The sequence below is a fragment of the Alosa pseudoharengus genome, unplaced genomic scaffold (genome assembly GCF_046254945.1).
Source record: "Alosa pseudoharengus isolate Yale_2024_CS ecotype anadromous, Long Island Sound unplaced genomic scaffold, YU_APseudo_1.1 YU_APseudo_1.1_scf_12, whole genome shotgun sequence".
Taxonomy (NCBI): domain Eukaryota; kingdom Metazoa; phylum Chordata; class Actinopteri; order Clupeiformes; family Clupeidae; genus Alosa; species Alosa pseudoharengus.
Window position 1 is genome coordinate 9,403,703 of NW_027468587.1, and position 58,061 is coordinate 9,461,763.

General features: G+C 43.5%; 2 protein-coding genes across 2 annotated transcripts; both read right to left on the reverse strand.

Annotated features, from left to right (window-relative positions):
* Positions 1–8,881: 8,881 nt before the first annotated feature.
* Positions 8,882–44,596, reverse strand: LOC143118896 (eukaryotic translation initiation factor 3 subunit H). The gene is made up of 8 exons (XM_076280032.1): positions 44,467–44,596; positions 38,121–38,277; positions 22,197–22,364; positions 20,164–20,263; positions 18,168–18,317; positions 14,163–14,283; positions 9,897–10,029; positions 8,882–9,186 (listed from the first exon to the last, which is right to left on the reverse strand). The coding sequence occupies exons 1-8, from the start codon at positions 44,557–44,559 to the stop codon at positions 9,089–9,091; spliced, it is 1,020 nt and encodes a 339-aa protein (XP_076136147.1). The 5' UTR covers positions 44,560–44,596; the 3' UTR covers positions 8,882–9,088.
* A 226-nt stretch (positions 44,597–44,822) lies between these two features.
* On the reverse strand, positions 44,823–53,698 carry LOC143118897 (double-strand-break repair protein rad21 homolog A-like). Its single transcript, XM_076280033.1, has 14 exons — positions 53,607–53,698; positions 52,150–52,342; positions 51,759–51,888; positions 51,475–51,574; positions 51,115–51,221; positions 50,782–50,970; positions 50,051–50,173; positions 49,563–49,694; positions 48,948–49,171; positions 47,859–48,015; positions 47,311–47,456; positions 46,615–46,785; positions 46,230–46,313; positions 44,823–45,856 (listed from the first exon to the last, which is right to left on the reverse strand). The coding sequence occupies exons 2-14, from the start codon at positions 52,291–52,293 to the stop codon at positions 45,665–45,667; spliced, it is 1,899 nt and encodes a 632-aa protein (XP_076136148.1). The 5' UTR covers positions 52,294–52,342; positions 53,607–53,698; the 3' UTR covers positions 44,823–45,664.
* Positions 53,699–58,061: the final 4,363 nt, after the last annotated feature.

Sequence of the window (58,061 nt, forward strand, 5' to 3'; positions counted from 1 at the left end):
AGCAGCCACAGCCAAGAAGGGGGGCATCCAACAAAACACGTCCCTGCACTGTAGGCTCATCCCCTGGGGAGCAACGTAACCTATCAGGCTTAAGCCGAAAGATGCATTTATATAATTTTAAAAAAGTTCCATGCCACTCAAGATAGACCTATTTTCTGACTGACACACATTTTCCACATCACAGACTTGGTGAGGGTGAAGAATCTGGAAGATGGGGGAATGTACATGAATCAGGTAACACTTTACTTAAGGTTTCTACATAAGAGTGACATGACACTGCCATAACTGTAACACTAACCCTAACCCTACCTTGTCATGACAAAAACCAAATGACTCTTGACAGAAACGAGCGTTATGTATGTCATAAACGTTTATGACTTGTTTACTGTTTATGACACGTTCATGACAGTGTCATGTCACTCTTATGTAGATACCTTCAAGTAAAGTGTTACCATGAATCATTTGGTGAGGGTGAATAATCTGGAGGATGGAGGAATGTAAACAAATCATTTGGTGGGGGTGAATAATCTGGAGGATGGGGAAATGTAAACGAATGATTTGGTGGGGGTGAATAATCTGGAGGATGGGGGAATGTAAACGAATGATTTGGTGAGGGTGAATAATCTGGAGGAATGTAACAGGGGGAATGTAAACAGATAATTAGGCTCCACTGTGTGGGCAGGTATGATTATTTTCCTCTCAAATCATTTCTGATCTCCCTGCTGCACACATGTAATACTGGTGGTTAGCGACTAATGAGAACAAAGCAAATGAATAAATAAATGCGGTGACTGAGTTCCACCAAGGACATGTGAGTAGCCCTAATCTAAACAACAGGAAGCGTACCACTGCTGTAGGTAGCTGATAGATCCCCTACAGGGGGGTCTTTGGCCTTTTAAGCTTGCCGTGGCGTGAGCCAAGATCCAGCTCTTAGCCATGATGGTGTTATTTAGTCGAGCATCTTAATTATTTGAGCTCCTTTGCCTCCTTTTTCAGTTACAGAACAATGTTCAATTCATTTTTTTCAAGGCAACTGAAAGGTCAGCCATCTTCATACATTCTTCATACAAAGCAAAATAGCACAAGGTGTGATGTTAAAATGAAACAGAATTTTCCCTTTGAAGGCAAAAGGGATATATTCATCTGCAATCTCTTATGCCAATAATTCAGGAGATATGAAGCGGTTACCTTCATCACTTCTTGAGGGTCTTAGTCATATTTCTAATTTCTTTTACCCCCCAGAGGCTTCTAAATGTAGATCTAGAGTAGGACTATGCATGTTCTAGTACCGGCATACACCCTTGCTCTCTGTAATGGATTCTAGTCTTGGTGTTCATGTGAATCCAGTCGTTATAGTCATCTCTGTCCAAACCAAAGAGAACATTATTTTTCCACAGTGCAGGCAGTGATCATAACAGCATGATTCATACTTATATTGCTTAGGCAAATTGGCATAAAAATCCAATTTAGTTAAATACCTTTCCAGCCCCCTTTCATGCCATACACCATAATACTTTTTTCATGTAGCGGAGAACAGGGCGAACTCACAGAGGCGTGTGTGGTCACCTCACTGAAGGTGGATTATAATGTCCTCAGGATACACTCAAGCCTACAGAAAAACATCATGATGACGCATGACAATGTGCCCGCCTGGTCCACTCTACAAGGAGTATTGATTTTTAACATGAGGTCGAGCAGCAGCACAGCACAGCAAAATCTGTTGATCTGATGACTCCAATGCACGGCAAAACAAATGAGCAAATAGACTGGATGCCAGACGCACTGCAGGAAGTCCATTAACCCGCCCACAGCTCAGATCATACTTTTGCAATCAAATGTTTGAGCAGTGATGGCTCATAAGGCTTAATTCCAAGCCCTTTTGGCACTGTATAATCATCAAATGACTTCATTAGTATAAAAACTAAAGAAAGTCTGCCTTAAAAAAAGAAACATCACATCACAGAGTGTGAGGCATATGGGCTTCTCTTCGGGAGCTTAGCATTCACACTGTGCTGTAAAAGAAATCCTGATAAGTCATTCATCTTTGTTGTATTCTTCAGGGCCAGTACTTTGGAAGGAGGTTAATGTGACTCTTACTGTGATCGCGCTTTTTTCTATGAAGACCTTGAAGAGTTCTTAAATGTAATTACTTTATGCCAAAGAAAACATTGATTTTGATGGCGACTGCAATATTATTTAACTTGCTGCCAAAGAGAGATGTAGTGATAGCTCGCAAACACATCCATTCAGACACACATGGGAATAATGTGGAGACTCATCTACCTCAGAGGAAGCGAATCAACCGCTGGGTGAAGGAGGTTAGGGAGCTAAGGGCGGTACTTGAATTTTCTCGGGAAGAAGGTCGGCCCTGGAGGCACTGTGGAGCCGCTGACACTCGGGACAAATTTACAGCCCTCTTGGCCTTGAAGAGGTCCAAGTGGCCTGTCTAAATATTCCCCCTCAGAAGCTCAGTTTTGGTCAAGCGCTGACACCCCGGATGATAGTCTTGCTTTCACCAAACCAAGCTCAATCTTTTAAGATTGAACATTGGTCTGGGGAGTCAGCTATGTATTTTCTACTGCACAAGAGGCGTAATCAACAGGCTTACCTAGCGTTCATGGGCTTCGGAAAAACCTTTCTCCGAGTGAAAACATCATCATTCCGCGTCATTCACGTCACTTAATGTGCGAGTCAGAGGTCGGAAACTGGGGCTAGATTTTGCTAACAGAGTTGCCCAGTTAGGGGCTCGTCATCACTTTTGTCGTCACGTTGTAGTTCGTTTGTAGTCCATGTGGCCTTTCATGTCCAACAGTTTTCATGTGAACTTGGGAATTTGCCCTTTTTATCACTTGAAAAGCTGCATATCTTTCTTTCACAAGCATCTTACACTATATTTTAAGCAAATACAGTTGTTTGTTTAGGATTAGTGAGTGTATGCTTTAACCTTTGTTGTGGCATCCGTGTTTGTCACACATTCGATGGCAAAGCACTTGAACACATGCTGTCGGAAAAACAAAGTAGCCATGGGGGCGGTCCTTGTCATTCCGAGGTGCTCTGAATGTACCCATAGTTCAAATGACTCTGTACACAATTGGATAGTCATTTACCAATCTGACCAAAGGACCAGGTGACGTTTGCAGAGCGACGCGGAAACTTGCTGAAACTTGTCAACAAACGTATCATAAAAGCACCAATTTCCGCCCCTTTCGTTTAAAAATTCTAAAACAAAGATGATTTTTAAAGGATAATTCCGGTATTTAGAACTTTGAGTCCCTTTTCTGCTTTGTTTTGGAATAAAACCAAGCAGAAAAGGCCATGGGTCCTGTCTCAACTTCTGCCTCGTTTTGAATCAGCTTTGACTACTTCAGAGTGGCTGCCTACATACATGCACAAACTTGTCCTTAAAACAACCCTTAACGTTGGTTTTCAAAACTGTCGAGTGGTTAGTGTGTTCGATGATTATTAAGATACAATTATGGGGTAGGGGATTGCGTTTCTTTAGAGATCCGCCGTCTTGGTTTGTATGGAAATGAATATTAAGTGACACATACACGAAAAAGTTGACGTTCCATTATCAGCCGTCTGCAAAAAACAGCAATGGCATTGAGCGATTTTTGCAGGTTATGCAAAAAAACATGAAAGTGATCGATTTGTTAGCAGCAGAAAAAGATGTACAGGTTTCCAGCCTGTGCTGCAGGGCAAAAAAGAAATCGCCGGCAGATCAGGCTGGGTTCACCCAGTCTACTCGGACGACTCAGTGAAAACAACAAAAAGGAAACAGGCCAACCCAACAGTCCTTTGTAGGCCATGGCGGTGAAAATGGGCCCTTCTGTGACACACCAAATGGCCACTTCACTTGCAAGCTGTCGCTTGCCTACCCAAGGCAGTTTAATGGTAGTGGTCAGACTGAATAAAACATTTCTACTTATCAGAGGTGGTAATTTCAGGCCATACTCCCCCTACTTTAGGTGCTTGAGACAGGGGTGCATATCACCTGCAGCACAGCTGATTTATAAGGAGTTGTTCAAGAGCTGCTCGATCAGGGTTGGGGGGGGGTATCATGGTCATACAGTCCTCCCAAGACATCTGTCTGGGGAACACTAACTCACCCTGGCAATATGACACCAGCTATAATTATTCTTGACAGCGTAGGTTACTTGGTGTCGTAGGACCACCTACACACCACACACATCCGTTGATGAAGGGGTGGGGGGTGGAGGATGTAGTGGCAGACCCATCCAAACACTGCTGTTTGTTAGTATAAATTGCTCCATGCTTTCTGACAGTGCTGAGACCACCTGTCAAACTGGCTCAGGGAATAGTCTTAAATGAGGAAGTTGAGGGAAGGGGAGCAGAGCTCAGTGACGCATCTCAAATGAAGCTTGCTGTAAAAACGTAGCCCATTCCATAAAAAAATAAATGGGAGCGTCATTGGCTCGATGTGCGTCATTAATACAATAATTAGCGCATTATAGCCATGTAGCATTGGGAACCCTCAAGGCTGTCGATCTGCCACTAAGCACAAGCGTCTCTGCATTCATGGTTAACAGTGTTATTCAGCTCATGGATGTTTTCCCTTTATCGTTTATCTAAAATCAACCCACCTTTTTCTCTCCATAACCACCCACCCCCCCTCCACCTCATAAATCCCCTGTTCATCTCCGCCCACACCTCTGTGGAATCATTTATTTTCTTTAGGTTTTGAGGATTTACAAGATTACTTCACGGAGGGGGGAGAGCTACGGAAGGTGGGGGGCAGGGGGGCATGTATCTTCCACAGTCTTAGCATAGTGAATCTACAGTTGCCATGGCAATAATCGAAGGGGAGGGAGAGTGAAGAAGTGTCATGACTTAACAGCAAGAGAACTTGCTTTGTTTCATTAAACCTCCGGATCTTCTAGGCGGCGTATTAAACACATTGTTTAGGTCTGTGCTCTCTATAGTGCCATGTTTCAATAGCTCTCTCTGTCTCGCATACACACACACTCTCACACTTCAGATTGCCAAGCACGTTTTTCTCCGCTTAAGGTGTGTGTGGTGCATGAGCTGTATTTTTTGACACTCACCTGAGCCGTGAACACAGACTCAATTACTTAGAGGGGTGGGGAGAACTTAAACTCAAACGAGAGCACAGATTTAAAAAAAAGGGTGGCCCCTCTCACAGCAGTAGCCAGTGCTAATAAGACTTACAACCATCGATCTGAAGGCATTGAGCATCTAAAGCCTGACTGCCTCTGTTTTTAATGTCCCCTGAACATGGCGTGGATTATAATTGCAGTTAATCAACTGCATGCTGTTGGCTGGACTTAAAGCCCTTACTGAGCCAGCCAAGAACACTCAGCCATGGTGCCTGACTTCCAACAGGAGGGAAGAAAGTATGTAGGCCTACTGGACTGGTACAACAGACACAAGTGGCTGCTGCGCCAGGATGTCAAGAGAGAGGAGGCATTACTGTTCAGTGATGAAACTTGATCCGACAGGTTTGTCACGGAGAGATTACATGGAGGATTGGACCCATCCTGAAAGAGCCGATTTGTAGTTGTAGACACAACACACCATAAATTCTCTCAGTGGACATAACTTTTTGTGTGTGTGCGCGCGTGTGTTTCGAGACTTTCATGGCCTCAAGTGATTCCTAAGTCCTGGTATCGATCAGCCATTGATTTGGCCCCAGGCTCCGGCGTAGGCTACCTGGTGACTTTTACAGAGTCCCAACAGGCACAGCCAAGAGGAACCGAAACAAGGACAGAGGTCCTTACAAGTCAGCCGTCATGACAGGCCCACTCGCTCTAATCAACACTCCCAGCCATCAGGATGAGTGTGTGGGGTGGTGAGCAAAACCAGCCCGCCAGCAGTTCTTCACAGCCATCCAGATGAAAACGCTGGCCGACGGCTGTTTGAGATTCCGTGTCGGCCAGGCTTTGGCGGTAACGCTTTCTTTGACACATACCGACAAGGGAATGCCCACGGGGATGTGTGTGTGTGTGTGTGTGGTGGGGGGGGGTCGGTGAAAAAGAAAATAAGAGGCTGTCTGTTGACGGCCCTTAAATGACGGATCGAAAAGCCCCTTCAGGGCCAGTCCGTGACGTGTAGTCTCGGAGACGAATCGTCTGTGTGAGGAAGGCTTGTGAAGGCAGCATTCATTCGGACTCCTGATAGCCTATGTGTGCACAACCTAATATATTGTCACCATTATAAAATAATGGCATAAGTCATTTATTGACGAAAATTATATTTTTTTTTTTTGCCTAAATCATCCTCATTCAATTTTTGGTTAACTTTTTTGTGTTTTCTGAAAAACCTGAAAAAAATGGCATTTTAGTAACGATGTTGACACGCGTGTGGCCACAGTTGTTAATGGAAACACACGTGAGGATGGAAACCGCTACATGTGGAGACGAGAGTATGATGACCGTCACTCATGGAGACATGTGTATGTGCATGCCCACACCAATGGCTATGTACTATATATAGTCCAGGGTTCCCACTTCAAGTCAAATGTAAAATACCATGAATTTCCCTGACAAAAAACTTAACTTACTATATAATTAATTGCACAATATACCCACCAGTGATTTCAGAGCAGCAGCATAGCGTTCAAGAAACTTTTTTAGACTGGGAGATGAATAATGGCCATTGAATGAATACATTTGGGCTACTCAAGCGAGCAGTAATGCTAATAACCAGATACACTCAAATTCTGCGTGGAAATATTTGAATTCATGTATTATTTTTTGCAAGTTGCCTACATTTTAAACTGCTACAAAATTCCCTTATATTCCATGACTTTGCCCCAAAAATTATAGAATTCCCTGACTTTCCATGCCTGGAATAGACTTCCATGATATTCCAGAAATTCCATGACCCGTGGGAACCCTGAGTCATTGGCCCTCCCATTTCCACGTGGGAGGCACCCTGAAACTGGCACCAGGGGTGGAATGTCATGATTTCAGGAGCAAGACCCCTTTGTCTTTGGTGGGGCATATTTTTTTTAGGTCACTGAGGCCACATGCAAGTAAGGGCATCAAGGCAAACAAGTTAAAAATCAGGATTCTTATTCCAATAATTTGACTGAAATTCATCTGAATGGCTGAACTCAAAAATGTAAACACAAAATCCCACTCCCAAATCACCTTCACAAAACCCCTGACACTTCTTGCAAAATCAAACAATGGCCTCAGGTTAGGGTCTTTGGTCTTTTACCTGTGCTCAAAACAAAACAATGTCTTCAGATCGTTCACACACCAGTCAAAATGATAACACTTCTGAGCAGTCATTACACACTGCATCAAAAAATAGAAAACAGTGTTCAGGGCATTGCACACAATAAGTGCATTTCGCACCTCCAAAAGAAACGTAGTCTACAACCTACCATGTACTCTAAACGCCTTACTGATTGACTGTTGATATGAACCTGCACTGTTCAGCAACCTGTTTTTTTTTATTTATTTTGGGGCTTTTTTTATGCCTTTATGGCGGATAGGATAGTGGAGAATGACAGGAAGTGAGTGGGAGAGAGAGTCGGGGTGGGATCCGGAAAGGACCACGGGGCGGGAATCGAACCCGGGTCGCCGGCGTACAGTGCGGGTGCCCCAGCCAGTTGCGCCACAGCTGGGGCCTTCAGCAACCTGTTTGCACTCTGAACTGTCTCATATTGGTTGTCTCACAATTTGAAAAAAGTGTGATACATTTTTGAGTTATTGGGTTTAACTTATGACATCTGTGCTTTCTTTGTGTTTATTTTTGAAGTACATCACAGTACAAAATGTGTTTTATTGCATGAGAATGTTTAGAGTTTTGCTAAACGAGTCAATGAGATTTGCAAATTGTTTTACTAGGGGAAAACCGTTTAAGTTTTTGTCAAGTGATCGATTCAGTAAACGTGTTCTCAGGCAGCTGAGCATTCGGTTCAGAGTGGGGTTTAGTGTTTTAGCAATTGTGAAAAACTGTAATGACCCCTTCAGTGAGACTTTTGTTAGTGCGTCATCAGAAAAGAAAAATGTTGTAGCAAAAAGCCCCAGTGACTGGTATTCAAACAATAGTAATCTCTTCTGTGAGTCTCTCGCTCACACACACACAAGTGCATGCGTCAGTATGGCATGTTATTTTAGAGTTTACTGCCAATGTAAATTGCTTTGCTCTATTAAAAGTGAACCCCATAAGCTAGCAATGAGGTGGATGTGTCCTTCATTTTTCTCCAGTGATCACAATGTTTATGTTTCAGTGGTAACTTCTGGATATAACAGACAGAACAATCTAGGCAGACATGCCTTTATCTCTGTAACGTCAATCACATTCTAGGTGTACACAGATGTACTTTTAAATCGGCAGTCATGAACGTTCATCATCATACCTCATAACATTGATCATAGGATTATTTATCGGATTGCTAATGTCAGCTATTGTTGATAATACGATCCCATCTGTATTGCCCATGCCATCAAAAGTTGGCAGTAGCTTAATTTTTGCATATGGGGTAATTCCCAATAAGCTTGTTTACAAAAGGCAACAGACACATTTATAAAGGTAATGCCTCTAATGTTAAGATAGCTGTCTCAGAGAAATAAATAATGGGATACCATCGGGGCAACACGGCTGATGCACTTCCACTATTTGATACAAGGTGATATAAGGGAAACAAGTGCAGACAGACAGGCAATGCCCATTTATGATTGTTTGATCTGTATTTATGTACTCTTATATGTATGCGTTTGTGTTATGTACTGTCTTTTTTGCACTTTGTACAGCACTTTGGTCAGTGTATACTGTATTTTTTGTGCCTTATAAATAAATTTTACTTACTTACTTACAATGGCAGCAGCCCTGCTGGACACACATGTACCCTTTCCTAAACACACAAAAACTCACACAATACCAGTAATTAAACTGTAAAGACACTTATTTACTGTATTTTATTCAAAATGACCTATACAGGGTTGTTTATCCCAGACCATTTCTTCCCCCCCGTGTCGTCAATTATCACGTGGAACATAAAAAGGTAGGCCTGTGTGTGGGTTGGTCGCTTGGGTGCGGTGTTGTCTCGATAGCAAATCCTGTTGCGTGGCGCCAGCTTCCTTTCAGCAGCGCTCTAGCTGTTGTGGCCTTGGAGTGCCTCAGCCATGAAAAGCTTGCCGAGATTCTGAGAAGTAAACTCCTTCACATTCTGGCAATAGTTGTTGATTTGTCCTATTAAAAAGAATGGACATGCACGCACACGCACACACACACACACACACACACACATAACATCAACCACACACACACCATCATCAACATCAACCAAGACTTGAAAGGCATTAAAACAGGCTTTGGTTTTTCTGCTTTACTGGAGGCAAATTAATTACATGGTGGCGTTAAACACTTTGACTCTGGGAGTTTTTCCATGCTCAAGAGATCAATTCAAAGTGCAATCTGGAGATCAATTCCAACCCACCAGCCCCTTCCATTAAATATCAAGGTGAGCTGGAAGGGGAACAATCCCTAAGCCCTCTGGGTTGGAAAATGTGTGGATTCAGGATGAAGGAAAGTGAGAATAGGAGTTTGGTAAGTGAGGGAAGGCAGGCATAATGAGAGGCAGGAGTAAACTGCAGGATAGTTTGGGAGATGGGAGAAAGGATGTGAGCGAAATTAAAGTTAGTGCAGTTAAAGTTGACTGGAACTTAGCAGACGCTTTTATCCAAAGCGACAAGGACTGGCAAGGCCAGGATCGGGGATGGAACCCTGGGCCGACCGATTATCAGGCGACGACGTCACCACTGCTCCACCACTCCCATGTTTGTGCATCTGTGTGTTTGTGCGTGCGCGTGCGTGCGTGTGTGTGTGCGCACGTTTGTGGTTGATGAGGGGAATGTTGTGGTGTGATGTCTGATGCTGGGACCCTGGCGACTGGTCAATACCTGCAATCAGGAGGGTGTCCATGCGTGGAGGGGGCTGTGGGGGCTTGAACAACTTGGTGATGTCCTCCTCCGGCAAAGGAGGCTCCCCGCGAGTCTGCCTCTGGGCATTCTCCTGCTGCCGCCTCTGCACATACTGTTAGGTCACATGGAGAGAGGGGGGGAGAGAGGGAGAGAGAGGGAAGGGAGAGAGAGAGAGAGAGAGAGAGAGAGAGAGGGAAGAGAAGAGAGAGAGACAGAGAGGGAAGAGAAGAGAGAGAGAGAGAGAGAGGGAAGGGGAGAGAGAGAGAGAGGGAAGGGGAGAGAGAGAGAGAGGGAAGGGGAGAGAGAGAGAGACAGAAGGGGGAGAGAGAGAGAGAGACAGAAGGGGGAGAGAGAGAGAGAAGACAATGAGTAACATAGCAACAGAGGACAAAAAATATATAACATAGCACATTAGGAGATGGGGAAATTGGGGAGAAAAAAAGACAGTGAGTGAGTGAGTGATGGAGAGAGAGCCAGGGAGGGAAGAAGGAGAGAACATGTGTGAATCGTGGATGTGCAATTACTTGGAGAATTTCTCTGCATGGTCTCGGGGGCGCAATGAAATTGTGCAAAGACACAAGGGATACGAGACTCGAAAGAGCCACTGTGAAGAGACAGGTAATGTAATTTCAGCGACGTTGAGTGCAATGACACCAGGGGCTCTATTTAGAGAGGCCACAGGGTATTGCAATGGGCCGACAAACGTCTCACCAATGTAAGTCAAGCACCTTCCAAGTCTAATCACTTACCACACTAGCAAAATCTGCCAATGGATGCAGGTGATTCAAAGACATTTGGTGACGTATCGTGTGTAGTTAACAAGCCACCAATAACATTGATCTGGATCAATACAGTTAATCACAATTATTCACAACATATAATTAATCTTTTAAAAAACATTTGAAATAAAAGTGTGTTTTCTTTGCCGTTTCTCTGGATGATGTGCACTTTTGTGACTCAAGCTAGCACGCCACGAAAAGACGAAATGATCAAATATTTATCAACTATGCTTGCTACAGCATCATAGCAGGTCTTCGGGGGTGCTTTTGATGAGCTCAGACTGACACAAGCCTATCAGTTTTTAATATGGTGTCATACTGGTCTCTACCGTGTCACACTGAAAGACTTAACAAATTAACAAATGTCCCCTGGTTATTTCAATACTTGAGAAAGACATCAAGGTATTGTTCTTTAAATATTCAGACCACATTCATTACAAATGCCAAGAAAGCAAACATACTACTTTTACTTGCCTTTTTTTATGTTTAATGGTGTAATTATACAACTGAAGTGAGGACTATAGCACAGAATAACTATTTTGGAGTTTGATATTTGAAGCATTTAAGTATAACACAGTGTTATGGACACAGACTCGTCATGTCTTTGACCCAGGTACAGCTGCAAGCTTTTGAATGCCTGTTTGAATACCTGTTGCCGAGTGACCAAATATTTCTAAGGCAAAGGAGGTAATCTCTCTAATTTCAGTTCATGCTGGAAGACGATTTAGTATTTCACTTTTATAACTGGAATTCAACTCTGTGTTTTTTTTCCCCTTCGAAATTGAAAAAAAGCACAGCTGGCAGGAGAGGGAAAGCGTCTGGTTGAGGCTGGCTTGCTTGTTTGAGCTATGGGATTACGAAAGTGATGCCGAGCCACGCGGCTCGATGGCTGCCATGTCTTATGGTAATAAATTTGTTTCCAATTTCTGCAGCACAAGCTTATTGCCCTGTTGAGAATACTCTCCATCTTTTTTTTTGGGGAGGGGGGGGTGTTGTAGGTAAAAAATGTCCACGCCCCCCCCCCTTCATCCTCAAGATAAGATTCAAGCAGGCGTGCCACCAACACAGCACACTGTTCTTTGAAGTTAAATGGTGATTGATGTGAGTCGTTTGGCTGCTATGGCGCGCCGGGGAGCCTGCTTGTGTTGTGGCGAACGAAGGCGCGGAAATGATTGATGATTGAGGTAATTACGTTAGATTTGGGCGCTGGCTGCGGTGATGGCCGCCTTAGTGACTAGTGGGCGGGTGGGAGCAACGGGGTGCAAGAGCTCTCGGGTCTTGGCCTTGCTTTGTATAACCAATTCAACTTGAAAGGGCCTTTGGAAATCTTTTAGGAGAGCAAATTTCAAAGGCCTTGTACAACATGTTCATCAAATGTCAAATATTCAATTAAGAATTACCAGGGCAAATACAAAGCTCTGAAAGACTTTCGGTGTGTGTGTGTGTGTGTGTCTGTGTAGGATCAAGAAAATATGTTGGTAAGATTAAAAGGGAATGGTAGATGGCAATGCACCATGTTCCAGTATTATTATTACTAATGACTAATGCTCTTCAGCTGAATTCTCATTTTCCATGTTCCCTTTGCTATCCCCTCCTCTTGCCCCCAACCCAGCCCACATCCAGCCCTCTTGCCCCCAACCCAGCCTTCTTGCCCCCAACCCAGCCCACATCCAGCCCTCTTGGCCCCAACCCAGCCCACACCCAGCCCTCTTGCCCCCAACCCAGCCCTCTTGGCCCCAACCCAGCCCTCTTGCCCCCAACCCAGCCCTCTAGCCCCCAACCCAGCCCTCTTGCCCCCAACCCAGCCCTCTTGGCCCCAACCCAGCCCTCTTGGCCCCAACACAGCCCTCTTGGCCCCAACACAGCACTCTTGGCCCCAACACAGCACTCTTGCCCCCAACCCAGCCCACATCCAGCCCTCTTGCCCCCAACCCACATCCAGCCTTCTTGCCCCCAACCCAGCCCTCTTGCCCCCAACCCAGCCCACATCCAGCCCTCTTGCCCCCAACCCAGCCCTCTTGCCCCCAACCCAGCCCTCTTGGTCCCAACCCAGCCCTCTTGCCCCCAACCCAGCCCACATCCAGCCCTCTTGCCCCCAACCCAGCCTTCTTGCCCCCAACCCAGCCCACATCCAGCCCTCTTGCCCCCAACCCAGCCCTCTAGCCCCCAACCCAGCCCTCTTGCCCCCAACCCAGCCCTCTTGCCCCCAACCCAGCCCTCTTGCCCCCAACCCAGCCCTCTTGCCGTCGTCTTCTCTTCTCCCCGTCCCTTTCCTCTCGTCATCTGAGGCGAGCTGATGTCACATTCAGGAATTTCAAGACACCTCGGGCTGGCAAAACCACCATCAGAACCCCCCCACCCCAACCCCCCACCTTCAACAATCCACCCTGTGCCGCTCCACGATGGCTCCCGTCGCTCAGCAGCCACGGCGTCCCGTGAAGAGAATCACAGCACGTCTCGCCGGCTGCTCTGCTGACAACATCCAACCGATGACCTGTTCAAGTGGCAGGTTGTCTGGGATTGACTGCAGCGGGTAGCTCACCTACCAAGCTTTCATATGCATGAGATCCAGCCTGGTCCATCGCTCATGTAAGGTGAGAGGAGAGGCCCCACCCAGCCAGGAGGAAATCAGTTCCATCACTGATTCCTGCATCCTCTCCAACCCCCAAACCCTGTGACTTTTTATGACACCATTTCAGGCGCTGTCTCACAGGAAAGTCAGCAAGCATAGAGGGGTGGGAGGTGGGGGGGGGGGGGGAGGGGGGGGGGGGGGGGGGGAGATGACAAATGTCAAGGGCTTTTCGGGGACAAGACAAGCTTCTACAATACGACACCAGTGTGGTGGGGGTGGGGTCGACAATCAATTAAAATGTCAGCCTCAACCAGGCCTGGCCTGTCCATTGACCGGCCTTATCAGTGTCCGACAAGGAGGACACCAGCTGATTAAAGAATGAATAATTCAATATCAACGTCTCTGCTTGCGTAGTTTTTGTCAGGTTTGAACTGTTTGAATAATACCGTCAGTGTGGCAATTCAGAGCCTATTAACATCGCCCCCCCCCCACCTTAATTTTAACCTGCAACAAGCTTAACATTTCACTTATTTCAATAATTTCACCATTTTATTCACCATCACAATTGCAGTAATGAAAAAAATCAGCCTTCCAGTTATTTGACTAATTATTATTAATTTGTGGCTAATTAAAGAGGCTAATGTATCCATTGTCATCACCCTGGTCGAGAGGGACAAGAGAGTTAACAACCCTGGGGTACGGACTGCCAGGACCAAGGGGGGAGGTCAGTGCTAATAATTACTAATAATTTTTGTAATTGAAGAAGCTTATGTATCCCTTGTACTAGCTGCGGCTCGGCGGGGAGGGGGGTTACTGCAGTGGGCACGGACACTGTTGCTATGGGGACAGAGTGGTGTGAGGGGTGAGGTGGGTGAGGGTGGAGGTCAACAGTACCTGGTGTTTCTGCTGCTGCTGCTTGCTCAGGTTGCGGCTGTAGGTGTTGTACTTGACAATGTCCTGGCTCAGGTCGTCCACTCGGTCCATCAGAAGCTGCAGGCTCTTCTCCAGGTGGTTGCTGCAGCAACAGATCAACAACAACAGCATAGTCAAGACACTGTGGCATGGCAGAGCCTTGAGCCTCATGTCCTTGACTTTGGACAAAGCACATAGTGACCTAATCAATGGACACTAGGGGTGTAACGGTTCATGTATTCGTATTGAACCGAAACGGTACGGGCGTCACGGTTCGGTGCATGAATTTACACGGAGAATACACGGTATAAAAATACATAAAACTCGTGTGCAGATTAATTAATGTCATGCGCAATTACTGTTAAGTAGCGAGAGTTACGGGAGTTCTTTAGCGACACCTAACGCTAATCTGTAGCCTCGCCTTAGCTCTGATTGGCGCCTATGTTTTTTTTTGTCAGGTCGTCGGTCGAGTCCGTCAGTCATTAGCAGCACTAAGGTTAGACCCACAAGAGTTAGAGGATCCGCTGGTCTCTTTAAGATCGCAAGTTTGAGAACTTCAGTTACAGTAACGTTAGTACAGGCGAAAGAGTGGTGGATAATATGAAACTGTGTGTCGGCGTTGTTCAGCAGGGTATGTGAGTGGAAAAAATGCTACACATATTCGAAGTCATCACCCAGATGATGTAGGCTACCAATCACTGAAACGAGGGGAAAAAACTTCGCCTGCCCTTCAGTAGCCTTTGGATACACATACAAATAGGGCCAAAACCTATGGCTTAAATTAAATGATTTCGTAATGACAGAAAGCTATGTAAATCGCGTGGTAATTACCTTTATGTTGGGGTAACTTGTAACTTCTCACATGAGGAGCTGGTAGTGTTAAGTGCATAGACAGTAAAATAAAGTGACAACGCTAACCAGGCTAATAAACAAACCATGCTACGGTGAGTAAGGGCAAAGTCACGTGACTTCTAGTTGTAGTCTCTTTATGAAATTTATGAAAGCAATTTCATTTTTAAAAAAAAGGCAAAATAGTGTGATATTTTCACAGTTAGTAGGCTAGATTATTACTTTACACACAATAAAAAAAATATTGAGGCAAATTGTAGACCCTTCCATATACAACTAAACACAGATGTTGAAGGTCTTGCTTAAGTGGATTTTTAAAAATCATTTTTCTATGTAATTTGCACTTTCAGAAATAAGAGATGCTGTAGGCCTATTTTCAGTTTTATAGCTGATTGTCTTATTTTGTTTACAAGTTACAGATGGAGTCTGGGTACTTATTGTACTGTTTAGCCTACATCTTACACACTTCAGGCTGTTGCAGATAGCTCAGGGAAGAGACTGTATGACACTAGGTGGTACAGCCTGAGACATGTACAAAATAAAATGCTTTCTGCATTTTTGTTTTGCTTTTCCCTCCATTGTACCGAACTCGTACCGAACCGTGATGTCCGAACCGAGGTATGAACCGAACCGTGACTTCTGTGTACCGTTACACCCCTAATGGACACAGTACATCCTTGATGTCCACAACTTAAGCGATTTCTCTCCATCTTCGCTCTTGCTGCAAGGGTAACCAAAATCCCATACAAGGGGCGGAGAGGGACTTCATCTCCCGCTTGGATCAGTCTCCGTGACTGACCCTTACCCGTAACTCAAAAACACGTCTCAATCAGCGTTACGGAACAATTACCTGCAGGGCGAGAACCATTTATCTCGCAGCCTGACGCTGATTAAAAAAGGTCAATATGTGCAGCATTTCGAAACTAATGCCATCTGAGGTCTGCGAAACAAAGGTGGTCGCTGTGCATACTGGCGGGGCCTTGTGTTCTCTGTCGCATTCATTACTGCCAGCTTGCCGTTGGAGTTAAGGATCAAGAGAAGTGTTAGGAAGTGTTAGCCAGGATTAGGCAGCAGAACTCCTCAAGATGCTTTGCATTACAAATGAAAACCGCCAAACACATCTGCAGCGTCATTAGAGAGTCAATGTCGAAAGTGTGTACCGTCTCTATACACCGCTACAGTGCAATACAAGATTCTCTCACAAATCAACGTGACCGCCCATGAAACTTTACTTGCCCACATGAATAATTTAAATTCAAATAACATTCAAAAAAGAAAGAAAATTTCCATAACTGCAAATGTGGGGGGCCAAGTGTGTAACTCTCCCACTGTAATCTCCCGTCGAACATGTATCTGCCTACACATTACAAGAAGGATTACGCACCGACTAACTCCACCGAGTTACTGCGCACAGACCTGCATCTGCAAGGTTTTGCATTTTGATGGGGATTCGGCTCAGTGGTGGGGTGCGCCTCCCTTGCTACTCGCAGGTTAGGGAGCTTGCGTTGAGACATAGGATGATTCACATCTTGAACAGGGGAGGTTCAATATTTGGTGAAGTGTGACTCAACTGGTTCACATATGAGGGTCTCGTCATCGGTTGAGGTTAAGGCCCGAGAATCTACAGCTCGGAGATGTTCAGGAAACGTACGTGTGAGAAAAGTTAGCAACAAAGATAATTTGGAAGCGTTTTGAAGATGTGTCCATTTAGAGGAAGTGTCTTTAAATATAATGCTTCCAAAGGGTTCATTCTAAGATGATCAAGCTCACAAGATCTTCACTGGATGGGGATAGAATAGACATAGCCCTTGGCAGATCAAACCATCCATCTCTAATAGCAATATGTTTTTAAATACCATCCATCATTTAAAACCATCCATCTCTAATGTTAGGCCAGAAGAAGCTAAGGAGGGATACTGGGTTAGTGAACAGTGTGAACACTAGTGGGTTAGTAAATAGTGAGCTCACTAGTGGTTTAGTGAATAGTGTGCTCACCCTATCCCTGAGAGGTAGGATTGTGCTCTCGAATGGTCTTGAGAACATTACATTACATTTGGCTGACGCTTTTTAGCCAAAGTGACTTACAACATGGTAAACAAATTAAAGCTTTTTAAAAACAATTCTTCTAACAATTTAAAATGTAAACTACAATAAGACAAGTGCATCAGTGAGTGCGGTTTTTATACAGTTAAGGCAAGACACTACAGGTGAATAGGGTCAATTTTTTAACAAGCAGATATCACTATGAAACTTCCCCAGTTGATTACTTACATTAATAAGAGAAAAAAATGTATTACAAGTTTTCTGTAATTTAACGTTTAGGCATTATTAATTAGGCATTATCTAATTAAATATGCATACATTTTAAGGCACGGAACCTGAGCATTGGATACAGCCAGGTTCAAAATTATGTTTTCATTGTGTACAGATATTAGATGGGGAAAAATGTACAGAGGGATTTATGAATATCTACTTTTGTTATCCTGTAAATCAGAATATGATGTCAATAGCCCTAAATGTTGCCATGTTTTAGGCATAAAATGTCATGTAAGTCAGGCTAGGAATAATATATCAACAAACCCCTCTGTAAAAATCTTCTACATATAGTTAGGCATAAGTCTAGAAAGTCTGGTGTATGTAAGTGCTTCTGAAGTGGAGTTTTCGTGCTCAGAGTGGGAGAGGAAACTCATTTTGAGAAAATAGCCTTGAAAGACAGCTAATGAGATTTCGTTCTCAGCCTAGACTCGTCTTTGAACTTTCGCGATTGGTTGCTGATACAAAGGAAGTGTCCATATATGGATCACATAGCGTGATACAGGAAAAACAGAGCTTTCCAACGGTACTACACATGATATGTTTTGGACCACAGTCGCGGGAGTGCATGCAAGGTTAGAATGCTAACTTTTGCTGAATTTAGGAGAAATATACAGGCGCGAGGAGACACAATATAACGAAAAAAACATCTAAATGTGGAAATCGGACTTTTTTGTTGTAGTAGTGGGATAGAATACATGCTAAGGTAACATACTAGCTCAAAATCTCGAAATTGACCAGTGCATGAAAAAACGATGTTTTCACCTGCCGTGTCTCGCCTTAAGTGTCAGTTCTAGTCAGTTCCAGAACGAAGGGAGAACTCACCTGCTCGACAGGTTGAGGAGCTCGTGCTTGTCGGCCACCTGAGACTTGTCCTCCAGCTCCCACAGGAGAACGTTGATCAGGTGCGAGTTCTTGATGACGATGGGCACCTCCTCGAACATGTGCTCATAGCCCACATTGGCCTTCTTCAGCCTGGAGATGGACAAGGGAGGAGGAGGATGAGGAGGAAGACATGCGCAAGATATCAGAGGGGTTTTTCATCAGATCCATAGACTCCATATTTCTGAGCCAACTTTTCAAATACGTTTTTAAACAAGGGCAACGGAAGGACGGACTTACTGACTGACTGACACACACACACACACACACACACCCTTTTCCTCAGACCCACTCCCATTCGCTATGCGCACTCTAGCATTCAATAATTTACTCAATAACTGTGAGCGCTATGACAGCTTTTGAACTTTTTTTCTACCCTCAAGATCTTGCAAACTTGAAAGGACCCTCAGTCTGGTAACACTCAATAATGAAATGGCTATATTGAGCAGGACGTTGTGCTGGCCAGCTGCCATCGTAAGAACATGTAGAAAACAGAATTAGTAAGACTGTGTGATGGTCTTACAGAAAGTCAGCAGGATTTTTAACTAGATTTGGGAATGCCGACGGTTTAATTGACAAACTGCCTGTGTCTACCACCTTCCCTGTCAGGTCAGTAGGTTTGTGTCGCTTCAGCAAGCCAAAATCCCATTTGCATGTGGATGATTTAGGCACAATGACTTTTTGTCTCACATATTTTGGGCTGTGATGAAAAATAACTCTTTTCTTTGCAAAGCCCTGTGATTACACATGATGCGTAAACAAATATCAAACATTCATGAGCGGTACACTTTCACACTCATTCCTCCCGCTAAATACCTATAATAAACCATCTCCAAGAGATCAAACAAAATTCATTTGCCATCTTTCCTTCTCCGGCAGTTGTGATATTTCGACTACTTTCGACAGAGCGCTTTGCACTAACTCACGCCCACTCGTTACACATGGATCTGGCGGCAATTTAAAAGCAATTACCATCTGCTTCAGTGTCACGTAAGCCGACGACTTTGTGTGCCTGTTTACTTGACCGGCAGCACTGGCAGATCCCTCAATGCTGCCATCATCATTACTCTAAAAGCCTAAGGAGGCACTACTGTGTACTGGCAGAGGTGCGTGCGCGTGCGTGTGTGTTTCCATAAAGCCACAAGAGCAATGGTTGCAGCTGCCTGAAAGTTTGGATCCCAATATCCCTGTTCGTCTGTGCAAAGAAAATGTGTTGCGCACCCACCTCTGCAGTATTCTTGGCCTGACTACGCAGCTCCACCGGTAGAGAACTATGCCAGTGCCAAGGTCTAAAGACTGATTCCCAAGAGATAATGAGCATTAAAGCAACACCAAAGAGTTTTTTGTACCTTAAAATAATGTTCCCAAAATCGTTTCAGTGGTTCATCAACTCGTAACAGGGTGAACGGCACTTCTGCATTCGCTTTGCGGCCCTCTATTGGCTATAACCGCACTATGTAAGTTTGCCAGATCGGGTAGTGGATCGGTAGTTTGATGGAATGAGACATAAGAAACTACAAATTTGACATGCTTCTGATGTCGCAATACATCATACTCATAAAATCATGCAACATACTCTACCATGTCTGCGGACATCGTTATTTGCAAAGCTGGTGCTGTATAAACAAATAGCGTGCATGCAACAGAGGAAAAGTGCTTTGGTGTTGCTTTAAAGAAACTTTCATGTGTAATTTTGAAAGACTGGATCATCTATTTGAATTCAGGTCACTTTTATTAATATCCCCAGCTCCATAAAAATGAAAACCATGATCTATTGATACACAACCGACCACATTGACCCTAACTGGACAGGACAATTGCAGAGTTTTTCAGCTTTGAATCAACCATTTCAAGTCACAATGATAAAATGCCGATTGCACAAGGACTAGATGTAGTGTGTGTGTGTGTGTGTGTGTGTGTGTGTGTGTGTGTGACTGACCCTTCTGGAGTGAAGTCCTTTTCTTTGCAGATCTCCATGAGTTTAGGCGTGAGTCTGTAGGCCTTCAGAGACAAGGAGCCCTGGGCTGTTTTGATGGGATCTATTGAAAAATAAAATGTTGAACAAACCTTGAGTTGGCTAAAAAATATTAAACCAAACAAACTGCTGATTCATCAAGTATGAATGAAGGCAGCATCAATAAATGGGGAGAGAAAACAACTTGAAAGCAACTAAAGCATTCTCATCATTCAAATATCCATCATATCCTGAAACAGTAAATACCAATGATCATATTATGGATAAATGAACATGGACAGCCTTGCTAAAAAATCCAAATAAAGTAGTTTGAGTGTTTCATTTATCAACTTGTCGCTTTTCATTTGCAGACTTTAAAAACAGTCAAACCACCATGCGGAGAGCTTCTCCAGCTCTCCATCTTGGGAACCAAAGTTTACAGGATTTGTCTGGGTTAATTATCGACAGTAGGCCAAGAACAAAAGACGTTCTTGACGGAAGTCTCACTGATGAAGTTTCACTGCATTAATGTGCTTGTCAAAACCGTTGGTAATGAACTTCATAAGTGCTTCCAAAACACTTATCGGTCCCGTCAATCACCTGCAACCCCGAAATCAGTGTTTGATTCTCCAATTATTGCTTTTGTAATACGACTTTAATACAAAGAAAACAGAACTGAATCACAGAAAATGGGCTACTGACAGCGTTTGAATTCTAGAATCCTGCCACGGAATAAGACATTTGAAAATACTTTTCATTCCGTTACCATTTCCCTTGGTTATAAATTCTTCTTGTTCAAATTCCTCGAGGAGTCTCATGTCCCTGCCTTTGATATATCATAATACATTATTGATAGTGGTTTAAAGGAAGTTCCATAATGGACCTTATCCAGGCAGCTTGACCGGGGGAAGGAGGGGTAGAGCCCCTCACCCCCCGCAGGTGTCAGGTAGAGCGAGTCACTCCACACACCTTCCAGCCTCTTAATCCCCATCATCAAAATGCATGAACTGGAAAAGGTATCGATTCCCTAGACCATCCTCTTCACATCTCCTTATAAGACCGTCTCGGATATCTAATGTGACTCGTGTCACATGTGAGCCCAAAAGATGATGACTTGCTCAGGTCAATCAGAAAGAAATGATAAGAGTATTTTTTCTTTTTTACACGTTAGAATTTGAAATATATCACCTCACATCCAATTCGAAGCAAATTATATTTACTTATACTACTTATATTTTAGCATATTACACTGACCAGTGTCAGGTGAGACCGAAGCCCTGCATAACGGTCAAGAATGAAACTCTGTTGTCTATTGTGGAATACAGTTTCATCAGTCATTTAGCACTCAGTTAGAATGATGGCTTATTAACACTCCAAGCTGTCAAAGCCTAATCAGCCTGTCTACTCGCGCCACATTAATAGTGCCAATCTGTGACCCCTTCTCTCTCTTATCTAACGAACAAGCCTCAAGAGGCTGGATGTGAGCCGTGCCCATCATGCGCCACATTAGGTTTGTGTGGTAGCTGATTTTTTGTGTGCTATATCTCAATAGCTTGCCCTACCTGTCTGTACTTGAGATGGTGCAAGGCTGGACAAAGCCAGCACAATCTGTTTTGCTTTGACAAACACCAATTGATGAGATTATTAATTCAATTCAAATCTGTAACACAGAGGAGTCTATGCAAAGTGTAAGAACAATTCTTTCAATTCCCAGGCTTTGGCTACACTAAGGAGGAAGTCATGACAGCTGTATGGGCTAAACACCACTGAGGCCATTTTTATTTTAAGATAAAATGATATTCAAGCATTAGTTTGGCAGAAAGAAGCACATGGTGTAAGACATCAGCAGGTCTGAGTAATTTACTTTGTGCAGTACACAAGGTCCCTCTGACAGAGTGCTGCAAATCTTCCAGAAACTAGTTAAAGTTCAATAAAAGGCATCTTTGAGACATTACTGGATTGGCCTTTTTAGATTACTCAAATGACAAAGCAGACTGGTGCGTCTAGATGAAACTCACCGTAGATGAGCACAACAGATTCCTCAATGGCGTGCTGGTAGCTGAACTGAGAGTCCAGCAGAGCTCGGCTGACAAAGGAGCCGTAATATGTGGACTGGTACCAGCCGACGTGCAGATGGTCGATGTTCACATGGCGGAGACTGCGCATCATCTCCATCTGATACTGGACTGTGAATTAGAGGGAGGGAGAGAGTGAAAAAAAGATCCAAGGTCACACTTAAACTAGCTTACCAAAGACCACCAGGGAAAACCAGAGAAAACAGAGGTTTTGGTAATGGTGTGCTTTTTTCCTATCTAAAAGTCACACATACATTCGTATGTGGAAATATGAATATTTTAAATAGTTATACATCAGGAATAACATGGCTCCTAAATTTAAGGTTATAAAAGATTTTGTGAGTATAAAGAAGTGCATCATGGGAGAGTGCACACAGGAAGGGCATTGAGGAGCTCTAGAGCATTGCATGGCTATTCTTTTTCCTATTAAGGGCACATATTTTGCACACAATAAGTTCTTGAGGTTTTAATAAAACATCTGCTTTACTATGTATTTCAATATTTTTTGCACTGTTAGCCATTGCAGAAAGCCAAATACATGCATAAAAACACTGAAAAGGGACATTTTCATAATGGGACCTTTAAACTACTCAAGGAAAAAACGAACAAAACACAGACCGGGTCAAATGGGCGATACAACAACAGTGTGGGGAAATACGATGACAACCCAACTGTTGCACTGAATACATCATAGTGGAAGTCAATTCACACAATAGTTGATGGATACAGCAGTGCTGTTTTGAGCAGACTTGTTTAGACAGATACGTCATTACAGCTTCTGTTGACATCTATGCAGGTGTTGAAGCGCGCGTGCGCGCACACACACACACACACACACACACACACACACACACACACACACACACACACACACACACACACACACACACACACACACACACACACACACACACACACACACACACACACACACACACACACACACACACACACACGGAATCACTGACATAGTCCAAGGACATTATAGAAATGTAAAGTAACAAAGTACAAATTTTGTACACATACAATACAAAATTATATTTGCCTCCCACATATTTCAAAAAGCGAAAGGCAACTTTGAATTGATATGCAGAACTGAATTGCTATTCAGAATTTGTCAGAGTCAAGCAGTAGCATACAATGTGTCAGACTGTCTAATGTCTTGCTGTGCTATTCTGGATGAACCTTGAGCTCAAAGATGTTAAATATGGCACTTCAAAAAGACTGCCATTTTCAGGCAAAAAGGGGATGTAACGAATTGTCAGCAAGTCCACTTCAAATGTTTTATGCATTGAGCCGAACCTTTCTGCGCCAAAAGAAAACCAGCACACTCCAATGTCTTTTCGACAGGCATGCGCGCCAATAGAAGCACATTTGTTGGGATCATGCAAACTTGTCAAAATGAAAAGGGGGCCTTACAAACATTATAAACATTTAGCTAACCATTCAGCCATCATTCCAGCAAGCTTGTGTGTGTGTGTGTGTGTGTGTGTGTGTGTGTGTGTGTGTGTGTGTGTGTGTGTGTATATATCAGCGGAACTTGCGTATCCTCCAGCTTGTTAGTGTGCAAAAATGCTGTGAGTAGTGGTGAACAGCAGACGCAGCCATCAGCTGATTGGTATGCATCAGAGCAAGAGGTCATTAATGCCATTCTGGCTTGCTGAATATACCGTGCCTTGTTGACAGCTTATGACACAAAATGGTTGCTGACAAGGTGAAATCAGAAGCCAACAATATTCTAGTATCATCAATACCGCAATATATCTGAGATTTCACAGTATGGCGATGGACATTTGGGTTTTTGTGTGTATGTATATATGTGTGTGTGTGTGTGTATGTGTATATGTGTGTGTATATATATGTGTGTGTGTGTGTGTGTGTGTGTGTGTGTATATATATATGTGTGTGTGTGTGTTTATATATATGTGTGTGTGTGTGTATATATGTGTGTGTGTGTGTGTTTATATATATGTGTGTGTGTGTGTGTATATATGTGTGTGTGTGTGTGTGTGTGTGTGTGTGTGTGTGTGTGTGTGTGTGTGTGTGTGTGTGTGTGTGTGTGTGTGTGTGTGTGTGTGTGTGTGTGTGTGTGTGTGTGTGTGTGTGTGTGCGTGCACGTTCTGGGCAGGCGGAGGTTCGCCCAGGTGAAAAACGGAGAGGGAATAAGCGCACTGAGGCCGGCAGCAGGGTGTTGGGTGGGTGGTGGGCGGAAAGGGAGGCCGACATTTATCAATGTCCTCTCGGCCCTGGGCACACCGCGAGATCTGTGACAGGCTTTCAGCATCTAATAAGGGGGATATCCTGAATACCAGTCCCATTTACCAGCCTGTCTGTCAGGGGGAGAAGTCCTGACGGAGGTACACCATTGGCAACCGTGAGGCAAAAGAACAGGGACTATTCTTAAGACCCGCAATAACCCCGCGCCACCAAGCCCCTTTTGTCTGTTAACGTGCCGGCCAGGGTTCAGAGATTTGCTCTGTGGGAGAAAATAATGCTGCTGCCACACATACAAACAAAACCCCGGAATCTTTTGGTAAATATCACAGGGAATCGGGACAGTGCCTTGTTTGTTTTCGGTTGAAGAGAGAGGCGAAATGAGTCTCATCTGGGAGGGAGCCAATCCATGGGCTTTATTTGCTCTTCCACACATCGGTGAAGGCATCTGATTGTGGCGATGAATGCGCCAAACAGCGAGCGATGGTACGTGCTAGTCGCTTGACTCCAGTCACACCCTCGTCTGGACACGCATTGGTCAAATGTGTGTGAGAGTGTCCCCCCACCAGCGAGCCAGCGAGACTGAATGAGTGAGCAGAGCAGGCGAGCGAGCGTGACTATCGAGAGCCAAGACTGACAGCGGTCGAATAAGCAAGCGAGAACATCCGAGAGAATACAGGGGTGAACAAGAACGAATGAAAGAAAAGAAATCAAGCAAGGAAGGAAGAGAACAGTGGTTGGGCCAATAAGGACTGTCTCTTAAGCAGAGGTCTAATAATGCCAGCTGAGAGGGTAGGAGCAAGGGGTATGCAATAGCGAGGCCCTGTAGCTCCTCTAATGATTAGCGTGGCCCTCCGCTACTGCTAGCGCGACACGTCAGCACGACGGGCATCTATAATCAACTCTCCAGCTGGGCACCCGAGAGGCAGACTAGGCTCCTACACAGAGAAGCCCAATTTGCCTCCTAAAGGCCCTCCTGCCAACATCCCCAATACAATACGACAGAAAGCAAAATGGTTCAGCAGCTTTTCAGCTGGAAATGCATCCAATGTTCAATTATTACCTGCTGAATGGTGCAAATTACAATTTGTAAACTGGTTTTGACTCCCTGACGAAGGCTTATATGCCGAAACGCGTCAGTTTTTAAAGGTTTAAGATGACCAAGCCATAATAAAGGCTTTTTAATTTTATAAACTGGTGCAAATTACAAATAGCACATGCACATCTTTTACATGAGGATACCATGTCCTGCTCCTCTCACTACAATGGCTGTTTTGGTTGCAAATAGTCACTAAAGCCTACATTATGTTTGCAGTCTAGTTTGTTTTCACACTACCAAATATAAACTTAACAGAAATATCAATGGTCCAAGGATGAAAACATTTAAATACCAATACTCAAAATAATTTGCAAGATGAAAGACATTTGGCTTTGGCAAGGCCTTCTGCTCCCTGAGCCCCTTTATTTATGAACACTATCAAACTTAATGTTTAACCCTCTGCGAAACACTGAAAACATAATGCTAACTGAACTGACTGGTGAACAGGCAATAGCTTTCCAAGGCAACATTATGCTCTTAGCTCAATTCACAATCAAAGTGCAAATCATTATTTTCTAAATTGTTTTTACTATACATCATAGCCAAGCCTATTATAGGCTGTATTTTTGTGCATTTAAACTAATTTTTCAGTCTACTGTTGCCTGCTTTAAGAAAGTATAGGAGTTTGGCTTTATCACAATTGGCTACACAGAGTGGCCTAACTCCTGAGCAGCTACTTTGATACTTTATTCGAATAACACTTATTAAACTCACCTCAACATGTCTTTTGTTTAACCCGCCGAGGGCAGAAGAAAAATAACAGTAAGCAACACTGTGATTATGTTTTACACCTTGTCTATAGGCAGAGATACATTTTAGTCTAGTATGGGGGGGGGGGGTATTTATCAGCGTATTTCCTTTCTTGGATCCCTTTGCCATATCATGCTGCAGTAGGCTACACTTAAGGATCGATAATGAAAGAGAGTGAGTGAGGGGTTGACTGCAAAGCCCCCCACAGAGGCAACTGATGGGTAGGTCTGCAAAGAAGCACAAAGAGAGGCCAATCACAATGATCTGCCTGTCATTCCGTCTCACTACATCACTTGCTCTCTCTCTGCCTCACTCTCACAAAAAAAATATGTAGGCTCTGTAATTTGTAGGCGTTGGGGAGCCACCATTCGCTTTCCGAAGAGGTGGGATGTCTGCCAGTTTTTGCATACTTTTTAAAGTAAGAAAATGCGTGCCTGGTGCGCAGAATAAGTACAGGATGGATAGCTCTCTTATCTCTCACAACTGGAGTGTCAAGAGGATTGGTTGGGGAAAAAAAAAAGACTTCTTTGGCCAGGCAACTAATTTCAAAATACATTGAGAATTTTCCTACCACCTGTGAGGTTTGTATTATCAAGCAGTCTTGAAGACGAGACATCTGTTGCGATTTTAAACAACCTCTGTCAAGTACACAAGTAACCTGCAGCGGTGGGAAAAAACAGGATTAATCAGATTCATGAAAGTGATTATCTTGGACGTGGACGTCCATCACTATCGGGGAGGTGATGGTAATTTCAATAATTGACGAGGTGCATTAATTTGAGTCTTGATGGAGCAAAATTTCAATCACCCAAACAGAAGTTCCCAGCGTTCCAATTATCTAAGCGCTTGTGCTGGCTGTCAGGGGCTTAATATCCACAGGAAATCTAAGCAGACTACTTAAGCAGGCAGCTGTGTTGACTACCCACAGTAAAAAAAAAAAAAAAAAAAGCAGCAGCGTGACGGATCATTTTCGTCAATTTTCGTGTAGATCATTTTCAGTGAGCCAGTGAACTAACTTCTTAATACCACCAGTTCCTATCTTTACAGAAGCTCTGAATGGGTTAGCTTTACCATTGCTGTGCTGCCTAGAGAATTATAACTAGGTTGTATAATTCAAAGCTTTCTTGATGCGCAAGGAATGCTTTCCAAGCTCGTTTTATGTAATATAATCCCACCTTGAGAAGGAACACTAATTTCATGATACATTGAGCTCAGGCTGCTTCGCCTCTATGCGTAGCAAAACTACAATGAGACTGGGAGATGCAAGAGAGAAACAGTCACCACTTGATCTGTCACCACGGAAGGAAAGTTAGTTAACTTTTTAAACTCTGTCAACTTAATCCGGAACTGACCCCAACAAACCCCCATCGTGGTGGAACAAAATGAAACCTGATTGAATCAACCTTGTACTCACGTCTGCAAGCCCATGGGGTACACACACCACAGGCAGGTCAAGGCTAGGGCTGCACGATCTGGGGAAAATATCTAATTGCGATTTTTCTGACAGCGATTGCGATATGATTTTTTGAATGTCAATGAATTGAACACCTGGTGCACAAGAAGCACAGCACCCCCGAACGACTGTGAAGCTCACCATCAGAATGTCTGTGCCCCTCACGCACTACAAACATCCACCAACCAGAAGTGACATAGTCAATGAGGATGAAAATAATTTTAAGCAAAAGTAAACGTGCACGATTATTTGTAGATTTTGTGATTCATATTGGTTCATATTGTGTTAATGATTGTGATAATTGAGCAGCTGTAGTCAAGGCACAGCTCACAAACACTAGATAACACTAGACCAGATATAAGAATTTTGACACTGCAATTAAAGGAACAAATAAAAATAAATTATTAAAAGGGAAGATTATAGGGAAGAATATATACACAGGCTACAACATAAAAAATAAGTCGATTCTGTGACTTGCTGGAAGGCATTGTGAGGACTAGGAAGGACATTTGAAAAGACAATTGCCGGAGTCAGTCCTGCTGCAAATAAAGGCATGAATTAGTTTTTTTCTAAAAATGTTTTGACATAGGCCTTCAAATTTGACTATTCTAGATTGTACATGGCTGATTTCATTTCATTGCTTTCCATTGTGGTTAAAACAGTCATCTTTATGCTGAAGCTGTAGCAGTGACATTAACATCCTTTGTGCCACGCTCAACACGAATCCCACGTCTCTCCTCATTTCTCCTCAAATAAGACTTCAGTTTTGTCCTTACTCTACAGAGGGGAATTTTGAAACATCATTGTCTATGCATGGCCAAAGATACTCTAGGGAATCAAAGACATTAGGTGAGAGGGCTAGGTAATTGTGGGAGTCATAATCATTTGGGGGAGCACAATCATTTATCAGAGTGAAGCATCTGCTTAAAACAAAAAAAATGACATACAGTCTAGACAGTTTTGCTTCTTTGGAGTCAGCTGTGACACAGCACACTTAATAAATAAAAAGGGTTATTTCAGGGCCTGCCCATTGATTGTTTGTATTGCTTCACTTAAAAGCAAGCCCATGGACAATTGCACTTATGAAAGGCAAGCATGGTTTTTCAAAAGTATGCTACAGAAAGGCACCATGTGCATCTTTCTGGCTTACATCCAAATTAAGATTAGAGATCTTCTGAAACGGGCCTACTCAAAATGTGGCATACAGGACTCGTGTAGGAGGCTCAACTGACACAGAATTCAACTGCCTAAAATCACTACCACCCATTGCTGCAAAACAATTACCACAGTGGCTATATTTGGGCCAAAATCAAACACCCCTCTAATATAGGCAACTAACATCTACAAAAGCGATCTTCGCATCCCACAGTTTGCATGAATAGGACCATCTAAACCAGGGGTCTCAAACACCCGGCCCGCGGGCCAAATCCGGCCCGCGTCCGGCCCAATTCCGGCCCGCGACGTATGTCAAAATAATAATGTAATCCGGCCCTTGATACTTTTTAATTGCGACAAACAACGATACTGATTAAAATAGACGATAGTTCCAAGTAGGGTGACAAATCTCATTTGTACTCTGCTCCACTATGTGCTAGACATCCAGAGCTTCATTCAAACCCAAAATCGCTGCGCAAAGTTTTCAGGAAATACTTGTAATACACGCGAGAAACACAAAGACGTGCATTTGTAATGACGCGGAAGCGATGCAGGCCATAGTGTTGCACAAATCAAAGCAGAAATTAAGCCGAAATAGGTCTACACCAAATGTTGAAAAACATTTACGTGTGATGAAGTCTTAGGTAGAATATGTTATTCACCTATTCTAAATCTGAAGGAGAATATCCTTTTGGAGATTATGATCGATTGTCTATTGAATGGAGGTGCGTCTGCGTGTAGCCTATACGACGGTGTCCACTAAGCATACCGTGCTTATTTCGACCCTCTGCTCAACATAGATTGGAGGTTGCAGTGGTAATCGTAACGATAGTGTCCGTAATGGACGTGGTACAGACAGCAGGGCTAGTAGAAATAGGGCTCTAAACTACAAAGTCACCCGCAATATGATGCGAACTTCTGGGTACTCAGATTACCCGCGATAGGAACTGATTTGACCAGAATACTTTATTGTAGGACTTGTGGTTTAGAAACCATATACATCTTAGGTGTTGGTATACATCTTAGGTGTTTTCCTGTTAATTTGTTATGTGGGTAATATGAAAAAAGGAAAGTAAACCTGCTCAAATATGTTCATCCAGTATTTACTGAAAGGTGCATAATTTGAGGTGCTTGCCATCCAGTGGCAAATTAGATGGGTAAATTTACCCCCTTCATAAACTTTTGTTTTACTCAAAGATTGTTACATTTACAGTAGGACTTTATCTTTGACCACTTTCAAGCCATGGCCTTTTGACATTTTGATATAAAAATCCAATGGTGTTGCTTTCTTAACCCTGACGCCTATAGTTTGCCAGGTTTAAAAAAGTTATGAGAGGAAATATTTTTATTTGGTGTGAAACACACACATACCTGTTTTTATGCTTTTCATTTGTTTTAGAATTTGTATTAATATTTATTTTATCATTATTTTATTTATAAGCTAAGGTTCCTAGCACAGGTGTCTAAAACTAGATAAAAACACTTTCACTTTCTGTTTGCAGTTTTGTGTGGTATTTGAAAAAAAGAACATTGCATTTTCAGAAATAGCCGGCCCTCCAATCAGATGACGTTGGCAGAATTGGCCCCCAGCTCATTTGAGTTTGAGACCCCTGATCTAAACGGTGCTATCCCTCTCAATGGCTTGACTGGGTCGGATCGAAGCAGCCTTTGACGTGGTAGCTCATACTGTGGGCTCGTGTTGGCAAACACCGCTGCTCACAGGCTCCAACTCGAGGCATTTGCCAGTGGCTGAGGCCTCCCATGTCTTCCTGTGCAGCAGCTGCTGCTGCTGCCGCCACCAGTGTGTGCGCGAGACCCGCTGCACACCACCTACGCAGTGTCAATACAAAGGAATGACTAGGCGCAGTGACTCAACTGCTTCAGAGATGATAGTGTTATTACTGCATCACATATGAAGACGCACACCCCCTTTTCTCCAGACATAAATGGAGACATGCAAAATAAACCTGTGCTCATAAATCCAGCTATTGCTTCCGTGAATGGCTGGAATTCAGGCAAACGTTAGTAGAGGGTGCCATGTTATAGCGCAGACGTGCCACCTGTGGTGTTACAGGATACATGATTGAAATAGCGGTGTTGTGGTAGCCGCTGAAAAAAATGGCACGGTGTGGCTGACGATCTAAAAGGGTGCGGGTGTACAGAAAGGTGTATGTGTATATATGGGTGCCATTAGCCACTGAGCTGAAACAAATGCTAAGCTTGGAAGGGCTCGAAAACCCTTGAGGAACCCGAATTGCCCGAATTGCCAATGCCAGGATTACTGTGTGACGAAAGGAAATGGTTTGCCCCTTTCCATTATCATTGAGTACATGCCCCCCTGATTTATAAAGCCTTCTCTAGCTTCGATTATCAACATTTTCCACCTCTGTAATCTGCCAAGAATTCTCCACTATGGCAGTGAAGCACCAAATCCTCAATTTCATTTTATGTGGCCTATTCTTCTTAATGTGAATCACAGCCAGGGTAAAAAGAATAAGAGGCAGCATTCAATCGCAAGAACTGACATTTGGCAAAATGATTTTTTTGCACTTCCGAAGTGACATTCCTCCAGAGACACAAGACTGCATTTCACCTCATGAAAGCCCATGTCTATTCAGCCATAGCATGATCACTGCGCCTGCACATCTCAGACCGGGCATAAATTAAAGCTCATTGTACATTCAGCAGTCTAGACATCAATGGAAACGAATCAAGCACACTCCCTTGCGGACCTCCATTTCATCTTGGGGGATATCTCGATTTCATTCACCCTGCGGAGTGGTGATGGGGATGGAGTTTTCCCAGGATAGCCAGCTGAAAAAAATGTTGAAGACAATGCGGTGATGGGCGTAGAAAAATAGAGGTAGAGGAAAGGGGGGTGGGGGGTGGCACAGAAGGTGATGAAATGGAAGACTGATGCACCATGTCTCCCAAGCACACAGGGCAGCATGCATCTATTCGCTCTTCTCCAGCGCTCCAGGCCCTGCCTCCCTACGCTAGTCCCATTAGTGCACAGGCTGTTCAGAGGCCACAGAGAGTGGCTTTCCCTCTCCCTCTGCCTAAGCGGCGGCTGGTACACAAGCATTCCCCTGGCCGACTGTGTTGTCAGACGAATGCGGCGCTCTCTTAACTAAGATTAATTGCAGCTAATCCGCCGTGCCCGGTGGAACTCTGAAACAAGCTGGCCTGCCGATCCCATTATGCAGCTAGTGAGGGTGGGGGAAGAAATTAGCCATTGCCTCTCGAAAACAGCCAAAGCAGACCGGCAAGGCATGGAGTGCCATTTATTTCTGGGTGGCACATACATCTGTCCAATGGGGATGCGACAGGAAATGTGTGCAAGGCATATGTTGCCATGGCAGTCCGTTCTGCCCACTTTTCCCTCTTTCGCTGACATTTCTCTCCTTTTTTTCTTTTACCCTGGAAGAATTGCGAAACTGAGCACAGCATCAGCAAACACGTGGCTAATCACACGTCAAACTCATCTCCCATTGGCATCCCCAGTGGACCAGCAGGCTCTCCAGAGGAGAACCAAGAGATTTCCGCTGAATAAGAATGGGGCACACACTGTCGCATCACAGCGTCACTCAATATCTGTTTATGTTCCATTATCCCCAGCGATTCCCCCTCTCCGAAAGTTGCAAAAACAGGCTCCTAGGTGGACAGCAAAGCTCTGCTGCCCACACGAGCCGTTATCAATTTGAGAATGAACAATTGTGCAGCCTAGTCCCTCCCTCACACCTGTATTACTGGCACAAGGCGGTAATGCATTCTGCCCCTCGTCTCGGGGAAGGGCAAGACTGCAAATGAGGTCCAGGAATGAATAAAACAATGGCACGGCTGTACACTGCAGAATCTGAGCAGGAGCAGCTCAATACTAATAAAAACGGGAGGGATGGGATGGGAGGTTGCATTACATAAACCAGGGGAAATAGTCTGGTGGTATCTCAGGGGAACAGTCTCACAGTGTTGGCAGAAGTAATTGTGTACGCCTGCTTCAAACAGGCAGCACATTCATGTAAAATTGACTGTTAGACCAACGTATATAATGCAGAATTGTCCTAGTTCCATCAGTCTACAGTAAAACCGCTTACTCATGGTAAATTCCAATATTTTGTACATAAACTGTCCAAGATATCTATTTTGTATCTATTGTTTGATGGTGGCAAATTGTACAAACAATGACAAAAGTAAATGCCAAGTTAACTGGACACAGACCTTAAAAATCAGCAAAGAAAACTAAACTGTATAACCCTGTTTTCATTACCATACAGTTCCTAATAACTTTATATTTGAAAATGAACTTGGCTGAATACTAGTGCATGCAAATCTTCACCATTTGAATTGGGTGCATCAGCACCCAACCCTACCCGTCCCATCCTGATTAAATCAGAATTAGAGCGCCATCATATTTGTCTATGCAGTGACTGTACAGAAGGTCGCTTCAAGTCACCTCCATTGTGATTTAATGAGACACCATTCCGGCAGTCCAACATCCTGTCTCTTACTGATGGATAAAGCACATTTGCAGACTCCATCTGAAAACAGGGAATGTGCAATTCCCGTAAGAAGCCCCTCCTGTGACTGAAACCCGGCGCTTTTGTCTGATCTTTCTGAATCCAGATTAATTATGCCTTTAGCGGCGCGGAGAGAGGGCGCAAGGCAATCCACTAAAATCTTGGACAGGGCGTATTCAGTGGAGGCATCATGGAGCATTAATAAATCAAGCCGTTTAAGTAAAAGATGGGAGCGTAGCCAGAGCCACAGCGCCAGACAATCTCCCATGAGCCTTTGGGGGTAAATGGATAGTGAATCTCATCTGATTAACTGATCCTTGAAAGACACACACACACACACGTGTGAGAATACTTTTTTGTCTTTATGACAAACTGATGTAACAAACGCTGAGGTACTACCCCAAAAGATGACCCAAATTGCTTCAGCCTTACTGTTGCAGTCCCACTTTCCTAAACATTCTTTAAAAAAAAAAAAAAAAAACTTGCCATAAATCCTCTGCTCAAGCCTTGATTCTCTCAAGTCAACAAGATGGAGGAGGCTGGTTCTTGCCAGCCATACATTTTAATAACCCCCATAAAGGGGTGTTAGAAATCGAAAGCATATGCCCGATTCACTGCCGAAGTAGGCTGCGGTGCAGATAAGCTTATCGGGGAAACACATTGTGGCCTAATCTTTAAGCACTGCACTCGGGTTGGCAGCTGCCGTGGCAGCAGGGGCCTGCTGAATCGATGACGGGGAACTCACCTGAGGGTTTCAAATTCCCTGCACCTGTGACAGGCGGAGGGGCCTGCAGTCTAGCATCTCGCTGAGCACTGCTTAACCATGTCCACTCCATTTAGGAGGCAATCTAACTCACAGAAGGCTCCAGGCTTGTCCTCATTCTCAACAGGGCACATCCCTGCCATCACTGTGTGCTGACCCTTGCTCAGCAAATCACTCGGTCCTACACATCACTCAACCTCTGTAAATCTTGACGTGAGTGTCCCTATACTGTCCAATTCTGACTGGACCTCCATGTTAGTGACTAAACTGCCCTGGCTGGCAAACTAGGGCTGCAACTTGTGAAACGCTTCACGCTTCAATTCAATATTCCAATTTTCGCTTTAAGTTGGCTGATGTGATCGGTGAGCATGCCCATTGAATGAGGAAAAACGGCACTCCTGTGAGGTAAGCTTCACTGTCCGTCACACAAGGAGGATGACGCATATCATAGATGTTACAAGATTAACTATCGGGACAGAGTTGCAAGCTGCATGATTCACTGGAACCTTTGCGAATAGCTAACTGCATTATTTCAAATTGTGATTTAAATTAATTGTGCTAAAAAGCGCAATTGCAAACCATTTAAACATAAGCATGCTGGTCATTAATATCAAAAGCAATAACCTCCTCTCTTCCTTGTTAATGTGAACCATGTTGAGTACAAAACAACCCATAACACTCACCTCTTGATCAGAGTAAGAGCACAAGCTACCTCATCCCATCAAGACATGAAGCACATTAGAAATGCAGGATGGGCATGCCATTTCTGCACCAGTTGAGCTTAATTTTCTCCCATCTCTAACCGAGCAGGAACTTGCGAATTGCAAGGATACTGCCATTTGAAAAGAAAGGGGGGGAAAGAGAGAGAGAGAAAAACGAGCTAAAGCAGATAACATAGAGGCAGTCAAAGCTGAAAGTGAGGAGAAGTAAACATGGCATAGAGAGGAAGGGGGGGGGGGGCATCTAACAAGCCTCGGCTCAAAAGCGATATACATTAACAAACAGACAGGCCCTGCAAGGTCTTGGGTCAAACCATGGGTCAACCAGTTGCTGTAATGCCTGGCTTTTTTTCCTGCCCTGTCCAACATAGCCTCTTCATTCTCCACTGGAGGGCAAGTGTCAGGCTGTGTTCTTTTCTCTTCAATCAGTCGACTAAAGGCAAGGCAGCCGTGGCTATCAATTCTTGATCATACAAAGATGTGCACAAGGATAATGCATGGCTGAACTAGCCAGCATCCTTTCAAGCATGTCATCAGCTTGCACTTTAGCTTCCTTTCTTTCTTTCTTTCTTTCTTTTTTTTTTTTTTTTTAAAGGTTTGCTGCTCATTAGCGAAAGTCCAGAGTCGCCCGGCTCTGGACTGTCGATCAGCTGAGCACTAACAAGCTGCCTCTAACAACAAGCTTGGCTCTCGCTGAAGGGAAGCCAGGGTCTGGGGACTGACCTCTCTGGCACGTGGCTGACAGAAGACCACAAGCAAGGCCCAGAGGACTGACCGACCGACCGACCGAACGCCCCCACCACACCAAGCCGCCCACACCTATCGGATGAGCTCCTGCCAGTCTTTCCATTATGGAGGGAATGTGGTCTTTGGCGTCACGGCCATTTTGAGAAATAAGCCATTTGGCATTACCACACATGTCCGAGGAGAGGAGATGGCCGATTGAAAATCACAACTGAAAACAGGCTAATATGTAAATATTTATTTGGGCATTTGCATCTCACCCTTCGAAGCGATGGCTGACGCATCGGACTAAATTGCTCCATTTTTGCTTCTTTTGTGTGAGTGTGTGTGTGTGTGTTTCTGTCTGTCTGTCTCTGCGTGTGTCTATTTGTGTGTGTGTCTGTGAATGTCCCTGTGTGAGTATCCCTGTGTGGGAAAGTGTCTTGTGTTTGTGATTATTTCATAGCTTTTTCCTTTTTTCTGATGTTTGCTTTGAATATGAAAACGGGCGGCCCTGATCACTTTGAGGGGAGCGGAGGATGACAGAGCACATGATTGCTTGGTTTCACTGAATGTAATGAGGGAGTAATATCACATCACAACTTCCCTGATTGTGCACCCAAATGTTGTTCAAATCCTGATTGATTTTCAATATTAGAATTCAAATGTGATCATAATCATATAAAAATGCATATTTATAAACTTGTGGTTTTGACTGTTAGGTAAGATTCTTGCAACTATGCATTATCAAAACTGGAGCTACAGGTTGTCCTTCAAAATAAAGGTCTTCACCTTTCACATGACACTGACATGTGATTGCAAACCAATTTGCCCAAGATATGGAGACACCTGGATAGACACCTGTTGTGTCATCGCAAATTAATCACATAGGGGAAAAAAAAGATCTTCACAAAATAGTATTGTTTAATTTTGTGTTGTTTATAACGTATGGCCTCCTTACACTAAACAACTTTGACAAGATTTGTGAAAGATTCTCTTAAGATTGTAGTCTTTAAACTAATGCCCCCCCCCCCCATTCAAACTTTACTCAAAAGACTACAATCTTTCAAGAATCTTTCCCAAATCTTGTCAAAGTTGTTTGGTGTAAGGAGGCCATTAGACAGATTGATTTGCTTTGTTTAAATTCAGGTCATGTGAGGTATATTTCATAAGGTAAAGAGGTCAACTGTACACAGAACCCCATGGGCTTTGAAGATTTAGATAGCAGCGACGGAAGGAAACCAAAATGTAACATCTGAAAGAACCTTGACTGTTCATTGTTCTGTCACAGGCAGTGACCAAACAGAAAAATGATATTTGAGACAAAGATTGTCAGCGGGCTCGGTCCTAAAAAGTCTTAATATTAACTGTTGCTTTAGTTGGGTGTTCTTTGGAGTCAAAGTGCCGAGCCACTCCTTAAAAGTAGAGTCAGCAATCGTACACAATTTCAGGCCCATACATTTTTTGTCACATTCAGCAATCATCTCCTCCTGACCCACTAGCAGCCCATTACGGGAGTACACTGTAAAAAAAAACCAATGTCTGTAGGCAGCCCAGGCTCCAAAAACTGGAAACAAACAAAGCAGGGGCAGCCTGCCCTCCCAAACAAAAACGAAACCTCTCTGGGAATACTGCAGGGAGAGGTGAGCCATCTCTCTGGTGTGTTTTGTTTGGCCTTCTCTTCAGGGCATGAAAAATGTGACCTTGTGCTGTCCTATTGATTCATTGATTGATTGACTGCAAACACGCTGATATGCTGTGCTTTGTGGAGCCATATGAAATCGTGTGTTTATTAGGATAACAAGATGTCCATACCACTATGAGCTTTTTTCAGATACAGCAAAAAAGGAGACATGAAAGGAAAGGAATGAAATGTCTGAATGACCACTGAATGAAAATGTTTCGTACCTGAATTTCCCGTTTATACATTGGCTTTGTAAAATTTCTTCAGCTATGAGGTCACTACACGGTGGCAGGCTACATATGGGAATGCATTTATTTTCTTCATTCTTCCTTGAAATTAATACACGATCTGATTCTGACTCATTGGGCCATTCGTCACTGCGGTTAGTACACAAGTACGGGCAATGCACTTTTTTTTTATTATTATTATTTGCATAAAACACTGATCTGCAGCTTATGATGTATGACGAATACACAGGAGATTACTGTACAGTATAAATACCATGCATCTCTAAATGAAATCATTTTTAGATGCATTTTTTTTTCCTTTTGAGCTGTATGCCCTAATTAATACCGTGAGTTGTATGCAGGTATCTAAATCAAAACTGAAACATTCTTGAAATATTTTAGCTTATATATAATGAGTGTAGAATATATTACATTTTCTAAACTTTCATGAATGACTAAGGAAAAAAAAAAATTGAACTTTTTCACAACATCCTAGTTATTTTGAGATGCACCTCTACATGGTTTGTTTCTGTGTGTGAATAGCGTTGCAAATGGACTCGTACCTTCGTCGAAGTCGGCGTCGTCCTCAGTGTGCTGTGGGAAAGGGAAGCAGTTGGTGATCTCCAGCCGGTCCTCCACCACCAGGCCCAGGAGCACGCCCTGGACCACCTCGCTGCCCTGGCCCTCCTCCTGGTAGTGCTTTATGATCTTCATCACCACCTGCCCAGCAGAGGCACACACAGCACAGCACACAGGGGTTGAAATAACGGACAGGGGTGATCACGGACGCACACGGTGACAAGAGAGGCAGTGGCAATGCAGACAGACCACAACAACATGGCGAAATGTATTCAGGTGGAGGCTTCAAACAAGGCAATCGCCGCCCCTCCGTCCTCTGCGCTGTTTCCTTTAATCTCTGTCATCTTGTGGATTTCAAATTGTGCAGAAAATGAAAACTAAAACACTAAACCGTCGACCTAAAAAGAACACAGACAGAGAGGAGAGTGAAAATGAGGATGAGAGAACCGACAAGTACCAACCATCCATACGAATTTGCACAAAGTTTTTTTTCTTCTTCACTTAAGTAGAAAGAGGAGGGTCAGTTATATCCTTCAAAATGACACCCAAGACTAAAATTGCCAGAGTACCATGGCAACCCACTCACACTTGCGCGGCTCTGTAGCGATTAGGCCGGGGTAGGTCGGTGGTTTCTACGCCCCAGGGTTAATGGAGGCAAAATGATCCTTAAGTGCCTCATTATGCTTCCTGACAACAGGAGAGGCCTCAGAAAAAGGATTTGGATGCCGCTTTAAAAAACAGCCTACTGCCCCTGCGAAACCCTGCTCCTCGTAGGAACGAGCCCTCTCTCGGAGCCTCGCTCGACTCCTACAAACAACCCCCCCACCACCACCACCACCATTATACAATTTGGAATGTGCACAATCTGGCACCGATGTGTGTCAAAGCAAAACTGTGGCTGCAAGTTCACAGTCCATTTTTTGAACCCATGTTAATAGTGATCAGTGTGCGGTGACTTTGATCTTTCACTTTTGGATACTACTGTGGATGCACTTAAGTCACAGCGCACCTCTACATGTGTGCACACACACACGCAGAGAAAAGCTTATTCACAGATGTCCCAAACCCGTTACGAATGAAGATGCAGGATTCAAAGAAAAGAGCGCCTAGAAGATAAGGCTTAAAAAGGCACACACGAAAACAATGAGGAGAGGAGTATACATCACGGCGATAACAGCTACACCACGCCACCGAAGGAAACGAGCGCCTTCCGCAACGGGGCAGATTCTGACAGGGGGCCACTTGTAAGCTCAGCCTAAGGCTGTCAGGCAGCGTAATAAGTACGCAGCATCGCCTGTGATTACTCGGGGTGGTTTAGTGTGTGTGGGAACTAATGTATAATGGATGTCCTGTGTAGTTTTTTTCCAGGAATACTGACCCAAGAAGGAGACTGGCCCTGCAGCATTAAGAACGGTCCAAAGCCGCCACACATCAAACCACTGATAACCACAGGGGCGTTGGCAAAAGGTCACGAAAGAAGTCAAGATCACAAAATCTGAGGTGCTCATTCTTTCATAACAGGCACAGCCGTATGAGTGAGTGGTGTGGAAACGAAAGTGCGAATCACAACTGGCAGAAGGTCTTTCTGTAATGCTGCTCTGCTTTAAAAATGGACCGCATCACAAGGACAGGTCAAGAATACTGAGCACAACAGCCTATGGATGAAAGGTGCTCGTCAAAGGCTGTTCTATTTCCTTTAAGGTTCTCTCGCTCACCGTCTCTCTCTCTCTCTCTCTCCCCCCCTCTCTCGCTCTCTTTCTCCATGTCAGTGAGCATCAGGGTGCAGGTGGAGAGGGAGAAAGGGCGGGAAAGAAGCTTCACGGTAAGAGAAGAGACCCTACTTCTGTCGATGCAGAAGTTCCACTGCAAATCTTTCATCTGGAGGACAAGGTTCTGCACCGCAGGGAGCTTTTCAAAGGCCCTGGTGCCTTCAATCATTCACTATGCATGCTCTGCACCTGCTTCCTCTCTTAAAATATCAAAGAGGAAAATGGCTGGCATGGCCGAAGCAAGGACAACTCTCCCTTATTCAAGATCAGCTGGGCACAACAAAGTAAAATAAGGCTCAAGCTAGCGCTTCCTCTGAGTACACTGAAAACAATGGGGTGTTGTGTTAGTGACTTAGGGATCGGGGTGTTGTGTCAGTGACTTAGGGATCGGGGTGTAATTGTAGTGGAGGTGAGAGACTGGAAACCAATTTCCGAATCTAAAGGGTTAAAACAAGTGATTTGTGATTTGTTGCATTGGAGTACGTGTGTGTTTGGTGGTGGTGGTGTTGGGGGGGTTATGATCTGCTTGGCTATAATGAAAACATTGTGTTAAACAAGCCATTAGCAGCCACGTCAGACTACCTAACCCTGTCCAACACCGGTCTTGGCTTTGTCCTCTAAAGACACACAGCTAGTCCAATTTTACCCTTTTCTGAGCACCACACACACACAACGCAACACGCTGGCTGGATTTACATTCGCTTCTTATTACAGTTACAGAAGAGGCTGAATGAGCCACTATCTATTTTCTCGATTTGGCTTCAGAGTTCCATGTGCTAATGCATGTCAAGTACCACATGTTGCATTTGATAATTGAACTCTTTTAAACTCTTTTAGTATTCTTTTTTGTTTAAAGGACACACACATCCACTCTAACTCACTCAGCATCATCTTTGGACCCTGCCAGAAACAAGAGGACAGATGAAGACCATAGTGAGAAGGATCAGCTGACCCCCAACTCCCTCATTTGGACATCATATCACGGCACAACAACTACAAACTCTGTTGGCCTGTGGGTCAGTGGCATAGGTCAGTGGATATATGAGGACAGACAGAGAACTGTGTTAACTAGTCATATGTCCTGCTGCCATTCTAGAATCTTTTAACCCCTAAAGGTGTGGGTTTTTCAACATTCTAACATAAGATTCCGTTCCGCAACAATTGACCTGTCGCTAAGCGCCACCCTTAGAACGCTGATGAGCCAATGACAGACCAGCCTCAACGGGACTCGGACATCAGCTCGGACAACTCCATAGGAAACAACAGGGAGGAGGCATAAAATGACAAATTAATGGTTATTTATGGAGTTTATTAACTCAAAAAACCCCGACGGATAACCATGGTCAAACGTTTTGCATGGGGGACGTGTAATACTGATAGCCGGTACCCCGAGAGGCTAGAAAACGGGGTATATTTTCATCAACAGTAGCCTACAGGACGTCTCTCGCGTTTGAAACAGCTCGACGTAATGTAGGCTACTAAGCCAACAACGTGGGCACAGGTTCCCTGTTAAATCCCAAGATGAAAATGCTCATTAACCAATTACTATATTCTTACTACATCAAATATTAACGTAACCTAACATATCTTAGTATCAATCTTCCACTAGCTAGCTAGCTAGCTAGCATTAACGTCAGTGGTTTTTGCACGGCTACTCGCCACAACGGCTTGTCACCTTGTATGTATTCTAAAGTTTTGAATACACCCCTCCATAGCATAATTAAGTTCCTTTTGATAGCTTCTGGAGGAAAGTAAATCCTTTATCGACCAAAATGTCCTCAAAGCCTGCTTTCATATACTGTCAGCTGCCATTGTCCACAATGTATTTCTAATCAAGTCTGGTTTGTTAGTCCGAGTTCTCACACTGTAACAATGGGGGGCGGGGCTTAGCGACAGGTCAATTGAGGTTTCTAAAATTCTATGTTGATATTCTTTAGAACATTCATTTTCCAACATTCCCTTCACACCGGTGTGACGGTACACCTTCAATACTAGTCTTTGTTCTCCAGCCCGTTAGCTGAGAGGTAGATTGGAGTTCTTTCTATGCACAGCTTCTGCCCTCTCTTCTCGACCTCTCCCACTGTGGTCAAACCTTGCCTTTCAACAGGGTTCTCTCCATAGAGTTCCGCGTGCCGAGCTTCCAATCAGACGTATTTATGGCTTCAGAGAATTTTCATAACTCCTTCATTTTTGCAAACTGCCAGTGCATTTTACATTGTGTGTGAACTGTGTTTGCAAGGCATCTTTAAAGCTCCTCTCGACATCGGACTGACGCAATGCTCAAGCAATATCTTCCAATAAAGACAGGTGAATTATTTACAATGAGGTTTCCTCTGGGAACTTCAATTGCTGGCAGCTCAAAATGAATAGACATCTTCATATAAGCATACAAATAGCTTAGCTATTTCAACTTCTTTAGCAGAAATAACTCAAGAATTTAATCTGCAGCAGCAATACAGCTTTCTACCATACGCCTTCCCAACAAAGACCTCTCTTGTGGAAGAAATTCATTAGATGCCAGACAATAAATGTAGACGTTTGGTTTTGTTGCTAAATAAACTTTGAATGGCAAAAAGGAGTTGACTGTTTAAGCCTAATGTTTGAGCATGGATGGTAAACACGCATTTCATTTGTTCAAACGGCTGTTATGGTTATTGATGGATTTTGGAGGGTTCCTGTCTGGAACAACACTGCCCTCTTGTGGCGACAGGAACAAGTGCACAACCTAAAACAAAGTTAGAGTTGTCATTTTTAACATCATTAACAGAAATACACAGATAACTTATCGTGAACTGTTTCTCTTTAACTACAAAGTACCACTTTTTGGAGATTTTAAGAGGTAAAAATGTACACTACTGGTCAAAGGTTTTTAAACACTTACTCTTTTCTAACTATTTTTACATTGGAGAACACTGAAAACTCAAAACACTAAAATAACATGTTGGGTTATTTAACAAAAAATGTGTACACAAAGTTAATTGTTTTATTTTTTGGCTCTTCAAAGCAGCCAACTTTTGCTGTAATGACAGCATTTCACACTCTTGGGATTCGCTCAATCACCTGAAGTTAGACACTGAGCAAGTTTTTCCAACAATTCTGAAGGTGTTCCCATACATTGGCTGCAGAACTGTTGAAAAACCATTCCCAGTGTCTAACTTAAAACAGTTGAGAGAACGCCAAGAGTGTGAAATGCTGTCATCATAACAAAAGTTGGCTGCTTTGAAGAGCGTACTTTTTTGTTGGTTACATTACCCCACCTCTGCTAATTCATAGTTTTTATTGAATAATGAATTTGTTCTACAATGTAACAAACATGGACAGATTCGTATTAGGAGTTTCTGGGTCCCTGAAAAAGGGCCTCCCAGCCCGCCCCATTCTGCAGAATTTTTTTTTAAATAAATGACTTCTTAAATGATGGCTTCTGAAAAGTTTTGAGGCAAGAATTGGACAAATTGAGAGTTACAAAAATGACATAACCATCAACGGATTCGAAGCATCTTGCTGTGAAAAAAGATGCCAACTATGAAGCATGATTATCACACATAGTGTAACCTGTGTTATTTGACCGAGGGGCCCCATTCAGCTATCAGGGGTGAACATCATAACCTATGGTATATGATTGAGGGGCCCTATTAAGACATAACATAACCCAAGTTATTTCACTAAGGGGACCCATTCTTGGGCTTCAGTCTTGGCCCCTTACCCTGTGCCCGATAGGCCCGTTCAGTTATCCACCCCTGGTAACGGACAATAGTCAAAAACGAAAGAGCCATAAAGAAGTAGGCGTTTCAAAACTTTTCATCGGTAATGTATTACATTAAAAATATATTTTTTTAGAGACCAGACCAACTGCTGTCTTCACATATGGAGAAACTGAAATAATATATTTCTGTTTTTCATAGCGCTTCCTTGTAGTGTGCATTCAGATACTCCATTTCTGAGGTCAAACTGCCCCATCTAGATGATGAATCAAGGAAATCGTCTAAGATCATATGTCCAGCAACTGACATCAACTCCTTGTCAAATCGCCAATGCCTATACAGGTAATTAAACTGTATTACACAATTTGCTCGACAGAAAAAAAAAGACTATGAGTCTGTAACAGGCAGCCTCACAAGCTACTCGTGGTGATGGGCTGACCATTACATATTTTACATCTGTGTGAACACAGGACAAGGCTCAGAACATTAGCCATCAGTATGCTTGTAGCCAGATGTAGGCTAACGTTATCGCCGCACAATCCCCGGTCATTGACTGCACCAATGTTACTAGTATTATCGATGCTGACAAAATAAGCGGTTGAGTGTGAACACATTTGCCAAACACCTAACGGAAAACTGCCAAGACCTAAACAACAACAAAAACGGGAGCAATGCTAACTCACCAACCTAGTGTTCCTGGGGGCATGCTTCAATTATGCCCGTTTTCCCTAGACACTCAATTCTAGCATGGCTTGCTAGCAAGCTAAAGAGCATCAGCACGCCACCAGTGTGTGTAACACATCAATGGCCCGCCTTTGTTCTCGGGATACACACAAAGTATGAAATATAAGTTTACTTACAAGTCCCTCAATTTGGATCGTCTTCACCGGTGAGTCCAGTGTATTGGACGATAACACCGCAGCTGCGGTCGTCGATTCTTTGCGTGCGGCCATTCTTACACGAGAGAGGGGGAGGAAACGGAGTCGGGAGAGGTTCCTGTATTTAGGTCCGTCAGCCTACTGGTTCCGGGTAGAAAAAAATACGCGGCTGCCGGCTGTTCTTACCATAGACATATAATATACTATGTATAGTCTATGTACTATGTATATTATGTCTATGGTTCTTACTATGGTTCAGAGGCTACAAAAAAGTCTGAAGAACATTGGGGTGTGTGCACAGCTTTCATTTGACTAAACTTTTAAAAAAGGCCAAAAAGTTACATTTAAACTACGTTTTATTGTGAAAGACTACAAACAACAAGTTCAGCCATTTTTTACAAATATTCATCGAGAAAATAAACTTCTCTCATAAAATAATTTTAGCATTCATGAAAGAAGACTTATGAAATAATACAAAGATCTGTGTTTTAACAGTAGGTTTCCAAACGTTATAAACTAGGACAAAACTTTTGAAAACAAAATGGGCAGACAGTAAAAAAGTAACAAATGTCAGATCTGGCAATCCACATCCCAACAGACAAGTGAATCTCGCCAAATTGAATCCAGTATCCTCTTCCAATGTAGCAAGGCGAAATCAGTCAACATTTAAGAATCTTGAGCTTTGCAGTAGTCAGAAAATTTTTGTCTTGGGTACAAACTCTTAAAACTATTTTATTGGACTCCATGACATTTTTTGCTGTACATTTAATGACAAAACAGGAAATGGTCCTAGTGCTTAGAGATTTAAGAGGAGGAACAACATAACACCCCAGCCCATCCCACCCCACCCCTCCAACAAAGATAAAAAAAAGTAAACTTTAGCATGGTTGACTATGGTAAGTAACTGAACCAACTTTAACTGGTTAGCAAATGAATTAGAAAACACTATCGTCTAGTCCCAGTGGTAGACAGGTTTGGACCACAGTAGCCTGATTTCAAACATGCATTGTTGCCGTCACACACTTGCTCCTGGCTTTACAATAAAAACAACGGCATGATGATGATCTTTTGAAGGTAAAAACATCCCAAAACCCCAACCCCCACCCCCATCCACACATGAGCATAATAACAATAATATACGTAAAAAAAAAAAAAAAAAGTTTTAAAAAAAAGAATCTGTCTATACAATATGGAATCTGGCCCCAGGCGTGGCGATGATGTCGCTGTATGGCTCGGCCTGAGTCAGATCCACAGCCTGCTGCTTCTTCAGCACAAGGAAACTGTAGAACTTGGCGGCAGCCTGCTTCTTGTTGTTGTTCTTGCACAGGTCCAGGAGACTGATGGAGGTCTGTCCAGTCTTGGCTACGACCCTCTGAAGACGCAACAAGAATGCAGGTTTTATCTTTTAGTCATATCAAAAGTACCAATTTCTCTCAAAAAGGACTTGCATACATTATATATGTTCAGTTTCTGCTCATTTCATAAAGCAGACTCTGAATATTATACCTACAAATCCACAATTGCCATTTTAGGCACGCAAACTTTTACTGAGGCAATACCAAACAGAAGAAATTTATTTTGAATCAGACACCATGCAAAAAATTGATAGGTAGACATCTGTATGTGGCATGTTATCAGAGGGTCATAGGTGGGAGGGGGGGGGGGGGAGATGGGGTGTCCCAGGAGTAGGTCAGAGTGCTGGTGACCCAAACTCAGTGCCACCCAACCCAGCTCAAGCGTCTCACCTGCAGACCATGCAACATCTGCTGGGTCCTCTTGTTCCAGCGTCTCTCCTCCTGATCCTGGTCTCCGCTCTGGATTTCTTCCTCCTGTTGCACGCAAAGGAGAGTAAAAAAAACAAAAAAAAAAGTGAGCCCATGTGGTGGAGTCAAGAGTCTCTAAGTAAGTATTTAAATATGCATTTATCCCAATCCGTGTTAGGAAAGAGTCAGGCACTGTCTACCATAGCATAGCATTAAAATCAATACAACGCAGCTTTGGCCGGAAACAGAAAAATGGATTTCTGAATACTGAAGTGTCATGGTGAAGCCTATGTTCGGCTCAGGAATAAGGTGGACACACTGGGGAACAGCCTCTTTGTGAGGTTTCCTAACGGTGGCCTGGCCTCACCTCCTCCTCCTCGCTGTCGTCCTTCCTCTCCTTGTTCTTCTCCTCCTCCATGTTGAGCTCGCGCACCAGCATGCTCTCCGCTGTCTGCTCCAGCGGCAGGGACACCTGGGGCAGGTCGGTCTGGCTCACCGACAGCACCGACTGGTCTGGGGGCAGGTCCACAGGGCCCATCTGCAGAGAGAGAAAAACAACCGCAAGGAGGGACTTGAGAAACGCTGCAGGGATTGGACGGAAGCACGAATGCAGGCTATTTTTTTATTTTTTATTTATTTTAAAGTATATTTTTTGGGCTTTTTATGCCTTTAATCAGATAGGATAGTTGAGATTGACAGGAAGTGAGGGAGAGAGAGTCGGGGTGGGATCCGGAAAGGACCACCGGGCGGGAATCGAACCCGGGTCGCCGGCGTACGGTGCAGGTGCCCCAGCCAATTGCGCCACTGCTGGGGCCGAATGCAGGCTATTTGAATGACCTGGGAGTGTGTGCAATCTACTTAAGTCTCATTTAAGCTCATTGCTAAATACTGATATGGACGGAGCCTGTCTGTGCTCTGTATTTTCGTCTGTATTTTGCTCATTTTCTGTAAGCCTATGGATACCAACAAAGGGAGCATAAATCAGGCTTTAGCCAAAGGACCACTAAATGACTCAAAATAAACAAGCAACATAAAACTGCGCTGGCATGCACTGCGGACTCACGGGCAGGGACGTCTCCAGGTCATTTGACTTGCGCTTAAGACCGCGCTGCCGGGAGGGTGGGGGCATGAGGGTCTCGTCCAGGGTGGTCCTGCTGCCCTCGATGGAGGAGGTCTGCAGCATACTGGGCTCCTCCATGATGGTCTGGTCTGGAGGGGGAAGAGAGAGGAAATCAGAAAAAACATAACGGTGGCGGCTTCTGATAAACAAGGGTCATGTCTTGCTACTACCATTACAAATGTGCTACTGCTGGACAAGAGGATTCAGGGCAACTGCAGTATCTCTGCTACAACTGGGGTTTTGAAGTGTCCTTTGTTGTGTTTGCTACAACTGGGGTTTTGAAGTATCCTTTGTTGTGTTTGCACATGTAATCACAATGTCCCGATTTCGAAACCTGGGACATCATATTCCATATATGATCAAAACTGGGACTCGGACATCTCATAAATGGAATACTGGTGTACAAGTAAGCACAATCAGTATTTACCACGGACAAGCCTCATCATGAACATCACTTCACGTGGATCTGAACTGTATGGCAGGGAGCTCACCGATGACGGTGCCAGTGTGGGACATGAGGTCATCTACGCGGGGCACCTCTGGGTTCTCCAGCTCCTTGAGGAACTCGTCCAGGTTGTCGGCCTCGCCACCCTTCCTCCTCTTCCTTAGCTCATCCGGCACCAGCGGAGTCAGGCAGCGCGTGAACATCTGCCGAAAATCACAACAGTGTCAGCGCTCAGGGGATTTAATTCAAACGCTGATAAACACATCCTCAAAACTGTTAGTTAGTAGATAAATCCTGTGTTGGATCATCAGATACTTTTCCAGCTCTGCTTATTTCACACTTACAGCAACAAGAAAACAAGCAAAAAAAAAAAAAAAAAAACCAGGATGCAGGGCTTAAAGGAATGAAAATGTCTGTTATCAGACATTGAGGACATCATATATACTGTAGTCTCATTGCCTATTTCCAAATCTTAAACATACTGGCTCACGCCTGAACTCAGGCACAGTGCCTGAACACGTTAAGCCCTGAGGATGTCATCTGACATACAAAACCACCAGTTTCCCATACATGGATTACACCTAGTCTTGGACTAAAAGCTATGGATATACATTTTTCTAGTCGAGGTCTTAGAGAGAGAGCTAGCTAGCTAGCTCACTACTCCTCCCGTGCAATTGAAACTCTCCTGAACGCGCATCTCATCGTTTATTGGTTGGAAAACTTTGAGTGGTTGGCAACACTTGTTGTTAGCAATTGTTTTTGTGTGCAGATCTCAGCGCCTAGGGCTGCCTACAGACACGTTTTTTTTGACGGCCTGATTATGGGGCGGGCAGCTAGCGGATCGTTAGGAAAGATTAGATGAATGTGATCATTTATGTTTGGGCCTTTTTTAGGCCTGCAATCGCAGATACAACCTTTAATTTATCAAAATTTTGGGTAGCAGCTATTCCAAACTACATCGAGTCCACGCACTCCACACCAACTGCCTGCGGAGCCTGTCTGTGCTCTGTATTTTCGTCTGTATTTTGCTCATTTTCTGTAAGCCTATGGATACCAACAAAGGCAGCATAAATCAGGCTTTAGCCAAAGGACCACTGCCTGCATGCCTCCACCCACCCATTCCATGCTTCCTCACCTTGAGCAGCTTGCCGTTCCAGAGGGGCTGGGCGGGGAGGGAGAAGAGCTTCTCCACTCCTCCAGTCTCCTTCCACATCATCAGCTTTTTGGTGGGGGGCGCCAAGTCCAGCGTGGTGACTATGTCGGAGTAGTCGCTCAGCTGGGCGCGGATGGTCTTGCTGTCCAGCTCTTTCAGGCTGTCTACGATCAGCTTCCTCTTCCTCTTGGCCTTGGTCTCCTTGACTGTTGATCCACAACAATAATAAAAAAAAATATCTTGTTAGTACACAGTGATTTGAGTCGGAGCACAAGTGTTCATTAATGCTGCACACCCTGGAGTAGCTCAGCATCAATCATTAAAGCAAAGCAATGACGACACAATGAACATCAAAAAGCCTGTTGATGGTGATGCAGTCTCTCTAAATAAAGATGCTTATTTGGTTATACACGTCCACCAAGACTTCTAGCATCTCCAATGCAAATTTAGTGATCATTTAGCACCTTTATTTTTTTGGTCTTAAATAAATCATATTTTATGATAAAAATCACATAAATTTTGTTTCACAACTTAAACTTTGTTGTTGTGTCCCTTTTCATGTTGGGGTGTGGAACGAGAAGCACTCCAACGTCTCACCAGTGATGTCGATGGGCTCCAGAGCGAAGGCCTCCTCCTCGTTGTGGACCAGAGTGGTCTGCTCTGTGTGGTCAGCCATGGTGGGCAAGGGCTCTGCTGGCCCAGAGTCTGGGCTGTCGGGACCGCCAGCGGCTGCACAAAAAACAATCAGCATACGTAAGGAACACCGCTAGACAAACACATGGGACAAGTGTTTAGGCTTCTGTCTGTACATTTTCACATGCCCTACAGAAGCGTCATGACAAGGTGAGAAAAATCATTAATGCAATAGCCAAGATATATGGTTCCAAGAGAGCCATTAGATACTATCAATAGCAACGCTAACACTATTTGTGATGGCAGACTGCAGTATACATCATTATAAAAAATATGAATTATTGTGACCTAGCAAAATATGACAGCATGGTGAAGGATCATTAACGTTGCCTAACTGAAAAGAATGAGAGGATGAACTATGAGGGCATCAAAAATGAACTGGGGAAACTTACGGGAGAAGTTGTCAAAGTCATCCTCATCATCTGCAGGACCCTGAGGCAATGGAACCGGATCTGTGACCGTGGGTGGCTCATCAAAAATACCTCCACCATCCTCATTACTGAGAAGCTTATCCACTGGGGGGGGTGTAATAACATTGTGATTAGTCATTGAAGTATGATACTAAAATGTGTCTCGGAATAAGACACAGGCCTTTCACTAACAAACTACTACAGCCGTACAACCAACAGGTCCATCAACAACGTAGTGTTTAAAACAGAAAGATTTCTCCATCAATTATATCATCAGCAGGACTGCAAAATTATCGCAATCGCAATTTAAACCAATGCAGTTAACTATATAGCAATGGCTACAATTAATTGTGCACTGTTAATCTTATCACAGTTATGATTTTGATATTCAGGTCTTCCTCCCTGTGTGACAGACAGTGAAGCTCCCCAATCAGGAGTGCTGTGCTTCTCATGCACTAGGCATGCTCACTAGTCAACGTGAAAAATCATATAACAATCGCAATGACTGTCCAACTCTCCGTTGATCTGTGCTTGCCAATTTGGGTGATGTGACCAAAACTTTTTGTAGACACAGATGGCGTCAAGAACGTGGTTAATGCCAAACATCATTCTGCTCTACACAGAAGAAAACACCAAATAGACTAATAATACATTCCAGTGTATTTCATCCAGCACCATCACTGTACAGGAACAAAAAGTAAATCTCTACGTACTTAAGATTCCTCCATCACTGTTGTCCAAGTTGTTGTCCCCAAAGTCATCATAGTCAAGCTGAGACTTCTCAGGCAGGTTGGTTGTCCCAGGCTCAGACTCCAGGAGCAGGTTTGAGTTGGCGGCGGTGATATCCACCTCAAACGCACTCTCCTCGCGCATCATCTCCCGATCATCCATTCCAAAGTCACCTGATGTACAACAGAGGCAGGCCACACTAATTCAGTCAAATATTCAACGAACGTAGTGGACATCCGTAAAACAACACTTACAATTGCATAGTGCTTTATCTAGGCACCCAAAAGAGCACAGCACAGTATTGTGGGCAACTTTACCAAAGTCGTTCTCCTGCAGCAGTGTGATGTTGCCCACTTCCTCTCTCATGGTGATCTCCTCTACGCGACTCTGGTTGAGAGTGAACTGCTGAGCTACATCAATGTCACTGTGGAGAAGATCCATAGCAGCAGAAAGAGAATTAGCAACGGCACACACACAAATTCACAGCATTAACGAAAAATACACATTTTATTGGGCTGTGTACACATTATTAACACATTCAAGGCAGATTTTGAAAAAGGCCACACATAAAAACACACAGCAGGCCAGATGTATAAATCACCCAAACAGACACCATACCCTACTTGTATGGCTTGTACCGTCTGCTAATGGCAGTAAATCAAAGACTAACTACTCACTCCAGATCAGGCAGTGGCTGATCAAAATCATGGAACTCTTCGGGCAGGGTGATGGCATTGTAAGCAGCCTCCCTGTTGTCCTCGGGAAGATCCACCACACCTAAGTGACAAACAAAACAAAATATTAGGTTACGCATCAAGTTAACTAAGAGACATCAAAAGAAAATAAGACACAGGGGCCATAAGACCAGTATTTTTTTTATGTTAATGGAAGGTTCCATCACTTCCCCAAAATCCACTTCTGAATGCCTACTTCCTGCTACTTTCATCGGGTGGTACTGTACCTGGGCGAAAGGCCATCTTGATCTTGATGAAAGCTTCATTACAATCAGCCAGGAGATATTTGGCTTTCCTGTGGTAGATCCTGACCACACCCAGCAGCAAGTGACCTGAGGTACGCAGAGCCATCTTCACCTAAACCAGCAGAGCAGTGGAATAGAAGCAGAGGGACAGGGGATGTGACCACATGATGGGGATGGAAGACGACAAAAAAATGGGCAAATATGATAGTGGACAGACCTTGAAGGACTAACTTCTCAGTCAAGAAAATAAACCACAAAGTACCAATGCAGACCCAAAGTTTGTGGATGCTGTAAGGCCACAGTCATCTAAATACAGGAAAACAAAACAGCCACAATATGGAAAGAACCAAACAAGACAGAGGCTCAGGTTTACCTTCGGCGAGATGATGCTCTCCACACTACTCTCCAGGTTACACTCAAAGACGTGGGCTTTGGTCAGCTTCTTGTCCCAGTGAGCCGCCAGCCAAATTTTGGCTAGCGGCCCACGTTTACTGAGGACAAAGTGGGCGTAAAACATTGCCCCCGGTGGTTTTTACAGCGGCAGGATTGACTTCGCCAACGGGGGGCTGGAATGAATGACAATCTGATTACAATTCAAATAATAACCAAGGTTAGATTACATCATGTCCTAGTACTCGAAACCAAGCACAAGATCCCAGGTGCAGGTTCAAAACGTGCTCCAACCTGGCCGTTACTGGACAGCTGGACAAAAATATGGGGGGCATGACAAATCACGCAGGGCACGCAGTAGCTTCACTTCAGATCGACTAATCAGATTTCATGGTTCTGACTGAAAGCACTTGATGAAGCGAACAACCTTATGATGGGAATCCTATGAATGTAATACACACATGCATATAACCAAACTAAAGGCAATTCCATCTCCTAATAATGTCGCCATGAATCGAATTGACGGCTAACGTTAATATTAGCTTGCTAGCTTGCTTACAGTGCTTTCCTTGCCCATTTGAAAACGTTATACTGGCCTAGTCCTGCCTTTACATATCATTGACACGAAACAATTTTTTATTCAATGCATTCAATACAGATTACCTCCCATTCTTGATCACAATCCTTGGAACATTTACTGGATTGATAGCTAACGTTAGCTAAAGCTAACTAACGTTACCTCCAACCCATTTCTATGATCCAACGTAAAGTTGAAGGCTTGCGTCTCTGCTAACGTTCAGTCGTTAGCTTCCTGGCTAACTACGACGTCGCTAACTAGCATTGTAAGGCTAACTTTAGAACTTACGTTAATCATATGTCCTGGAGTTCGGATACAGGTTGTGTTCAACACGCTTTAGTTGTTAATTCAATGCTTGGGTAGGAAATATCACATGCACCTAAAAAAATCGAGCACTCCATTATGCAAAAAAGCGCGCAACAGGTCTGTTGGCCTGTATCTTAGCTTATTAGCAAGCTAACACTACTGTCGAGAGATTCCCGGCACACTGGCAAGCTAGCACAAAGCACAGGAACTATTTTCTGGAAATATGTTTAGATTGGTGTATCCCTACATCGCAGAGTCATATTTGTTTTAACATCTAGACTAATAATACCTTGATCCACTGCGTAATTTACACCGCAAACTCGTGACTACGGAAGCCGATTCTTTGGCTAGTTATAGTTAGCCACATGACGCGCTATCGACGCTTGCGAGAACGAACATTAGCTAGCAGCTAGCTGCTTTTACATCTGTCCGGTTCGCTAACCATGTTGCATAGCTATAGAAAACATTTTTAACGCAGATCACCTGAAACTGACCTCAGCAACATCAATTCTTAATATCAGAATGTTTTGTTGTCATTTTAACTATATTGCACTCACCAATTTCACCCTTTTTCTCGAAAACTGAAGTCACTTGTATTTTCCCTCCACTGGCTTATTCATTACAACAAGCAAGATGGCGCCAGCTTTCGTCCTTTAAAATCTGCGGGATGTTTACAGTCAAAATTTTAGGGGGTGGGAGGAGCTATTTTCAGCTGGCTGACTGACACAAAGGGACGGGAGTGTACTTGGTATTGATTGATGGCAGAGGGCGATATTGTTTTAATAACGGGTCATTCACAGCAAATGTAAAATGCATGCTGTATTTTATCCGTTAGCATGAGGAAGTCTGTATTGTAGGGTATGTGTTATCTTTTCTCTTGCGCATGACAATTATTTCAAGGAGTAACATTGAATGTAAAGTGTAAGTCTGCCTTTTCTGAACAGACTGTCAGGCTAAAACTGTGGCTTGGGCCTAGGTGGCAACCTTATTTTGTATATAACAGATTTGTTAGAGTAGCAATACGTTATAGCAACTTTTAGCAATATAATTCATAGCAACTTTTCATCTCAGTTTGTAGAGGCTTGAATCTACCTGTTATCCTACTATTATGGTGTTGATAGAATCTAAGGACTCATCCAGTGTTGCTGAAACAAGTAATGTTTATTTAAGCAGATACATTTCACAGTACACTGAAATGGAAATTCCCTCAACATATCCTGGCACTGTCCACAGGCATGTGTTGCACAATCTGCTATACACTTCCTTTTCGTCCCTCCTACCAATTTCTTCTTCGACTACACTTTGACTAGTACTGAAAACATCCTCTGGTAGTAGTATTTATTAGTATTAATTGCTACCTAAGCTTTCCTCTGCATTGTAGCTTCAATGTTATTCCTCATGTCTTTTGCACAATCTGTGTGAACTGAAGCTGGATTGATTTCTTTGAATCAAGTCAAGTCAAGAAGCTATCAAAGTCACCTAGGTGTGAAAAGGGCATGTATTTGTCAGTTAGAGCATTATTTGTTATGCGGCCTATAAATTAGAGGGGTATGATGTGTAGGGCCAATTGAAGAAATCACCTGCTGATCGTCAAATTTGTCTAACTGCTCACCTTTTGCTCATAAATCATATATCCAAGAACCATAGTCCTGGCCCAGAAAACACAGACAAGCACACAGTCTGCATGAGGGGAGGTGTGTGTGTGTGTGTGTATTGAACTGCCTATAGGCCTATGTCCATATGCCTATAACATCTGCAATTCAATACTCCACTGTAGTAGCTTTAGAATCACTCCATTGTAATAGTTTACAATTGCCATGTGACAGAGAGACAGTAAAAGTGTCGGGTAGTCTGGCAGATACTGATACCAGTCAAAACCCCTTTTGGCCCTAGAGTCAGGATCAGTAGCAAAAGCCAAAGCAGTTATACATCCCAGATTGTCCGCCTCTTCTTGGACAGCAATCAGATTAAAGAGCGCCCCACACTCTCTTTTCACACGAATGGAAATGTCAGTGTGCACTCTGTATAGCCTGGTTTGACCTTGCCGTTTCTTCCACAGCCATCTAACTACAAGCTGAGAGGGGATCCCAGGAGATGGGGGAAATGATTATCAAAGTTAAGTTCACGGCTGAAACAGCTTTACGAGACGGGGGCCATCACCCTATCCATTCATACTCATTTCACTCAGACCTAAATTAAAAATGTTGGGGGTGGGGTGTGGGAAGATTGGAAGATTGAAACATCTGAGGGGAATAAAACACCTCTGAGGCTGCACACGTCACATAGAGCAGATTTTCAGACAGACTCCACATGGCACTGCCAGATCTGACTGTGATTAGCGAATATTCCAGAGGGGACACTGAGCTAAGTTGAGTTTTTGTTGTGCCATGACACAGATAGATAGATAGATAGATAGATAGATAGATAGATACTTTATTGATCCCCAAGGGGAAATTCAAGGTCTCAGTAGCATACAGACATCACACACACATTCATAGAAAGCAGGGCACATGAATGAATACATTTATTTTCTAGTTATGTGGCATATGTAATATGTGATACCATATGTGTTGGGAAACTGAGACTCAGAGCTAGTACTGTATAATGTGTCTTGTGTCAGTATCAGACAGTGCAACAGCCACGTCTAGCAAGGGATATCCACAGCTTATCTGTTGTAATGTTTGAAAATAAATATCCGCTTTTCCTCCAAGTTCAACAAAGCAAAATTGTGCACACGAATGACTAATAATATGTTAATGTCCCTTATCTGGAGCTGTTTAATTACTTGGCCTGTGGTGATATCTCACGGAGAGAGCCGCCTCTCCTCAACAAAACACTTCAGCGGTTACGCTCCTTCAGAAAAGTGCAGCCCATCTCCTGATCCATCCGAGCCATAGCTTTGCCATAGCCTGTGAATCTAACACAGCCATGGCTGCTGGCAACAGTGTCTTTTGGGGGGGGGGGTCAGCTCCCATGCTGTTATTTAAGCATGTCTAAACTGAGATTTGTCCAAGCAGCAGCTAATTTACAAGGGATTTTGGTGGCCATGGACAGGCAGAGGTATTATTTGGTTCTGGCCCTGCAGGGCAAGTGCCAACTCTTCATATCATAGCATTATGCAAAGTAGGGCAGACTGCTCAGACTCTGAGCAGACTTGTATGGTATGCTCAAGGCAAAGCACCTCCGGTATAAAATATCTAATTGAAACAAAGACAGTGATGGATTGAATACCAGATGTCATCATTTTGCATATCAAGATGGCCCATGGCCAACTTCTTTTATGTACATGATGGATGTTAATGCCCCCACTTCATATCACAGAAGTACATACTTCCATGATGTTGCTGTACATACTCCACTATACTCACCCATTCATGAAGTGTATATTTTTGTATCTAATTAAACTATTTATGGGAGTATAAATTGCAGTCTGTCTTATCTCACAACTTAAAACATCACATTTGTAATTTGTCTGCTTAACAGGGTGGTAAAATCCAGGCAGCATAGTGCAGTTCTTATCAATTCAAACTTTGAAGATCAAAGCAAACCCAATGCCTTTTTATTAATTATATCAGTGCACCTGGTTCTCAGATGATGAAGGCTTCAGAGCCTGCAGAGTTCTGTTCATACAGTTAGTAATGTGAGTGTGAGCTTGTGGATGCTTTTCCATATTCACTCTGGATATTCAACTTGAATATCAACTCTGGAGGTAATTATTCAACATTGAGATGCTTGGCTAAATGCATGGGCAGAGTATTGCAATGAAATATAGCAACACACAGGTGTAACAAATATTTTTTATTTATTTTATAAAATCAGTCTTTTAAAAAATTGAATATTTTCTATTATTGTTTTAAACTCTGTAAAATAAATGACTGAAATGACAAGAATCTCAGGATTGGGAAGATAATGGCAAGATGTTGGGGGGGGGACAGATGGTCTGATGAACACAAAACAGATCTCACAAAAGTATGATGACAAAAACATAGAAAGCCGCTGAGAAGTATTCCTACGTCAAGAGCAGGAATGTCAGTCAAAATATTCCAGTGTTAGACGAGGTAAACTAAAAACCACTTATGTGTCACTGGACATGTAATGGAAAAATACATATCTGACAAGTATTCCAGTCTGCAAATCCATAAGAATGAAACAGTTTTTCTTTGTGTTGAAGGCAAAGAGAAAATAATAAAAATCACAGAAGTGTCTTTCATCAAAGGCACATTCAAATCACTTTCAGGAATTCAGCAGGTAACAGCAGGGCACAGGGCAAGAGCGCATCTACTCCACTGACTGCCACAGTTTCATGAATCAAACCTATGCTTTGAAAACCCATAGTGAAGATACACATGCAAAAGGACCTCAGAATACCCCCGGAACAAGGTCAGAGGAATAGAAATAAGAGCTGTACTAAAAAGTTTTTGTCTCCTTGTTCCTGGAGCCATGTTTGTTCACGGATTATTTCTTCTGGACACGTGCCCATTATGCCAAGAGCAATACTAGAAGGTTAGAGGAGTGAAATGTCTACCATTTTCTCCTCTGCCCCAACTAAACACTTCACACACACACACAGGAAAATTACAACACTTTCTTCCATGCTATTGCTTAGCTTTAGTCAGTGGGTCATTGAGGGGCAGCAGGGAATGATTTAAACAGCCCTGGCCATCAGCAACTCATTAAACCATAAAGCAATGTTGTGGCTTTTTTGTGCATCACTTTCAACTGGAAATGTGATATAAGGGGATGGGGTAATGGAACTAGTAAAGCAAAAAAATTAAGTAAAAAAAAAAATTAGCCATTGGCACAATATGTCAACAATAAGGGCAGCATATTTTATGGTGAGTCATGGGACATCCAAAAGCACTTAAAAAGTCTAGCCACTGCTGTTTGGCTAGCTATCAAAATTAGCCACAGGTATGAATGTTCTTGACCTGTTTCAAGAGGTGATGACTCACCCGTGTGCCATTTAACATATCCCCCCGCCCCCTGTAAGCCAGGCAACAAGTGATACAATT

Coding starts and splice junctions, on each gene's coding strand:
- LOC143118896 (XM_076280032.1), bottom strand. CDS start 44,559: ATGGCCGCACGCAAAGAATCGACGACCGCAGCTGCGGTGTTATCGTCC. Junction 14,284..18,167: donor CTCCTCAACCTGTCGAGCAG/GTGAGTTCTCCC, acceptor CTGTTGCTGCAG/CAACCACCTGGAGAAGAGCC. Junction 9,187..9,896: donor GGACACCCTCCTGATTGCAG/GTATTGACCAGT, acceptor TCTTTTTAATAG/GACAAATCAACAACTATTGC.
- LOC143118897 (XM_076280033.1), bottom strand. CDS start 52,293: ATGTTTTACGCCCACTTTGTCCTCAGTAAACGTGGGCCGCTAGCCAAA. Junction 50,174..50,781: donor CAGTGATGGAGGAATCTTAA/GTACGTAGAGAT, acceptor CACCCCCCCCAG/TGGATAAGCTTCTCAGTAAT. Junction 45,857..46,229: donor AGATGTTGCATGGTCTGCAG/GTGAGACGCTTG, acceptor TTGCGTCTTCAG/AGGGTCGTAGCCAAGACTGG.